This window comes from Salmo trutta, unplaced genomic scaffold (genome assembly GCF_901001165.1).
Source record: "Salmo trutta unplaced genomic scaffold, fSalTru1.1, whole genome shotgun sequence".
NCBI lineage: Eukaryota > Metazoa > Chordata > Actinopteri > Salmoniformes > Salmonidae > Salmo > Salmo trutta.
This window is the reverse complement of record NW_021822384.1, coordinates 716,476-788,564: the sequence shown is the minus strand read 5'-3', so window position 1 is coordinate 788,564 and position 72,089 is coordinate 716,476. Positions and strand designations below refer to the sequence as shown.

Genomic DNA, 72,089 nt, shown 5'->3' with positions numbered 1-72,089 from the left:
TCCCAACGTTGACTTAACAACTGCCTCCCAGCTTCCTCACCTACTGGCCACCATGCTGAACACCTTCATTAAAGGGGTAACAGTCACTTTCCCAACGTTGACTTAACAACTGCCTCCCAGCTTCCTCACCTACTGGCCACCATGCTGAACACCTTCATTAAAGGGGAAACAGTCACTTTCCCAACGTTGACTTAACAACTGCCTCCCAGGTTCCTCACCTACTGGCCACCATGCTGAACACCTTCATTAAAGGGGTAACAGTCACTTTCCCAACGTTGACTTAACAACTGCCTCCCAGGTTCCTCACCTACTGGTCACCATGCTTGTTCACGGTGCTATTTATTTAACTTAAACATAACTTAACATATTTATTATATATTTAAGTGCAATGACATAATGTTAGTATTTATAGTAGTGAATATTTATCAACTTTGTATGAAGGGAATTTCCATTGGTCCTATAACAGTGGTAATGTAGTACTATTTGATTTGATATCATAGTTCACAATCAATGGATCATATGTACTGTATTTATATCCTGTGAATAAATTCACCTGAAAATATATCCTGTTACATGTCTTGAGTCTGGTTTTTAAAAATATGTTTTTTATTCAGTTTCCAAATTGGATTCTATGTTACTGAAGTGCTGTTCTTTCTTAATTCTCTCCGTCTTAATTAATGTGAGTCATTTTCTATTTCTTGGTCATTTTAATAATGTATGTAGAAAGCATCCAGTTTATTTCCTGATGTGAATTAAATTATGCTGAGTCACATTATTTCAGATTGTGGTTCTGGAGCTGTAAAGGTCAGATCATTCATTTGATTGTGTCCTGAGATGAGTGTGTTGTAGGAACCTTTAACTCAGATCCCACATTTCCGTGTTGTCACCTGACGTGTATTGGGGTTGCGCGGCCGGTCTACACAGAAACCCCAACTTGTACTCCTTTCTGAGGTGACAGAGTGACACCATCAATACTAGAGATGAACCATTTCTCTCTCATGGAAACTGACAAGTATCTGTTGAGTTCCAGTGTAAAGTTGACACATTCACCCACAAATGCCATTGATGAGATGGATATACCACTGAGTCATGCTGCCTTGGCTTCTCTGGGTTGTATTTATATGTGGGAGAGTCCTTCAACAGAGTGCAGCTCTGAAGACGACAGTTGGAGGTTACAGGGGTGAAAATGGACTTATGATTGCAGAAGAGCATAATTAAAAAATACTACATTCATTACAATTTGTGTGAAAGTGATACAACTGAAAAACCTGGGTGTCACTAGAAACTAGCAACTAGCCTGAATAAGCAAAAGTGGTTTCTTGTTAAATCAAACCACATTCTTTCAATATCAATATTTGTTTGAAAGTGATGCCAGTGTCCCACCTTTGAAAAAGCATGTTTATTTGAACAGTGAGAGACAGAATAACAACAAAAAAATCCAGAAAAACGCATGTCAAAAATGTTATAAAATGATTTGCATTTAAATGAGGGAAATAAGTATTTGACCCCTCTGCAAAACATGACTTAGTACTTGGTGGCAAAACCCTTCTTGGCAATCACAGAGGTCAGACGTTTCTTGTAGTTGGCCACCAGGTTTGCACACATCTCAGGAGGGATTTTGTCCCACTCCTCTTTGCAGATCTTCTCCAAGTCATTAAGGTTTCGAGGCTGACGTTTGGTAACTCGAACCTTCAGCTCCCTCCACAGATTTTCTATGGGATTAAGGTCTGGAGACTGGCTAAGCCACTCCAGGACCTTAATGTGCTACTTCTTGAGCCCCCCCTTTGTTGCCTTGGCCGTGTGTTTTGGGTCATTGTCATGCTGGAATACTCATCCACGACCCATTTTCAATGCCCTGGCTGAGGGAAGGAGGTTCTCACCCAAGATTTGACGGTACATGGCCCCGTCCATCGTCCCTTTGATGCGGTGAAGTTGTCCTGTCCCCTTAGCAGAAAAACACCCCCAAAGCATAATGTTTCCACCTCCATGTTTGACGGTGGGGATGGTGTTCTTGGGGTCATAGGCAGCATTCCTCCTCCTCCAAACACGGCGAGTTGAGTTGATGTCAAAGAGCTCCATTTGGTCTCATCTGACCACAACACTTTCACCAGTTGTCCTCTGAGTCATTCAGATGTTCATTGGCAGACTTCAGACGGGCCTGTATATGTATTCTTGAGCAGGGGGACCTTGCGGGCGCTGCAGGATTTCAGTCCTTCACGGCATAATGTGTTACCAATTGTTTTCTTGGTGACTATGGTCCCAGCTGCCTTGAGATCATTGACATGATCCTCCCGTGTAGTTCTGGGCTGATTCCTCACCGTTCTCATGATCATTGCAACTCCACGAGGTGAGATCTTGCATGGAGCCCCAGGCCGAGGGAGATTGACAGTTATTTTGTGTTTCTTCCATTTGCGAATAATCGCACCAACTGTTGTCACCTTCTCACCAAGTTGCTTGGCGATGGTCTTGTAACCCATTCCAGCCTTGTGTAGGTCTACAATCTTGTCCCTGACATCCTTGGAGAGCTCTTTGGTCTTGGCCATGGTGGAGAGTTTGGAATCTGATTGATTGATTGCTTCTGTGGACAGGTGTTATTTATACAGGTAACAAGCTGAGATTAAGAGCACTCCCTTTAAGAGTGTGCTCCTATTCTCAGCTCGTTACCTGTATAAAAGACACCTGGGAGCCAGAAATCTTTCTGATTGAGAGGGGGTCAAATACTTATTTCTCTCATTAAAATGAAAATCAATTTATAACATTTTTGACATGCGTTTTTCTGGATTTTTTGTTGTTATTCTGTCTCTCACGTTTCAAATAAACCTACCATTAAAATTATAGACTGATCATTTCTTTGTCAGTGGGCAAACAAACAAAATCAGCAGGAGATCAAATACTTTTTTCCCTCACTGTAGGAGTAAACCTGGGCTGAGTTGGTGTGATATATAGGAGTAAACCTGGGCTGAGTTGGTGTGATATATAGGAGGTAACCTGGGTTGAGTTGGTGTGATATATAGGAAAGTTGTTCTTGTAAAAATTGCACATTTGCATCAACAATAATACATCCCAAATGCCTCCATATTCCCTACATAGTGCACTACCCTATGGGTCTCTGTTCAAATGGCACACTATTCCCTACATAGTGCACTACCCTATGGGCCCTGGTCAAATGACTCCCTATTCCCTACATAGTGCACTACCCTATGGGCCCTGGTCAAATGGCACCCTATTCCCTACATAATGCACTACCCTATGGGCCCTGGTCAAAAGTAGTGAACTATATATGGTGTGATTTGGGATACAACGAGAGTCTGAGTTTTCGTGCTGTAAGCATTACTAGGAATTGAAGGTGTCTAGCAGCAAAGTTATTTCCAAACCACAGTTCATTGTCTTACCAAGGTAAAAGTGTCTCTGTGGCTGCTACACTTCCTGAATTCCCCACAGGAAGTATGACGCTGTGTAGCACTCAGCTATTTCTACCAAAATGAAAGTATATCTCTTATCTTTATCTAATCTAATCTAATCTTTATGTTATGTCACCTTATCTTAATGTCATGTTATGTAATCTTATCTTCAGCTTTGTCTTATGTTATCTTATCTTTATGTTGTCTTATCTTTATGTAATCTTATCTTTATGTTATCTTATCTTCAGCTTTATCTTATGTTATCTTATCTTTATGTAATCTTATCTTCATATTTGTCTTATCTTTATGTTATCTTATCTTTATGTTGTCTTATCTTTATGTAATCTTATCTTTATGTTATCTTAATGTTATCTTATCTTTATCCTATGTTATCTTAATGTTGTCTTATCTTTATCCTATGTTATCTTTATGTTATCTTATCTTTATCCTATGTTATCTTTATGTTTTCTTATCTTTATCCTATGTTATCTTTATGTTATCTTATCTTTATCCTATGTTATCTTTATGTTGTCTTATCTTTATGTTGTCTTATCTTAATGTTATCTTATCTTTATCCTATGTTATCCTATGTTATCTTATCTTTATCTTATCTTATCTTTATCTTATCTTTATGTTATCTTATCATTGTTATTTTATCTTTATCTTATAGAATAAATGAAATACAATTTTCGTATCATAGAATAATAGAAAACAATGGAATGGCAATACTTTATTAATGTTGTCAATCAATGTTGTTATCCAAAATGGTTTGTCAAAATGTTTATTGGGATGGATTTGATAAACTCTTTACCAAGTGATAAATGATAATTTGACAGAGAGAGATAAAAGTTATTTCTGTCCAACCACAAAGTGGATTACTTGTCATCATACTGCTGATGTAACTGATACCCACGTAGGGCCTTTCTTACAGTCATTCAGTCACTGATTATAGAAGGAGAACTGTTTCCTCCAGTCAGTCAGTCAGTTCTGAGAGAAGGAGAAATGTTTCCGATTGGCTCTGAGGCTGACATAGTGGCATGCGTGTTGGTGGAGAGTATTTCCGTAAAGCAGTTTGTGGTTTGCTGCTGTCTGACTGAGTCTAACAGAATGATGCTCAGACAGTGCAGGCAGGATACCAGTGGCAGGATACCAGTGGCAGGATACCAGTGGCAGGATACCAGTGGCAGGATACCAGGATACCAGGATACCAGTGGCAGGATACCAGGCTTCAGCTGTGCATGTAGTTTGTTTATTGTCCTGTCAGTACAGTCCTGTAGGTATGATATTGTCCTGTCAGTACAGTCCTGTAGGTATGATATTGTCCTGTCAGTACAGTCCTGTAGGTATGATATTGTCCTGTCAGTACAGTCCTGTAGGTATGATATTGTCCTGTACAGTACAGTCCTGTAGGTATGATATTGTCCTGTCAGTACAGTCCTGTAGGTATGATATTGTCCTGTCAGTACAGTCCTGTAGGTATGATATTGTCCTGTCAGTACAGTCCTGTAGGTATGATATTGTCCTGTACAGTCCTGTAGGTATGATATTGTCCTGTCAGTACAGTCCTGTAGGTATGATATTGTCCTGTACAGTCCTGTAGGTATGATATTGTCCTGTACAGTCCTGTAGGTATGATATTGTCCTGTCAGTACAGTCCTGTAGGTATGATATTGTCCTGTACAGTCCTGTAGGTATGATATTGTCCTGTCAGTACAGTTCTGTAGGTATGATATTGTCCTGTCAGTACAGTCCTGTAGGTATGATATTGTCCTGTCAGTACAGTCCTGTAGGTATGATATTGTCCTGTACAGTCCTGTAGGTATGATATTGTCCTGTACAGTCCTGTAGGTATGATATTGTCCTGTCAGTACAGTCCTGTAGGTATGATATTGTCCTGTACAGTCCTGTAGGTATGATATTGTCCTGTCAGTACAGTCCTGTAGGTATGATATTGTCCTGTCTGTACAGTCCTGTAGGTATGATATTGTCCTGTCAGTACAGTCCTGTAGGTATAATATTGTCCTGTCAGTACAGTCCTGTAGGTATGATATTGTCCTGTCAGTACAGTCCTGTAGGTATGATATTGTCCTGTCAGTACAGTCCTGTAGGTATGATATTGTCCTGTACAGTCCTGTAGGTATGATATTGTCCTGTACAGTCCTGTAGGTATGATATTGTCCTGTCAGTACAGTCCTGTAGGTATGATATTGTCCTGTACAGTCCTGTAGGTATGATATTGTCCTGTCAGTACAGTCCTGTAGGTATGATATTGTCCTGTCAGTACAGTCCTGTAGGTATGATATTGTCCTGTACAGTCCTGTAGGTATGATATTGTCCTGTCAGTACAGTCCTGTAGGTATGATATTGTCCTGTCAGTACAGTCCTGTAGGTATGATATTGTCCTGTACAGTCCTGTAGGTATGATATTGTCCTGTCAGTACAGTCCTGTAGGTATGATATTGTCCTGTCAGTACAGTAGGTATGATATTGTCCTGTCAGTACAGTCCTGTAGGTATGATATTGTCCTGTACAGTCCTGTAGGTATGATATTGTCCTGTCAGTACAGTCCTGTAGGTATGATATTGTCCTGTCAGTACAGTCCTGTAGGTATGATATTGTCCTGTCAGTACAGTCCTGTAGGTATGATATTGTCCTGTCAGTACAGTCCTGTAGGTATGATATTGTCCTGTACAGTCCTGTAGGTATGATATTGTCCTGTCAGTACAGTCCTGTAGGTATGATATTGTCCTGTACAGTCCTGTAGGTATGATATTGTCCTGTCAGTTATTGAGTTATTGCCGCAGAACAGTAGCAGAAGCATGCTAGTTGATCTCAGGCAGCCCACCTAAACAAGGGTTGTGGTCTGAGAAAAATGGGTTGTTTTGTGGTCTGAGATCGGCATGGTCGTGTCAGAGGCCGACCCCTTCCAGGAAGTCAAGCTGAAAATAATACCACTAGGGGGAGTAAATACAAACAAATGAGACACTTTTTAGTTTCACATGGTTGAATACCAGTATATTAATAATGAGTCTATCAGCTTTTAGTTTCACATGGTTGAATACCAGTATATTAATAATGAGTCTATCAGCTTTTAGTTTCACATGGTTGAATACCAGTATATTAATAATGAGTCTATCAGCTTTTAGTTTCACATGGTTGAATACCAGTATATTAATAATGAGTCTATCAGCTTTTAGTTTCACATGGTTGAATACCAGTATATTAATAATGAGTCTATCAGCTTTTAGTTTCACATGGTTGAATACCAGTATATTAATAATGAGTCTATCAGCTTTTAGTTTCACATGGTTGAATACCATTAGATTAATAATGAGTCTATCAGCTTTTAGTTTCACATGGTTGAATACCAGTATATTAATAATGAGTCTATCAGCTTTTAGTTTCACATGGTTGAATACCAGTATATTAATAATGAGTCTATCAGCTTTTAGTTTCACATGGTTGAATACCAGTATATTAATAATGAGTCTATCAGCTTTTAGTTTCACATGGTTGAATACCAGTATATTAATAATGAGTCTATCAGCTTTTAGTTTCACATGGTTGAATACCAGTATATTAATAATGAGTCTATCAGCTTTTAGTTTCACATGGTTGAATACCAGTAGATTAATAATGAGTCTATCAGCTTTTAGTTTCACATGGTTGAATACCAGTATATTAATAATGAGTCTATCAGCTTTTAGTTTCACATGGTTGAATACCAGTATATTAATAATGAGTCTATCAGCTTTTAGTTTCACATGGTTGAATACCAGTATATTAATAATGAGTCTATCAGCTTTTAGTTTCACATGGTTGAATACCAGTATATTAATAATGAGTCTATCAGCTTTTAGTTTCACATGGTTGAATACCAGTATATTAATAATGAGTTTATCAGCTTTTAGTTTCACATGGTTGAATACCAGTAGATTCACAAGGATGAAATCTGAGCACTACTTTCTCACAGGAGACGTTCCAAATGGCACCTTATTCCCTACAGAGTCCACTACTTTGAGTGCACTAATTTGAGTGCACTACTTTGTGCTATAAAGGACATAGGGTGCCTAGTTCAAGACATTGCTGATTACCTATTAAATCACAAGATGCAGTGATGGATGGAATGGATTGGTTTACACGTCACAAACGGCTGTTTCTCATTGGGTTGATAAGTGATTGGATTTGTCCAGTGGTTAATGTGTAAATCGGGAGGTGCCGGAACAAAAAGTGAGAACGAGAGGGGGGGGGGGGGTGACCTGGGGAGTTCTGAGGTAGTGGAACGCATGAGAAATAAAAATCTCCTCTAAAATAAAGCATCATGCATATCGTCGTAGTTGTGTAGTGACAAAGAGCAGAAGAGTAGAGGCACTTACTGAAGTTCCACACATGGGGAACATTTTTAGTAGCCAAGGATCCGGGAAAAATGTGGCCTTTTATCAACGCATTTCATACAATTCTATGTCATTTTACATGACTGGAGACTTTGGCAGAATCTTTTTTAATCTGGAGGCTAAAGAAACGTACACCTGTTTAAGCGAGGTGATGGCGAGCGGAGTAGAACACTAGAAAAAGAAAAGGAGAGTCGTAGACTCCAGGAGCTCAGAATTGAATAACCTGCAGTAATATCCAACGTTTCCACAGACAAGCTGTCTGATGAAGAATATTTTTTAATACCACACAAATGATCAAAATGGCAGGGTACTTTGACTCTGACAAACAGAATCTGAGATCAATAAAAACGACTTTGTCTTGAATCCATCAATAGCCCAGAATAAGGTGTGTGGAGAGACATATTGTAGGCTACAGTATGAGGAGGAAATTATAGTCCTAAAAATGCTTTCCACTTTCACTGACTCACCCAATGATAAGCAGCTCACTAGCTGGTGATGGGAGATGCAGCTCAAAAGCATATATCTCTGGTTTGACTTAGTAAAACAGTATTTGGAAGTTGATAAATATGTTGGTAGTCTATAACATAGAGTCTTCTCTTTTCAGCAGGAGACATCTGCTTTCCAACCTGTGTTTTCCCAAGATTGTATTTGAAATATTGAGGTCTGTTTTGTCTGCATGCTGTTTTTTCACTGAGCTTCGATCACACCGACAGTGTCTGGTGTTTTGGTACACCACAATTACATTCATTTCCAATCAAACGCTGCGTTTGCCTTACAGCATTGCGTTGCAGAGACAGCTGCTGTGGTTCGGTGTGGTGCAGACGTTGGATTTATGGAACTATGCGTCAAGCTGAATGCGTTGACGGCCTGACAGAAATGGTATCAGAAGGTGGATGTTGAACTGTTGTTGCGAACATAAACAGATGAAGCGGCGTATTATTTTGTGAATTCTCACTGTTGGTGTCTTCGAAGCGTGACAGATTTGCTGCTCGTTCCCGACTGTAGAGTTCCTTGGTTTTGGGCTACAATCCACAGCTATTTAAAATATATATATATTTATCCTATGTGGCTAAATTATAGGTCTTCTCGTGGTGTAGTAGGCTATTCTGAATGATTTAATTTATTTCTAACAGACAGCAGTAATTATTTAACTTTGGCAAATGTATTTCAATTTATCAGAGGTGCTGCAGTTCCTTCAGAACCCTTTGCGCGATTCTATAAGGAAATGAGTGATGAAGTGCAACGCTGGAGAGATGAGAGTTGCAGGTTCATGTCTATCAGAGCAGAGAGGGAGAGAGATCATAGAAAAGGAATCTCCTTCTAGTTATGTGAGAGATACTGGCGCAATGTTCACACAGCCACTCGTTTGTCTCAAAAATAGGTTACAATTTTGCTCAAATCATAAATCCGGTCCAACCCAAATCTACTCATAGAATATTAGGCCTGGGCTGAAAATGTACTTTTTCACACGTTTTTTTGGGCAGGACAATTAACAAAGAAGCAAATTTAATAAACTTTGATCGCTTTTGTTAGTGTTTACATTGCAAAAGGTGAATAAAAATGGTTCATGCAACAAGAGGTCCCGGAACAAGACATTCCAAAACTGAGAGGCTCAAATTAAGCGCTGCGATTTGTCGCAAGTCACATGTTTGAAATGTAAGCGCTCGTCGTTCCTTCCTGATTCCCTCCTGAAAAATCACGAGATTCAGAAAACTCATAATTTTAGAAATACAAATTGTATTTTATTTTGATAATCAAAAGGCAGACAGATATTTGGTATAAAAAACATTCACTTAAACAATACATTAAATATGATGTGTAAAGACAAAACAGTGATTATAAAAAGTATAATTTTAAACACAACTATGTTCACCTGTCACAGACAATAACATCCTCATTTATATGAAAAAAAATAATAATCAAAGAATATTTTATAAAACAATAAATATGAACCTAAGTAAATATAACTAAAGAAAAACATTTAAGAAAATACACTTTTCCTATTGAAATACCAAAATACTGCTAAAATCCTACATTGAGTGGATATGATTCAAAGCTTTGACAATTGCATTGTTCTTGACAAAGGAGAGCTGTATCTATTGTAAGGACTAGATGAAGACTAGACCTGGACTAAAGTGGACTTTTAATGGAGATACTCCACTCACTATGCTTTCCATCCAGTCGTTTGTATGCAAAGATACTGCATCAAAACATTACTATGGTAGGGCTTTGATTGAACCCGGGCGGCAGGTAGCCTAGTGGTTAAAGCGTTGGGCCAGTAACTGAAAGGTTGCTAGATTGAATCCCCGAGCTGACAAGGTAAAAATCTGTCGTTCTGTCCCTGAACAAGGCAGTTGACCCACTGTTCCTAGGCCGTCATTGTAAATATGAATTTGTTCTTAACTGACTTGTCTAGTTAAATAAAGGTTAAATAAATAAATATTTAAAAAACAGTAGAGGTGGAATGCAGGTAAAGGTACACTTGTGAAAGATAACAGACCTGCAGGAATGTTCTCAGCATTACAGGTCAATCAGTCAGGTGGTCAGAGAGCCAGGAGACCGTCACAGCCACCTTTAAACCAATGATGGAACCACCATAGAAAATAGAAGGACCGTTTGTTGTACTCTACAGTGTGGTACAACTGGACTCTGAGCAGCATCCTGTGATGACTCACTGTTATGGTGGACTCATGGGACAGTGCTCCAAAAACATTAACTTACAAGTTGAGCTCCTGGATAATGGAAATGTGCTGATTATTTAGGCCAATGATGTCAGTTGGAGTCCGTTGGATGCAAACCTCGTCCCCAGGCTTTTGTGCCGTGGGAGGTAGAGTCTGGTGCATCAGATTACTTGGAGGCTGGAGTGGCTGGTACACAGGCCAGTGGTGAATGGGTGGAGTGGTGTGTGTGTGTGTGTGTGTGTGTGTGTGTGTGTGTGTGTGTGTGTGTGTGTGTGTGTGTGTGTGTGTGTGTGTGTGTGTGTGTGTGTGTGTGTGTGTGTGTGTGTGTGTGTGTGTGTGTATGTGTGTGTGTGTACAGTGTGTGTGTGTACAGTGTGTGTGTGTACACCATTGCTCCAGGTGATCGTGTAGATTAGATAGAAGACTGTCCAGGACAGGGGTGGATGGAAGCTGTGGTTGATATGATATCAGAGGCATTCATTCTTCAGGAGGGACTGGAAGGTCTCCTCTGTGTGTATCAGTGACAGTCCACTTCTCCAGTTTGACAGTGTGGATGGATGGATGGATGGATGGATGGATGGATGGATGGATGGATGGATGGATGGATGGATGGATGGATGGATGGGTGGATGGATGGATGGATGGATGGGTGGATGACTACTGTCATTTATCCATTGACCTTTCCTTTCTCTCTCTCATGTCACTGATCCACAGGAGGACGGTCTTGAACTCTCCGACGGCCTTGTAAGTCCTGTTGGTGTCCAGCTGCCAAAAGAGGGAATGAATGGTCAACAACATATCATAAACACACTCTACTATTGGATACTACAGCCATAGGGGATGGAACTGATTGGTTACTACAGCCATAGGAGATGGAACTGATTGGTTACTACATCCATAGGAGATGGAACTGATTGGATACTACAGCCATAGGGGATGGAACTGATTGGTTACTACAGCCATAGGGGATGGAACTGATTGGTTACTACAGCCATAGGGGATGGAACTGATTGGATACTACAGCCATAGGAGATGGAACTGATTGGATACTACAGCCATAGGGGATGGAACTGATTGGATACTACAGCCATAGGGGATGTAACTGATTGGTTACTACAGCCATAGGGGATGGAACTGATTGGATACTACAGCCATAGGGGATGGAACTGATTGGATACTACAGCCATAGGGGATGGAACTGATTGGATACTACAGTCATAGGGGATGGAACTGATTGGATACTACAGCCATAGGGGATGGAACTGATTGGATACTACAGCCATAGGAGATGGAACTGATTGGTTACTACAGCCATAGGAGATGGAACTGATTGGATACTACAGCCATAGGAGATGGAACTGATTGGATACTACAGCCATAGGAGATGGAACTGATTGGATACTACAGCCATAGGAGATGGAACTGATTGGATACTACAGCCATAGGGGATGGAACTGATTGGTTACTACAGCCATAGGGGATGGAACTGATTGGATACTACAGCCATAGGAGATGGAACTGATTGGATACTACAGCCATAGGAGATGGAACTGATTGGTTTCTACAGCCATAGGGGATGGAACTGATTGGATACTACAGCCATAGGAGATGGAACTGATTGGATACTACAGCCATAGGGGATGGAACTGATTGGTTACTACATCCATAGGAGATGGAACTGATTGGATACTACAGCCATAGGAGATGGAACTGATTGGATACTACAGCCATAGGAGATGGAACTGATTGGATACTACAGCCATAGGAGATGGAACTGATTGGATACTACAGCCATAGGAGATGGAACTGATTGGATACTACAGCCATAGGGGATGGAACTGATTGGTTACTACAGCCATAGGAGATGGAACTGATTGTGAATGCACACAGGTGCAGATAAGAGGTCAATCTCAGGTAAATTTCAACAGTTGAGGAATCATTAAAACAGGTCAATTAGATCTAGAGATGAGTTTTGTTTTGAGCTGTGTGCCTTTGCCATAAAGCACCATGTTGAGATGTGTAAGAGGGTTGGATAAGTCATATTCACCTTCTTAAAAGTGTTCTCCATCTTCCTGATGGTTGTCTTGGTCCATGTTGGTCTAGATGGGCACTCCACCAGCTGTACAGAGGAAGAACGGTCAGTTGTCTTTTCTGTTTGTCTGTGCATCTATAATATCTTACAATAACATGGGTGGGTGATCAGTGTGTTCTGCAGGTATACAACTACATCCATCCTGCTAGTCTGCAGTAAAAGTGCCTGGAAGAAGCTTTTGGGTTGCCACACAGGCCGAACCTTTCCAGTTAAACCTGGAACCTCTCTGAAAAGGGTCTTCGAGGAACCCCTGTGTAAATGTTACAGCCAGAACCTTGTTGTGATGGGAGGGGTTCCATTTTGAGCCTTTTAATAATATTTTGTAGAGGTAACAGCCAATCAGATTGGAGGTGGGGCTGATTGGAGGTGGGGTTGATTGGAGGTGGGGCTGGTTGGAGGTGGGGCTGATTGGAGGCTTTCAGACAGTTATTTTTGGTCACCCGTTAGTGTAAATGTAGTTCCTTTTCATCATGTTAAAATTAATTAAAATGTTATTTTTGAATATGTTTACTTATGAGTATTACATATTATAATATTCATAATATTAACATTGCTGATTACATACAGTAATAAAGTGGTAACTATTCCAACTTTGGGATTGGCAAAGGCTCTTGAGGAACTCATACACCTCTGTTCGCCTCATTGAAGCTACAACACTGTCAGTGTTTAACCTTAACATGTGATGACAATACAACAGAACAGATGAACAGAAATGTCATTTCCTCTAAGAGGTGGTCAAAAATAGAACTATCTTAAAGTTCAATACTCACACAAGATTGCACGTCTTGTTCCAGCCTTGCCAGAAGATCCTCAAAGTGTTTGGGGTACAGACCTTCCAAAGATTTCTGGTTGAACACGTTGCCATAGATATCCAATATCTTGTTGATTTCACAGATGCCAAGTTGTTTCTAAAACATAAAATGAAAATAATTCAAGTTTTTTTGCTTGCTCTTACTCTTACTTGTTTAATAAAATGTAAAATTAGTTCAGTAACAGTCTATGTTTTGATTTATAAATATGATTTATAAATATACCTTAGCACACGTTGTACAGATTTTGGGCAGAAGTCTTTCATATATTTTTCTGGGGAACGTCTGTAACAAAATACATTTCAATGAATTATTATGCACATAACAATATTTATTTCAGGCATTTGAAACAGTATGAAAACAGTTTTCTACTTACTGGTAAAGAGTTTGTGAGAGTTTCTGTTTTGTTGAGTAATTCCTTGATCAGTCTGGGAGAGACCGTCCGTTGGAGACAGTTTGGTCTGTCGCGTCGTTTCCGGCCAAGAGCGCGTCCATCCAGGTGTCCAAACATCAGCGCCAGCAGACCAACCGTCACCAACATCATAGCGCGCATCTTATCGGTCTTATTGTTTAGAGTCGTAATTAACGGAGGAGAGAAGAGCAGTGTAGCAGAACTGTAGTTTGACAGTCTGCACCTGTTCTTTCATGTTATATACCCATCACTTCACCTTTCAAAAATTCCCACAGTCGAAACGTGATGCTTAAAAGTGTAACAGCATTTCGTTAGCGCCAAATTTCCATGGAGTGGCCAGAACAAGACGCATTGGTGCTGAGCTTGCTGTTATCTCTCTTTCAGATCGACGATGTCCTGCGGTTAGATTTGTTTGTTGTGGTTTTGCGTTCTAGAGAGAGTTTACCACTTCGAGATTACTGGATGGATAAATCGAGGTTGAAGGTTCATGATTGGTGTTATTCCCCCTTCAAGCAGCTGTAGTTCTATTGAAGTTAAGGAAGAGATGCGTCTATGAGTATCTGATGCTCTATATCCACTATCTTCTTGATAACTGCTGTTCTGTAGGCTTCTAAACTGTGCTCCTCTCTACTAAATGTGAACCTGACCCACTGATGTGCTTTAATAGCTTACTTTCTAAACTGTTATTGCAATATCATAGTAAATATGCCCTTTCTGGGAAATAATTTAGAGAAGAAGATTCCATTTTGTTTTTATGATTTGTAATGATTCTACTACTGAGGATTGATGTATTAATCATTTTAAAAACATTGTTTATTTTGTGTCATTAATTTAAAAGACTCAATTAAGCATTTTACTGCTATCATTCATACTATACAACACCGTCATCACTCTGGCTTAATACAAACAATAACAAAAGTGCAGAAATGCAGAAAGAATCTCTTGCTGCCAGGTCTGTCTAACCTTTCTGGTGCATCATGCTGATAAAAGCGGTTTTGTGGAGGAGGATACTGTAATGGATCATCAATGGCCTTTAACCAACCCAAAGCTTTTGCCATGCAAATTCTCACTATCTGTACCTCACTATTGGTCCCCGATCCAATGGGGTTCGTTCAGTTTTGTAAGGTTGTCTGGTACTTACTGGAAGAGGTTGGTTCTGTTGATCCCTGGGTAGGATGAGTTGACAACTCTGCTCTCTCCCCCTGATCTGTGTTACCCACTGAAACCAGGTCACACTCCTACGTGGTTCACCACTGCTAGGTCGGGTCTGACCCAGATAGATGGAGTTGTAGACGTCTGCACGTCGCCTTTCGGCTCCAATCTAAGTACTGTATGAGTCAATGTGGTCAGAGAAAAAGTGGTTCTGAAGACTGACTGAAGCATTCAGCTGATTTCCAGTCAGTCAGAACAATCAACGGCGTGTTGTACGGTTTTAAATGGTTACAAACCTCCATCAGTTGGACATTGAACCATATGGAGAAGGTGGAGACAGATTCAAATCATTGTATGTGCTACTGTGACCAACTGCCTTTTAACCCGGGTCGTCTGTGGAGCAAAATACAATGTTAGCCCACTGAGCTAAAGCCTAGGCATTAGCTCTGGGAGCTTACCTCGGAGAGCTAACACAAGTCTTCAGGTTTCAGGTACGATTACTTATCATGCATCATTCACTGAACTTCCTCCAAAGTCCTACAAAGGCCTTTATTCTCTCCAAATCAGCAACGCAGGAAGAAACCTTTTCATATCTGTTTAAAAAAAAGATACACAAAAAATGGAAAATTCATCATTCAGAGAATATCGGCGGAAGTTCGTATGAGGTTGCTATTTCAAGTGTCCTCAATTGTCTTCGCCCGTCATCATAATGTGCTTCATTCTCCTTCCATCATAACTGGGTTAGACCTCTGTCATAAGAACTGGGTTAGGACCATGCAATAAGAACTGGGTTAGACCTCTGTCATAAGAACTGGGTTAGGACCACGCAATAAGAACTGGGTTAGACCTCTGTCATAAGAACTGGGTTAGACCTCTGCAATAAGAACTGGGTTAGACCTCTGCCATAAGAACTGGGTTAGACCTCTGCCATAAGAACTGGGTTAGACCTCTGGCCATAAGAACTGGGTTAGACCTCTGTCATAAGAACTGGGTTAGACCTCTGTCATAAGAACTGGGTTAGACCTCTGCCATAAGAACTGGGTTAGACCTCTGTCATAAGAACTGGGTTAGACCTCTGTCATAAGATCTGGGTTAGACCTCTGTCATAAGAACTGGGATAGACCTCTGTCATAAGAACTGGGTTAGACCTCTGCAATAAGAACTGGGTTAGACCTCTGTCATAAGAACTGGGTTAGACCTCTGTCATAAGAACTGGGTTAGACCTCTGCCATAAGAACTGGGTTAGACCTCTGTCATAAGAACTGGGTTAGACCTCTGCCATAAGAACTGGGTTAGGACTCTGTCATAAGAACTGGGTTAGACCTCTGTCATAAGAACTGGGATAGACCTCTGCCATAAGAACTGGGTTAGGACTCTGTCATAAGAACTGGGTTAGACCTCTGCAATAAGAACTGGGTTAGACCTCTGTCATAAGAACTGGGTTAGGCTTCTGGCCATACGAACTAGGTTAGGACTCTGCCATAAGAACTGGGTTAGACCTCTGTCATAAGAACTGGGTTAGGCCTCTGTCATAAGAACTGGGTTAGACCTCTGTCATAAGAACTGGGTTAGGTCTCTGTCATAAGAACTGGGTTAGGCCTCACATAGTATGGCACCACTTACAGCAGTTCAGGTAATGTCTCTCTGGATACATCTAGTCTAAACACTGTATAGTCTAATGTTACATTTGATATATCTAGTCACAGGTGTGGTGGGGGGTCACAGTTAGGAGCTGAGAGGTGTGGTGGTGGGGGGGGGGTCACAGTTAGGAGCTGAGAGGTGTGGTGGTGGGGGTGGGGGGGTCACAGTTAGGAGCTGAGAGGTGTGGTGGTGGTGGGGGGGGTCACAGTTAGGAGCTGAGAGGTGTGGTGGTGGTGGTGGGGGGGTCACAGTTAGGAGCTGAGAGGTGTGGTGGGGGGTCACAGTTAGGAGCTGAGAGGTGTGGTGGTGGTGGTGGGGGGGTCACAGTTAGGAGCTGAGAGGTGTGGTGATGGTGGGGGGGGGGTCACAGTTAGGAGCTGAGAGGTGTGTTGGTGGGGGGGGGTCACAGTTAGGAGCTGAGAGGTGTGGTGGTGGTGGGGGGGGTCACAGTTAGGAGCTGAGAGGTGTGGTGGTGGGGGGGGTCACAGTTAGGAGCTGAGAGGTGTGGTGGTGGGGGGGGGTCACAGTTAGGAGCTGAGAGGTGTGGTGGGGGGGGTCACAGTTAGGAGCTGAGAGGTGTGGTGGTGGGGGGTCACAGTTAGGAGCTGAGAGGTGTGGTGGTGGGGGGTCACAGTTAGGAGCTGAGAGGTGTGGTGGTGGTGGGGGGTCACAGTTAGGAGCTGAGAGGTGTGGTGGTGGTGGGGGGGGGTCACAGTTAGGAGCTGAGAGGTGTGGTGGGGGGGTAACTGTCACCATGGGGTAATTATGGGTAATTCTCAGGAAGATACATCCTTTGTTTGCTCTCTGAAAGCCCTCCGTTTCCTCTGCTGATGTGGAACAGGAAATAGCTGTAAAAACTCCAGGTCTTTATCTCTCTGTCTGTGTTTCATCACCTTAAACACTCCAGAGGTGGAATACAAGAACCTGGCCCAGTCACGCCCCCCCCCCTCGGCCACACCCCCGGCCACGCCCCCGGCCACACCACCAGTCATGCCACCGGCCACACCCCCGGCCAAACCTCCGCTAGCTGCTTCCCCTGGCCTGCATGCGGAGCAGAGAAGAGCAGAGAGGAACCAGGAAGTAAGTGTTTACCTGTCTCAGGTGTCATGTGTCATCATGTTGTCATTTACCTGAACTGGGTAAGCAGGTGAACTTCCTGATTGGACAATCCCACTGTTGGAGCATGCTCTCTGCATGACACAATACACACACACACACACACACACACACACACACATTTAGACACAAACACAAGTACACACACACACACACACACACACACGTCAACGATAGTGATGTTATTGTATGTTCCAGACATTATCAGTAATGACACTTCAAGGTTTAGATCATGTGTTTTATTGAGCATAATGACAGCACTTCTGTTTCTGTCATCAACTCTCACTGAATTCACAGATATTATATATTGTTTGCTATAATAATGAAGGCCTAAAATGCCTGTGTAATTTTACTGAAAATGATTCCCATTTCAACATCACAGTCTGCAGATGTTTTCCGGACACTGATTAAGTCTAGTACTGGACTCAATGGAGAATCTCCGGGAAACTGGCCCAATCAATTTAGGAACCATTTATTGATGAATTCACCCTTAAACCTTGCTCTGTGGTCGCTGTACAAAGTGAACAATGTATTTATATGGGAAGTAGAGTTATATATGTGTGTTCAATGTGTGAATTTAATGTTGATTGTATGTTCAGCTTCTAGAGATCATTCTGGAAAAATAAAGTTAATCTACTTCTGTCTTACTCTACACTGTATTCTAGTCCAGGCTCGTCCTATATAACTACTGCTGTCTAAGTCTATACTGTATTCTAGTCCAGGCTCATCCTATATAACTACTGCTGTCTAAGTCTATACTGTATTCTAGTCCAGGCTCATCCTATATAACTACTGCTGTCTAAGTCTATACTGTATTCTAGTCCAGGCTCATCCTATATAACTACTGCTGTCTAAGTCTATACTGTATTCTAGTCCAGGCTCGTCCTATATAACTACTGCTGTCTAAGTCTATACTGTATTCTAGTCCAGGCTCATCCTATATAACTACTGCTGTCTAAGTCTATACTGTATTCTAGTCCAGGCTCATCCTATATAACTACTGCTGTCTAAGTCTACACTGTATTCTAGTCCAGGCTCATCCTATATAACTACTGCTGTCTAAGTCTATACTGTATTCTAGTCCAGGCTCATCCTATATAACTACAGCTGTCTAAGTCTATACTGTATTCTAGTCCAGGCTCATCCTATATAACTACTGCTGTCTAAGTCTATACTGTATTCTAGTCCAGGCTCATCCTATATAACTACATCTGTCTAAGTCTACACTGTATTCTAGTCCAGGCTCATCCTATATAACTACTGCTGTCTAAGTCTACACTGTATTCTAGTCCAGGCTCATCCTATATAACTACTGCTGTCTAAGTCTATACTGTATTCTAGTCCAGGCTCATCCTATATAACTACTGCTGTATACATTTAAAATTATTCTACTGCTGTCTAAGTCTATACTGTATTCTAGTCCAGGCTCATCCTATATAACTACTGCTGTCTAAGTCTATACTGTATTCCAGTCCAGGCTCATCCTATATAACTACTGCTGTCTAAGTCTATACTGTATTCTAGTCCAGGCTCATCCTATCTAACTACTGCTGTCTAAGTCTATACTGTATTCTAGTCCAGGCTCATCCTATATAACTACTGCTGTCTAAGTCTATACTGTATTCTAGTCCAGGCTCATCCTATATAACTACTGCTGTATACATTTAAAGTTATTCTACTGTCTAAGTCTATACCGTATTCTAGTCCAGGCTCATCCTATATAACTACTGCTGTATACATTTAAAGTTATTCTACTGTCTAAGTCTATACCGTACACTGTGTAAAGACAAGATAATAAATATGAAAAGAAGAATGTGCTTTTGAAAAGTTTTTATTTTAGGAATCTTAGGTTACAAACACTGTGGCAAATTCAATACATTTCCCCATGTTACAGACAGCTGCATTCACTTCCTATATAAATACAATCACTTTATAGCAAAATACATATTTGCTCAATAGATGTATAAATAACTTAAACATTTCATAATAATTTAACAATGACAATAACTTAAAAATGGAATAGATTCTCTGTTTAAATATATTCTCCAAAAAGCTTAATAAATATAGTATTATTATTGTGTCCAGCACAAGATGTAGAAAGTAAGGGCCACAATGCGGCTACAAATGAAATGCTCAAGACCCTGCACATTTGATGTGAACAGAATCATGATGCATTTGAAATACATTTCACCAGTTTGCATGTTTTTTAGTAATAACAATAAATAGATCAATAATAAATAAGCAATGCAAAATGAATATAAAAAAACACAATATCCTTACAGGATATAAGGTACAGAAACATAGCATGACTAAAATCTAGATGTGCATCTCTATGTGATGATATAGGATGTGTTGGATCTAGATGTACATCTCTATGTGATGATATAGATGTGTTGGATCTAGATGTACATCTCTATGTGATGATATAGGATGTGTTGGATGTAGATGTACATCTCTATGTGATGATATAGGATGTATTTGAATCCTGTATTTGGATCTAGGCGTGCACACAGAAGTCTTTCAGGAAGGTGAAGAGGATGTCAATCTCTCCAATGGCTTTCTTTATCCCTTTCCCCTCCTCCATCTGAAACAAGAAACCAAAAACAATGGGGGTTTAGACAAAGATCACATTCAATCAAATGTTCAATGGATTCATTTTCACTTTGATTAATGCATTAACTCTTGTTCATAACTTTTGTTTATCATGTTTCTTTGTGACAAGTATGAAAATGATCAAGTCTGTACAGGTATAATGGAGAATTACCCCGGCCAACTTCTTGCGGAAAGCAATGCTGTGGTGGTGGTCATTGTAGTGTTTAATAGCCTAGAGGAAAGAGAGAGGAAATCAGTCCCTTTCTCTGAGTGATAAAAACACCATCTCTACACAATATCACACTTCACATCTCTGACAGAGACAGAGACAAACAGAGTGAAACATGGGAGTGTGTTGAAAAGGTAAAGAATGGATGGAGAGAGAAAGGGATGAAATAAAGGAGTGTAGGTAAAGCAAATGACGGAGAGGAGAACTTACACAGCCGTGTTCCTTCAGGTCTCTGCTGACTCGGGCCAGGTCTTCCTTCAGGGCAGGGAGTTTAGGATGATGCTTGTCCTGCTTCTCCTTAGTGGTCAGGATGTTACTCAGGTAGAAGTCCAGGATGTTAGCATGCAGGCAGCAGATGTCTCTGTGGTTCTGCCATTGGAGACGTCAGTTCAAAGTTCAGTTTAAAGGCATCAATTCATTAGTATGATATGATTCCTATTGCCTACAGCTGCATCAGGTGGTAGAAATAGAAAATACAACACTAAACTAAATACCATTTCACACCAAGCTGTAAAATAATGTAGGCTAGACATGGATTAACATGACATTACTCATAGGTTTAATAGACAGACCTTTTTAGTATCGATGTCTGGCATCAGTTTAGTGTCAGTATCAGTGTCAGAACTTTGCGCCTGTTGAAACAGACAGGAATGGTATTATTAGGCTTTTTAAAGTCATTATCATAATGAAATAAACCCGCATAAAATACAAAATAATAGGCTACTAGTTGTACAAATGGAATATATTTAGTTTAGTCCTACAATTATAAGCCATTATGGAATATGATAAAGTAACTTACATGTTGAGCCACCAGCTGTACCATGGTGTCGGTATCCGCGCTGTGCAGGGGGGCGCTGAGCGGGCGATGGATGGAGTGCGCCACGGATTCGCGCAGCAGACAGACGCTCATCACCACTACCACAGCGGCTACGAGTTGGACCGAACTGAACTTCATATTGGCTCCGGGAGATTTGTCTTTCTTCGTTTGAATAATAATGCGAAAATATCACAGTTCACCTGGAAAGAATAAATGACAGTCAGATATCTTGTTTTGATTTAGGTCAGCCTTATCTAATCCTATTTATAGACTACACGCTACAGGTGATCATAAATCTATTTTGCAAGAGAGACCTGTTGTAATACTACAACCAAGACCGTAGATTAAGCTGCTTACCTTACGGGTTGGTTTGGTAGGTTGTCATGTTTTCTACCTGGTAGGGACAGTATTTATATTGTCTTGGAGACGTCATTGTGGTCTCTTTCTCCGCATTCAGGTCAATCCGCGGGTATCCCCCCTCCCTTCCGGCCTCCCTACCTGGGTTATCCAGGTCAACGTTATTACACCGAATTGCAAAACTATACACAAAAATAACATCATAGGCAGAAAAAAAGAGAAGATGATTTATGAATAAAAAAGATGACATAAGATAAATAAATGTGTGTTCCTAAATTCGGAATGTTGTGCCTACGTCACCCAGTTATTAATATTTGAAATGATTGCGTCAGTTTTCTCCTCCTCAAGTGGTTTAGGATGCTGGAACACCCCATAGAGCAACTGTATAAGACTAACTGTAAACTCCCCTTGATGAAATGAAATATATGACAACACAGCAAACAGATCAGCCATTGAGGCCAAGGCTCTACACACATCATGATGTTTACAGTAGATCATGCACTGCATCCCAAATGGCACCTTATTCCCTTTATAGTGCACTACTTTTGAACAGGGCCCATAAGGCTCTGGTCAGAAGTAGTGCACTATGTAGTGAATAGGGTACCATTTGGGACTTAAACCCAATAAAGGAGAGCTGGTGCACTTGAGACAGATTGAGGCAGATTCAGCACACAGGAGTTGCCAAGTGACCCTCTGAGAGCTTGGTTAGATCCCAAATGGCACCCGATTCCCTATGTAGTGCACTACTTTTGAACAGGGCCCATAAGGCTCTGGTCAGAAGTAGTGCACTATATAGGGAATAGGGGGCCATTTGGGAGACTACATTTGTTCAGCCATAGTGGAAACCACTAGGCTCTTTCACAACTCGGGGCATTTTCCCTTGTTATAGCAGGACGGGTTTCTTTGAAGCAGACCAGTGTCGGACTCGCTATATTGTTCCATGTGTTATCTTATGAAAAGTGTTTTCATGCGTCATTTTACGCAGTACCATTTCATACAACATTGAAACAGGCGGAGGGATAAACCAGTGTGTTTTCACTGAGCCACACATCATGGGCTGTTACCTGGTTATATTACCTGATGACTATTACCTGGGTATGACAGACTACCATGGTTCCTTCCTGCTGAATGACCTGACTGTTATCTGGGTATCAAATAAAACCTAATAAAATTGTATTGGTCACGTACACATTTTTAGCAGATGTTTTGCGGATGTAGCGAAATGCTGGTGTTCCTAGTTCCAACAGTGCAGTAATATCTAACAATTCACAACAATACACACAAATCTAAAAGGAAAAGAATGGAATATTAGGACGAGCAACGTCGGAGTGGCATTGACTAAAATACAGTAGAATAGAATACAGTGGGGAAGGATACCTAGTCAGTCGTACAACTGAAATCTGTCTTCCACATTTAACCCAACTCCTCTGAATCAGAGAGGTGTGGGGGGCTGCCTTAATCAACATCCACATCTTCAGTGCCCAGGGAATAGTGGGTTCACTGCCTTGCTCAGAACAACAGATTTTTACCTTGTCAGCTCAGGGATTCAATCCAGAAACCTTTCGGTTACTGGCCCAACGCTTTAACCACTAGGCTACCTGCCGCCACAGTATGCACATATGAGATGAGTAAAGCAGTATGTAAACATTATTAAAGTGACTAGTGATTCCATGTCTATGTATAGAGGGCAGCAGCCTCTAAGGTGCAGGGATGGGTAACCGGGTGGTAGCCGGCTAGTGATGGCCATTTAACAGTCTGATGGCCTTGAAATAGAAGCTGTTTTTCAGTCTCTCGGTCCCAGCTTTGATGCAGCTGTACTGACCTCGCCTTCTGGATGATAGCGGGGTGAACGTGGCTCAGGTGGTTGTTGTCCTTGATGATCTTTCTGGCCTTCCTGTGACATCGGGTGCTATAGGTGTCCTGGACGGTAGGCAGTGTGCCCCCGGTGATGCGTTGGGCAGACCGCACCACCATCTGGAGAGCCTTACATTTGAGGGCGGTGCAGTTTCCGTACCAGCCCGACAGGATGCTCTCAGTTGTGCATCTGTAAAAGTTTGTCAGGGTTTTGGGTGACAAGCCACATTTCTTCAGCCTCCTGAGGTTGAAGAGGTGCAGTTGCGCCTTCGTCACCACACTGTCTGTGTGGGAGGACCATTTCAGATTGTCAGTGGTTTGTATGCAGAGGAACTTGAAGCTTTTCACCTTCTCCACTGTGGTCCCGTCGATGTGAATAGGGACGTGCTCTGCTGTTTCCTGAAGTCCTTGATCAGCTTCTTTGTTTTGTTGACGTTGAAGTTATTTTCCTGCTCCTCCTCCCTGTAGGCTGTCTCATCATTGTTGGTAATGAGGCCTACTACTGTAGTGTCATCTGCAAAATTTAGTTGGAGGTGTACGTGGCCACGCAGTCATGGGTGAACAGGGAGTACAGGAGGGAGCTGAGCACGCACCCCAGTGTTTTCGGATCTGCGAAGTGGAGGCGTTGTTTCCTACCTTCACCACCTGGGTGAGGCCCAGGTGGTGAAGACCAACCATAGTTCCTTCCTGGTAAATGACCTGACTATTACCTGGGTATGACAGACCAACCATGGTTCCTTCCTGGTAAATTACCTGACTATTACCTGGGTATGTCAGACCAACCATGGTTCCTTCCTGGTAAATGACCTGACTATTACCTGGGTATGTCAGACCAACCATGGTTCCTTCCTGGTAAATGACCTATTACCTGGGTATGACAGACCAACCATGGTTCCTTCCTGGTAAATGACCTATTACCTGGGTATGACAGACCAACCATGGTTCCTTCCTGGTAAATGACCTATTACCTGGGTATGTCAGACCAACCATGGTTCCTTCCTGGTAAATGACCTATTACCTGGGTATGACAGACCAACCATGGTTCCTTCCTGGTAAATGTCCTATTACCTGGGTATGACAGACCAACCATGGTTCCTTCCTGGTAAATGACCTATTACCTGGGTATGACAGACCAACCATGGTTCCTTCCTGGTAAATGTCCTATTACCTGGGTATGTCAGACCAACCATGGTTCCTTCCTGGTAAATGTCCTATTACCTGGGTATGACAGACCAACCATGGTTCCTTCCTGGTAAATGACCTATTACCTGGGTATGACAGACCAACCATGGTTCCTTCCTGGTAAATGACCTATTACCTGGGTATGTCAGACCAACCATGGTTCCTTCCTGGTAAATGACCTATTACCTGGGTATGACAGACCAACCATGGTTCCTTCCTGCTGAATGACCTGACTGTTACCTGGTTAAATTACCTGATGACTATTACCTGGGTATGACAGACCAACCATGGTTCCTTCCTGGTAAATGACCTATTACCTGGGTATGACAGACCAACCATGGTTCCTTCCTGGTAAATAACCTATTACCTGGGTATGACAGACCAACCATGGTTCCTTCCTGGTAAATGACCTGACTATTACCTGGGTATGACAGACCAACCATGGTTCCTTCCTGGTAAATGTCCTATTACCTGGGTATGACAGACCAACCATGGTTCCTTCCTGGTAAATGACCTATTACCTGGGTATGTCAGACCAACCATGGTTCCTTCCTGGTAAATGACCTATTACCTGGGTATGACAGACCAACCATGGTTCCTTCCTGGTAAATGACCTATTACCTGGGTATGTCAGACCAACCATGGTTCCTTCCTGGTAAATGACCTATTACCTGGGTATGACAGACCAACCATGGTTCCTTCCTGGTAAATGACCTATTACCTGGGTATGACAGACCAACCATGGTTCCTTCCTGGTAAATGACCTATTACCTGGGTATGTCAGACCAACCATGGTTCCTTCCTGGTAAATGACCTATTACCTGGGTATGACAGACCAACCATGGTTCCTTCCTGGTAAATGACCTATTACCTGGGTATGACAGACCAACCATGGTTCCTTCCTGGTAAATGACCTATTACCTGGGTATGACAGACCAACCATGGTTCCTTCCTGGTAAATGACCTATTACCTGGGTATGACAGACCAACCATGGTTCCTTCCTGGTAAATGTCCTATTACCTGGGTATGACAGACCAACCATGGTTCCTTCCTGCTGAATGACCTGACTGTTACCTGGTTATATTACCTGATGACTATTACCTGGGTATGACAGACTACCATGGTTCCTTCCTGCTGAATGACCTGACTGTTATCTGGGTATCAAATAAAACCTAATAAAATTGTATTGGTCACGTACACATTTTTAGCAGATGTTTTGCGGGTGTAGCGAAATGCTGGTGTTCCTAGTTCCAACAGTGCAGTAATATCTAACAATTCACAACAATACACACAAATCTAAAAGTAAAAGAATGGAATATTAGGACGAGCAACGTCGGAGTGGCATTGACTAGAATACACTAGAATAGAATACAGTGGGGGAAGGATACCTAGTCAGTTGTACAACTGAAATGTGTCTTCCACATTTAACCCAACCCCTCTGAATCAGAGAGGTGTGGGGGGCTGCCTTAATCAACATCCACATCTTCAGTGCCCGGGGAATAGTGGGTTCACTGCCTTGCTCAGAACAACAGATTTTTACCTTGTCAGCTCAGGGATTCAATCCAGAAACCTTTCGGTTACTGGCCCAACGCTTTAACCACTAGGCTACCTGCCGCCCCAGTATGCACATATGAGATGAGTAAAGCAGTATGTAAACATTATTAAAGTGACTAGTGATTCCATGTCTATGTATAGAGGGCAGCAGCCTCTAAGGTGCAGGGATGGGTAACCGGGTGGTAGCCGGCTAGTGATGGCCATTTAACAGTCTGATGGCCTTGAAATAGAAGCTGTTTTTCAGTCTCTCGGTCCCAGCTTTGATGCAGCTGTACTGACCTCGCCTTCTGGATGATAGCGGGGTGAACGTGGCTCAGGTGGTTGTTGTCCTTGATGATCTTTCTGGCCTTCCTGTGACATCGGGTGCTATAGGTGTCCTGGACGGTAGGCAGTGTGCCCCCGGTGATGCGTTGGGCAGACCGCACCACCATCTGGAGAGCCTTACATTTGAGGGCGGTGCAGTTTCCGTACCAGCCCGACAGGATGCTCTCAGTTGTGCATCTGTAAAAGTTTGTCAGGGTTTTGGGTGACAAGCCACATTTCTTCAGCCTCCTGAGGTTGAAGAGGTGCAGTTGCGCCTTCGTCACCACACTGTCTGTGTGGGAGGACCATTTCAGATTGTCAGTGGTTTGTATGCAGAGGAACTTGAAGCTTTTCACCTTCTCCACTGTGGTCCCGTCGATGTGAATAGGGACGTGCTCTGCTGTTTCCTGAAGTCCTTGATCAGCTTCTTTGTTTTGTTGACGTTGAAGTTATTTTCCTGCTCCTCCTCCCTGTAGGCTGTCTCATCATTGTTGGTAATGAGGCCTACTACTGTAGTGTCATCTGCAAAATTTAGTTGGAGGTGTACGTGGCCACGCAGTCATGGGTGAACAGGGAGTACAGGAGGGAGCTGAGCACGCACCCCAGTGTTTTCGGATCTGCGAAGTGGAGGCGTTGTTTCCTACCTTCACCACCTGGGTGAGGCCCAGGTGGTGAAGACCAACCATAGTTCCTTCCTGGTAAATGACCTGACTATTACCTGGGTATGACAGACCAACCATGGTTCCTTCCTGGTAAATGACCTATTACCTGGGTATGACAGACCAACCATGGTTCCTTCCTGGTAAATGACCTATTACCTGGGTATGACAGACCAACCATGGTTCCTTCCTGGTAAATGACCTATTACCTGGGTATGACAGACCAACCATGGTTCCTTCCTGGTAAATGACCTATTACCTGGGTATGTCAGACCAACCATGGTTCCTTCCTGGTAAATGACCTATTACCTGGGTATGTCAGACCAACCATGGTTCCTTCCTGGTAAATGACCTATTACCTGGGTATGACAGACCAACCATGGTTCCTTCCTGGTAAATGACCTATTACCTGGGTATGTCAGACCAACCATGGTTCCTTCCTGGTAAATGACCTATTACCTGGGTATGACAGACCAACCATGGTTCCTTCCTGGTAAATGACCTATTACCTGGGTATGACAGACCAACCATGGTTCCTTCCTGGTAAATGACCTATTACCTGGGTATGACAGACCAACCATGGTTCCTTCCTGGTAAATGACCTATTACCTGGGTATGACAGACCAACCATGGTTCCTTCCTGGTAAATGACCTATTACCTGGGTATGACAGACCAACCATGGTTCCTTCCTGGTAAATGACCTATTACCTGGGTATGACAGACCAACCATGGTTCCTTCCTGGTAAATAACCTATTACCTGGGTATGACAGACCAACCATGGTTCCTTCCTGGTAAATGACCTGACTATTACCTGGGTATGACAGACCAACCATGGTTCCTTCCTGGTAAATGTCCTATTACCTGGGTATGACAGACCAACCATGGTTCCTTCCTGGTAAATGACCTATTACCTGGGTATGTCAGACCAACCATGGTTCCTTCCTGGTAAATGACCTATTACCTGGGTATGACAGACCAACCATGGTTCCTTCCTGGTAAATGACCTATTACCTGGGTATGTCAGACCAACCATGGTTCCTTCCTGGTAAATGACCTATTACCTGGGTATGACAGACCAACCATGGTTCCTTCCTGGTAAATGACCTATTACCTGGGTATGACAGACCAACCATGGTTCCTTCCTGGTAAATGACCTATTACCTGGGTATGTCAGACCAACCATGGTTCCTTCCTGGTAAATGACCTATTACCTGGGTATGACAGACCAACCATGGTTCCTTCCTGGTAAATGACCTATTACCTGGGTATGACAGACCAACCATGGTTCCTTCCTGGTAAATGACCTATTACCTGGGTATGACAGACCAACCATGGTTCCTTCCTGGTAAATGACCTATTACCTGGGTATGACAGACCAACCATGGTTCCTTCCTGGTAAATGTCCTATTACCTGGGTATGACAGACCAACCATGGTTCCTTCCTGCTGAATGACCTGACTGTTACCTGGTTATATTACCTGATGACTATTACCTGGGTATGACAGACTACCATGGTTCCTTCCTGCTGAATGACCTGACTGTTATCTGGGTATCAAATAAAACCTAATAAAATTGTATTGGTCACGTACACATTTTTAGCAGATGTTTTGCGGGTGTAGCGAAATGCTGGTGTTCCTAGTTCCAACAGTGCAGTAATATCTAACAATTCACAACAATACACACAAATCTAAAAGTAAAAGAATGGAATATTAGGACGAGCAACGTCGGAGTGGCATTGACTAGAATACACTAGAATAGAATACAGTGGGGGAAGGATACCTAGTCAGTTGTACAACTGAAATGTGTCTTCCACATTTAACCCAACCCCTCTGAATCAGAGAGGTGTGGGGGGCTGCCTTAATCAACATCCACATCTTCAGTGCCCGGGGAATAGTGGGTTCACTGCCTTGCTCAGAACAACAGATTTTTACCTTGTCAGCTCAGGGATTCAATCCAGAAACCTTTCGGTTACTGGCCCAACGCTTTAACCACTAGGCTACCTGCCGCCCCAGTATGCACATATGAGATGAGTAAAGCAGTATGTAAACATTATTAAAGTGACTAGTGATTCCATGTCTATGTATAGAGGGCAGCAGCCTCTAAGGTGCAGGGATGGGTAACCGGGTGGTAGCCGGCTAGTGATGGCCATTTAACAGTCTGATGGCCTTGAAATAGAAGCTGTTTTTCAGTCTCTCGGTCCCAGCTTTGATGCAGCTGTACTGACCTCGCCTTCTGGATGATAGCGGGGTGAACGTGGCTCAGGTGGTTGTTGTCCTTGATGATCTTTCTGGCCTTCCTGTGACATCGGGTGCTATAGGTGTCCTGGACGGTAGGCAGTGTGCCCCCGGTGATGCGTTGGGCAGACCGCACCACCATCTGGAGAGCCTTACATTTGAGGGCGGTGCAGTTTCCGTACCAGCCCGACAGGATGCTCTCAGTTGTGCATCTGTAAAAGTTTGTCAGGGTTTTGGGTGACAAGCCACATTTCTTCAGCCTCCTGAGGTTGAAGAGGTGCAGTTGCGCCTTCGTCACCACACTGTCTGTGTGGGAGGACCATTTCAGATTGTCAGTGGTTTGTATGCAGAGGAACTTGAAGCTTTTCACCTTCTCCACTGTGGTCCCGTCGATGTGAATAGGGACGTGCTCTGCTGTTTCCTGAAGTCCTTGATCAGCTTCTTTGTTTTGTTGACGTTGAAGTTATTTTCCTGCTCCTCCTCCCTGTAGGCTGTCTCATCATTGTTGGTAATGAGGCCTACTACTGTAGTGTCATCTGCAAAATTTAGTTGGAGGTGTACGTGGCCACGCAGTCATGGGTGAACAGGGAGTACAGGAGGGAGCTGAGCACGCACCCCAGTGTTTTCGGATCTGCGAAGTGGAGGCGTTGTTTCCTACCTTCACCACCTGGGTGAGGCCCAGGTGGTGAAGACCAACCATAGTTCCTTCCTGGTAAATGACCTGACTATTACCTGGGTATGACAGACCAACCATGGTTCCTTCCTGGTAAATGACCTATTACCTGGGTATGACAGACCAACCATGGTTCCTTCCTGGTAAATGACCTATTACCTGGGTATGACAGACCAACCATGGTTCCTTCCTGGTAAATGACCTATTACCTGGGTATGACAGACCAACCATGGTTCCTTCCTGGTAAATGACCTATTACCTGGGTATGTCAGACCAACCATGGTTCCTTCCTGGTAAATGACCTATTACCTGGGTATGTCAGACCAACCATGGTTCCTTCCTGGTAAATGACCTATTACCTGGGTATGACAGACCAACCATGGTTCCTTCCTGGTAAATGACCTATTACCTGGGTATGTCAGACCAACCATGGTTCCTTCCTGGTAAATGACCTATTACCTGGGTATGACAGACCAACCATGGTTCCTTCCTGGTAAATGACCTATTACCTGGGTATGACAGACCAACCATGGTTCCTTCCTGGTAAATGACCTATTACCTGGGTATGACAGACCAACCATGGTTCCTTCCTGGTAAATGACCTATTACCTGGGTATGACAGACCAACCATGGTTCCTTCCTGGTAAATGACCTATTACCTGGGTATGACAGACCAACCATGGTTCCTTCCTGGTAAATGACCTATTACCTGGGTATGACAGACCAACCATGGTTCCTTCCTGGTAAATGACCTATTACCTGGGTATGTCAGACCAACCATGGTTCCTTCCTGGTAAATGACCTATTACCTGGGTATGACAGACCAACCATGGTTCCTTCCTGGTAAATGACCTATTACCTGGGTATGACAGACCAACCATGGTTCCTTCCTGGTAAATGTCCTATTACCTGGGTATGACAGACCAACCATGGTTCCTTCCTGGTAAATGACCTATTACCTGGGTATGACAGACCAACCATGGTTCCTTCCTGGTAAATGACCTATTACCTGGGTATGACAGACCAACCATGGTTCCTTCCTGGTAAATGACCTATTACCTGGGTATGACAGACCAACCATGGTTCCTTCCTGGTAAATGACCTATTACCTGGGTATGACAGACCAACCATGGTTCCTTCCTGGTAAATGACCTATTACCTGGGTATGACAGACCAACCATGGTTCCTTCCTGGTAAATGACCTATTACCTGGGTATGTCAGACCAACCATGGTTCCTTCCTGGTAAATGACCTATTACCTGGGTATGACAGACCAACCATGGTTCCTTCCTGGTAAATGTCCTATTACCTGGGTATGACAGACCAACCATGGTTCCTTCCTGGTAAATGACCTATTACCTGGGTATGACAGACCAACCATGGTTCCTTCCTGGTAAATGACCTATTACCTGGGTATGACAGACCAACCATGGTTCCTTCCTGGTAAATGACCTATTACCTGGGTATGTCAGACCAACCATGGTTCCTTCCTGGTAAATGACCTATTACCTGGGTATGACAGACCAACCATGGTTCCTTCCTGGTAAATGACCTATTACCTGGGTATGACAGACCAACCATGGTTCTTGGTCAAAAGTAATGCCATCAGAAGGTATTCATACCTCTTGACTTATTGCCCATTTTGTTGCGTTGCAGCCTGAATTCAAAGTTAATTACATTTATTTTGTTTCTCACACATCTACTCCATAATGACAAAATCAAAACATGTTTTAAGACATTTTTGCAGATTTATTGAAAATGAAATAAAAAAATATCAAATTTACAGAAGTATTCACACCTCTGAGTAAATACATGTTGAAATCAGCGATTACAGCTGTGAGTCTTTCTGGGTAAGTGCTTTGCACACCTGGATTGTACAACATTTAAAATTCTTCAAGCTCTGTCAAGTTGGTTGTTGATCATTGCAAGATAGCTATTTTCAAGTCTTGCTGGAGATTTCCAAGCCGATTTAAGTCAAAACTGTAACTAGGCAACTCAGGAACATTCAATGTCTTCTTGGTAAGCAACTCCAGTGTATATTTGGCCTTGTGTTGTAGGTTACTGTCCTGCTGAAAGGTGCATGCATCTCCCAGTGTCTGGTGGAAAGCAGACTGATCCAGGTTTTCCTCTAAGATGACATTTTTATCCCAAAAAACTCCCTAGTCCGTGCCGATGACAAGCATACCCATAACATGATGCAGCCACCACCATGCTTAAAAATATGAAGAGTGGTACTCATTGATGTGTTGGATTTGCCCTAAACATAACACTTTGTGTTCAAGACAAAGTTCATTTCTTTGCCACATTTTTTGCAGTTTTACTTTAGCGGCATATTGCAAACAAGAAGCATGTTTTGGAATAGTTCTTATTCTGTACAGGCTTTCTTCTTTTCCCTCTGTCACTAGGTCGGTATTGTGGAGTAACTACAATGTTGTTGATCCATCCTCAGTTTTCTCCTATCACAGCCATTAAACTCTGTAACTGTTTTAAAGTCACCATTGGCCTCATGGTGAAATCCCTGAGCGGTTTCCTTCCTTTAAGGGAACTGTGTTAGGAAGGACACCTGTATCTTTGTAGTGACTGGGTGTATTGATTCCCCTTCCAAAGTGAAATTAATATCTTCACAATTCTCAAAGGGTTATTCAATGTCTGCTTTCATTTATTTCTACCCATCTACCAATAGGTGCCCTTCTTTGTGAGTTATTGGAAAACCTCCCAGGTCTTCGTGATTGAATCTGCGTTTGAAATTCCCTGCTCGACTGAGGGACCTTACAGATAATTGTATGTGTGGGGGTACAGAGATGAGGTAGTCATTTAAAAATCATGTTAAACACTATTATTGTACACAGAGTGAGTCCATGCAACTTATTATGTGTCTTGTTAAAGCACATTTTTACTCCTGAACTAATTTAGCCTTGCCATAACAAAGGTTTTGAATACTTATTTACTCAAGACGTTTCAATTTTTAATCTGTATAAATTCTAATTCTACAATGACATTATGGGGTATTGTGTGTTGGGACAGTGACACAAAATCTCAATTTAATCAATGTTAAACTCACGCTGCAAGACAACAAAATGTGGAAAAAGTCAAGGGGTGTGAATATCTTCTGAAGGCTCTGTTAAAGGACTAGGGTGCTATTTGGGAAGCAGTCAATCACATGTTGATTAAATTAAACACGTCCATCACCTATGGAACAAAATTATTGCAGTGACTTACCACAAACGTATTCTATGTACATGAAGTCAATGAGATAGCTAATGGATACTGATTGTTCCAACATTTATTTCATATTTCCTCTCAACAGTGTTGTATCCAAACACACAGTGTATCTCTTATACAAACCTATACAACATGTTTCAATTGCATCAATGTTGATTCGTAGTAGTAGTGCATAATTCACTTTCATAGTGTATCAACAAATATATGAACAATGCAGAATCGATACTACAGTACAAAGATAAGTTACAATAAAAAAGTAGTTCTCCATATAAAAAACTAAATCATTTAAAATAAATACAAAACTAGTTCTTTACACTTTATTCAATACATTATTACAAAACATCTGAACTAAATTCATACAAATAGGGAGGGTATCCCAGACCCAGCCTAGACACTCTGGATATATAAACCCAGACCCAGCCTAGACACTCTAGATATATGAACCCAGACCCAGCCTAGACACTGGATATATAAACCCAGATTCAGCCTAGACACTCTGGATATATAAACCCAGACCCAGCCTAGACACTCTGGATATATAAACCCAGACCCAGCCTAGACACTCTGGATATATAAACCCAGATTTAGCCTAGACACTCTGGATATATAAACCCAGATTCAGCCTAGACACTCTGGATATATAAACCCAGATTCAGCCTAGACACTCTGGATATATAAACTCAGACCCAGCCTAGACACTCTGGATATATAAACCCAGCCTAGACACTCTGGATATATAAACCCTGATTCAGCCTAGACACTCTGGATATATAAACCCAGATTCAGCCTAGACACTCTGGATATATAAACCCAGATTCAGCCTAGACACTCTGGATATATAAACCCAGATTCAGCCTAGACACTCTGGATATATAAACCCAGATTCAGCCTAGACACTCTGGATATATAAACCCAGACCCAGCCTAGACACTCTGGATATATAAACCCAGACCCAGCCTAGACACTCTGGATATATAAACCCAGATTCAGCCTAGACACTCTGGATATATAAACCCAGACCCAGCCTAGACACTCTGGATATATAAACCCAGACCCAGCCTAGACACTCTGGATATATAAACCCAGATTCAGCCTAGACACTCTGGATATATAAACCCAGATTCAGCCTAGACACTCTGGATATATAAACTCAGACCCAGCCTAGACACTCTGGATATATAAACCCAGCCTAGACACTCTGGATATATAAACCCAGACCCAGCCTAGACACTCTGGATATATAAACCCAGACCCAGCCTAGACACTCTGGATATATAAACCCAGATTCAGCCTAGACACTCTGGATATATAAACCCAGATTCAGCCTAGACACTCTGGATATATAAACCCAGATTCACCCTAGTAGTCGACACTGTCTTCCTATCTCCAGTGGTTGGGCTATAGGCTGTGAAGCTACTGTCACTGTTGACATCACACCCTGTCCCCAATATATTCCTCTCAAGGGTCTGGCCCAAGGTAGCGCACTACATACAGAATAGGGTACTATTAGGGGGAGGACAGTGTGGTTCAGTGTAGTGTGCTGTCATCACACCTATCCCCGAGAGCAGTACACTATATATTTTTTATTTGACCATTTTACTGGTTTAGGACATAGTGTGTGTCAGTGGTGTTCTCTTCCCCCAGAAGTCATCCTTCCTCCTCTTAACAGTAGTGCACTACATAGGGAATAGGGTGCCATTTGGGATGTATTGTGAGGGGGGTCAGTGCTTCCTGTTATCTCTTCCCCCAGAAGTGGTCCTTCCTCCTCTGGGCTCGGTCCAGGACCTGGGAGGCCATGGAGCAGGACGCTGCTGACCTGGATGAGATCTGGGACATCCTGTCATCTGGAGGGTCACCAAGGGTGAAGGGTCAGAGGTTAGTCAGGTCAGGGACAGAGTGATCAGCTGACTCCCAAAGATTTACAACCTCAGCTATCCTTTATGTTTTATGTCATGGAGATATTGAAGCAAATGTCTCATTTTATTTTGTGTAAGAGGGGGTGTCACTTCACTTGTATCAAGACTTTAACACTGAAATGACCCCTAAGCCTGCCTTTAACACTGAAATGACCCCTAAGCCTGCCTTTAACACTGAACGGACCCCTAAACCTGCCTTTAACACTGAAATGACCCCTAAGCCTGCCTTTAACACTGAAATGACCCCTAAGCCTGCCTTTAACACTGAAATGACCCCTAAGCCTGCCTTTAACACTGAAATGACCCCTAAACCTGCCTTTAACACTGAAATGACTCCTAAACCTGCCTTTAACACTGAAATCACCCCTAAACCTGCCTTTAACACTGAAATGACCCCTAAGCCTGCCTTTAACACTGAAATGACCCCTAAGCCTGCCTTTAACACTGAAGACCAACATCAGTCTAGTTAGTCTACTTGTGATAAACTGAGCTTTAACTTATCCAGAAGTCTAGGACACCAGAGGGGTATACTACAAAACAGGATAAAGGAGTTAGCCAGATAAAAAATAAAATATATATTTCTAAGCCTGAAATGGGCATGTCTAATTGATTCAACAACCAAAAACACATATCTAAGTTTAGGTTTCTTAATGAACCAGAAAATGTACATATTATCAGACTAATGTGAAGAAGCTTGTTGCTGTTACATTACCTTCATCATCAGACTAATGTGAAGAAGCTTGTTGCTACTACATTACCTTCATCATCAGACTAATGTGAAGAAGCTTGTTGCTGTTACATTACCTTCATCATCAGACTAATGTGAAGAAGCTTGTTGCTGCTACATTACCTTCATCATCAGACTAATGTGAAGAAGCTTGTTGCTGCTACATTACCTTCATCATCAGACTAATGTGAAGAAGCTTGTTGCTGTTACATTACCTTCATCATCAGACTAATGTGAAGAAGCTTGTTGCTGCTACATTACCTTCATCATCAGACTAATGTGAAGAAGCTTGTTGCTGCTACATTACCTTCATCATCAGACTAATGTGAAGAAGCTTGTTGCTGCTACATTACCTTCATCATCAGACTAATGTGAAGAAGCTTGTTGCTGCTACATTACCTTCATCATCAGACTAATGTGAAGAAGCTTGTTGCTGCTACATTACCTTCATCATCAGACTAATGTGAAGAAGCTTGTTGCTGCTACATTACCTTCATCATCAGACTAATGTGAAGAAGCTTGTTGCTGTTACATTACCTTCATCATCAGACTAATGTGAAGAAGCTTGTTGCTGCTACATTACCTTCCTCATCAGACTAATCTGAAGAAGCTAGTGGCTGTTACATTACCTTCATCATCAGTTCCACAGCCACCACCAGGACACAGCAGCAGCTCAGACGTCCTCAGGCCTAAATTACCTGGAGTAGAGAAGACAATAGTTGTTGTTGTTTAGGGGTTACGTGTAAATGCCTAGATAACAGTACATTTTAGCGTTCCATGTTATTACACATGATGCACAATACTGCTGCAGTTATAGTCTGTTGTCTTCCAATCAACTCCATAGTAGTTTCTATCTCAGGTGTTTCTACCCCAGGTGTTTCTACCCCAGGTGTTTCTACCTCAGGTGTTTCTACCCCTGGTGTTTCTACCTCAGGTGTTTCTACCCCTGGTGTTTCCACCTCAGGTGTTTCTACCTCAGGTGTTTCTACCTCAGGTGTTTCTACCCCTGGTGTTTCTACCTCAGGTGTTTCTACCTCAGGTGTTTCTACCCCAGGTGTTTCTACCCCTGGTGTTTCTACCCCTGGTGTTTCTACCTCAGGTGTTTCTACCTCAGGTGTTTCTACCTCAGGTGTTTCTACCCCTGGTGTTTCTACCTCAGGTGTTTCTACCCCTGGTGTTTCTACCCCTGGTGTTTCTACCTCAGGTGTTTCTACCTCAGGTGTTTCTACCCCTGGTGTTTCTACCTCAGGTGTTTCTACCCCTGGTGTTTCTACCCCTGGTGTTTCTACCTCAGGTGTTTCTACCTCAGGTGTTTCTACCCCTGGTGTTTCTACCCCTGGTGTTTCTACCTCAGGTGTTTCTACCTCAGGTGTTTCTACCCCTGGTGTTTCTACCCCTGGTGTTTCTACCCCTGGTGTTTCTACCTCAGGTGTTTCTACACCAGGTGTTTCTACCCCTGGTGTTTCTACCTCAGGTGTTTCTACCCCTGGTGTTTCTACCTCAGGTGTTTCTACCCCTGGTGTTTCCACCCCAGGTGTTTCTACCTCAGGTGTTTCTACACCAGGTGTTTCTACCTCAGGTGTTTCTACCTCAGGTGTTTCTACCCCTGGTGTTTCTACCTCAGGTGTTTCTACCTCAGGTGTTTCTACCTCAGGTGTTCCTACCCCTGGTGTTTCTACCCCTTTGTGTTTCTACCTCAGGTGTTTCTATCTCAGGTGTTCCTACCCCTGGTGTTTCTACCCCAGGTGTTTCTACCTCAGGTGTTTCTACCTCAGGTGTTTCTACCCCTGGTGTTTCTACCCCAGGTGTTTCTACCTCAGGTGTTTCTACCTCAGGTGTTTCTACCCCTGGTGTTTCTACCTCAGGTGTTTCTACCTCAGGTGTTTCTACCCCTGGTGTTTCTACCTCAGGTGTTTCTACCTCAGGTGTTTCTACCCCTGGTGTTTCTACCCCTGGTGTTTCTACCTCAGGTGTTTCTACCCCAGGTGTTTCTACCCCAGGTGTTTCTACCTCAGGTGTTTCTACACCAGGTGTTTCTACCCCAGGTGTTTCTACCCCAGGTGTTTCTACCTCAGGTGTTTCTACCTCAGGTGTTTCTACCCCAGGTGTTTCTACCCCAGGTGTTTCTACCCCAGGTGTAGGCCTATTATTCTGAAAATAAACTAAATGGGGGTGTGGGGGGAGGGGTTCTGGAGTGGAGTCAGGAATGGAGGGAGACGTGAGGAAGAGAAAGAGGTGAAGGACTCGGGGAGAGAGAATGGGAATTCCCCCAGTTGTGATACTCTGGCATCGACTTCTGTATCTTTTGTCCTGAGGAGAAAGAAGCAGCTAGGAACTACAACCCTAGACAATATCTGGACTGGCGGGAAGGAATGAGGAGCGGACTACAACTCTGTTTCCTGCTCACGTCCAGGTTATGCTATTCAACAGGTAGCCTGGTGGCAGATCTGTTGGTGAGACAGCAACAGATCTGGGTATATGCTACTTACATAACCTACCCTGGAAGTGACAACTTGACAGGACAGTACAAACAGATCTGCGACCAGGTTTTGTCATGCAACAGTAGAATATGCTGAGAAAAGCCACAAACTGTAAAGATGTCTCAGCAGTAGAGAGAGAGAGACCCCACCCCACAGGGACTCAGTCAAACAGACTGACCTATATACTGTGGAGATGACGGAAACCTGACACACACACCTCCCATTAACAGTAAATGACGCTCGTTGTCACATTTATATGATCATTTAAGTCTCGTAAACTGTCTTTGATGAGGCAACGCAGTGTTTTGATTGGCCCATAACTATAGGATGATGATGTGATGGGACAACGTCACACAGACTGAACTAGAGTTGCAGATACAGCATCCCAAATGCCAGTAATGTAAAAGTGGTTTGATCAGTCAAAAACCAAGGAAATTTATATTTTCAGTTCAACTGCTGACGCTGTTTGTAGACAGATAGTATCACACTACTACAGTAGGTACCAGGACAGTTACCATTATGACAGATAGTATCACACTACTACAGTAGGTACCAGTAGGTACCAGGACAGTTACCATTATGACAGATAGTATCACACTACTACAGTAGGTACCAGTAGGTACCAGGACAGTTACCATTATGACAGATAGTATCACACTACTACAGTAGGTACCAGTAGGTACCAGGACAGTTACCATTATGACAGATAGTATCACACTACTACAGTAGGTACCAGTAGGTACCAGGACAGTTACCATTATGACAGATAGTATCACACTACTACAGTAGGTACCAGTAGGTACCAGGACAGTTACCATTATGACAGATAGTATCACACTACTACAGTAGGTACCAGTTGGTACCAGGACAGTTACCATTATGACAGATAGTATCACACTACTACAGTAGGTACCAGGACAGTTACCATTATGACAGATAGTATCACACTACTACAGTAGGTACCAGTTGGTACCAGGACAGTTACCATTATGACAGATAGTATCACACTACTACAGTAGGTACCAGGACAGTTACCATTATGACAGATAGTATCACACTACTACAGTAGCTACCAGTAGGTACCAGGACAGTTACCATTGTGTTGGAACTCTGGGTCTCTGAGCGTCCCCTGGATGCGGTTAACAGGTGGAGGGACGGCGGCGTTGGGTCGCCCGCCGGTGGTGCGTTTACGGGAGGGTTTGGCCTCCGGTGGAGGATCAGGGGGGTTCTCTGGAGAGGTCTCCCCAGACCAGGAGTCCTCTCTCAGGGGGAGGGGGTCCACAGTGGTCACCCCTGCTGCTGGAGAGGACCGGGGCTGGTTCCGCTCCTCATTCTGATCGAGACACAACATCAGATTCACTAACTAACAAGACTAGAGGCATCTATAACACAGATAGCATTAACAAGACTAGAGGCACCTATAACACAGATAGCATTAACAAGACTAGAGGCATCTATAACACAGATAGCATTAACAAGACTAGAGGCATCTATAACACAGATAGCATTAACAAGACTAGAGGCATCTATAACACAGATAGCATTAACAAGACTAGAGGCACCTATAACACAGATAGCATTAACAAGACTAGAGGCATCTATAACACAGATAGCATCAACAAGACTAGAGGCACCTATAACACAGATAGCATTAACAAGACTAGAGGCATCTATAACACAGATAGCATTAACAAGACTAGAGGCACCTATAACACAGATAACATTAACAATACTGGAGGCATCTATAACACAGATAGCATTAACAAGACTAGAGGCACCTATAACACAGATAGCATTAACAAGACTAGAGGCACCTATAACACAGATAGCATTAACAAGACTAGAGGCACCTATAACACAGATAGCATTAACAAGACTAGAGGCATCTATAACACAGATAGCATTAACAAGACTAGAGGCACCTATAACACAGATAACATTAACAATACTGGAGGCATCTATAACACAGATAGCATTAACAAGACTAGAGGCATCTATAACACAGATAGCATTAACAAGACTAGAGGCATCTATAACACAGATAGCATTAACAAGACATAGGTACAACCAGCCCGGGACAATGTTCTTATCTTAGTCGAACCACTAGCAAATACAATCAATCAATCAATTGGATTTGTAAAGCTTTTTTACATCAGTACAGCAGTTATATCACAAGGTGTTTTTACAGTAACCCTGCCTATAAATACTACAAGATGTATCTTCTCACCAAGGAAAAGCTCTACCCACTATCCTAATATCCAGTGGTGTAGTTGTTACCTGTCTGGCTGCTCGTTGTGGCGAGGTCAGAGAGAGGTGTTTAAATGGGGAACGGGTTTTACCCAACGGAGGTTCACTTCTCTTCACCCAACCATTAGCCTCCATCTTAGGAGGAGACACTAGGATCGCCCCTCCTGACAAGACATTAGACAAGGTTATCACATTTACCCTCTGGGGGATCAATAAAGTTTTTTTTCAATTCAACACAGAACAGAAGTAATGAACCATGCTTTGATCTTGGCTGTGATATGTGGTTGTTTTGCTACTAAACTGAATGGTACTGTCTATAAGATGCTCTGGATATGAGTGTCTGCTAAATGATTCAATTGTCGTGTAAAATGTTGAAAATAGTGAGTTTAGTGTATTATATTGATGTGACCCATAACTGAACTGTGAAAATAAAGAGTTTCTGAAAAAGTGTAGGCTGGATGCAAGCTAATGTGGGAAGATGATGCGTCTGACATCGGTATGTTTCCACTATCACCTAGTTTATGGTCATGGTGAAACTGCCTCAACACAGTAGTTAGTTGGTATGTTTCCACTATCACCTAGTTTATGGTCATGGTGAAACTGCCTCAACACAGTAGTTAGTTGGTATGTTTCCACTATCACCTAGTTTATGGTCATGGTGAAACTGCCTCAACACAGTAGTTAGTTGGTTTGTTTCCACTATCACCTAGTTTATGGTCATGGTGAAACTGCCCCTGGAGACAAACCCAGACTGGACCGGATCACAAACTGCCCCTGGAGACAAACCCAGACTGGACCGGATCACAAACTGCCCCTGGAGACAAACCCAGACTGGACCGGATCACACACTGTCCCTGGAGACAAACCTAGACTGGACCGGACCAGACACTGCCCCTGGAGACAAACCCAGACTGGACCAGACCACACACTGCCTCTGGAGACAAACCCAGACTGGACCGGACCACACACTGCCCCTGGAGACAAACCCAGACTGGACCGGACCACACACTGCCCCTGGAGACAAACCCAGACTGGACCGGACCACACACTGCCCCTGGAGATAAACCCAGACTGGACCGGACCACACACTTCCCCTGGAGACAAACCCAGACTGGACCGGACCACACACTGCCCCTGGAGACAAACCGAGACTGGACCGGACCACACACTGCCCCTGGAGACAAACCCAGACTGGACCGGACCACACACTGCCCCTGGAGACAAATCCAGACTGTGCCGGACCACACACTGCCCCTGGAGACAAACCCAGACTGGACCGGACCAGACCACACACTGCCCCTGGATAATTTATTTGATTGTTTTTGTACCAGTAACCCCTCTCTCTCTCAACAAAAAAAAACTGAATAAAAAGTTATTCACAAAAACAAAAAATATATAAAAATAATATGTCAACAATATATTTGCTAGGTTACCAGTGGCTGGAGTAGTCAGGTCGTTGCTAGGTTACCAGTGGCTGGAGTAGTCAGGTCGTTGCTAGGTTACCAGTGGCTGGAGTAGTCAGGTCATTGCTAGGTTACCAGTAGATGGAGTAGTCAGGTCGTTGCTAGGTTACCAGTGGCTGGAGTAGTCCGGTCGTTGCTAGGTTACCAGTGGCTGGAGTAGTCAGGTCGTTGCTAGGTTACCAGTGGCTGGAGTAGTCAGGTCGTTGCTAGGTTACCAGTAGCTGGAGTAGTCAGGTCGTGGTGAGTTCTCTGAACAGTAGCGATCCTTTGCAGTGTGGGTGTGGGCATCCTGCCACCCTCTCTGGAACTGTGGGAGCCTGCTACAGACGACGAACGATGGTCCAGCACCCTCAGCCTAGAACACAGACAGACAGACAGACAGACAGACAGACAGACAGACAGACAGACAGACAGACAGACAGACAGACAGACAGACAGACAGACAGACAGACAGACAGACAGACAGACAGACAGACAGACAGACAGACAGACAGTGTGTTGAATCAACATGCATTGAGGAAATGCAACTGTGTGGTCTCTAAAAATGGTAGCTCCTGAAATAAGTAACAAAATGATGATCGTCTCCAATATGGATAACAACAGAGTGGAGGTAACAGAACTGACCGTCTCCAATATGGATAACAACAGAGTGGAGGTAACAGAACTGACCGTCTCCAATATGGATAACAACAGAGTGGAGGTAACAGAACTGACCGTCTCCAATATGGATAACAACAGAGTGGAGGTAACAGAACTGACCGTCTCCAATATGGATAACAACAGAGTGGAGGTAACAGAACTGATCGTCTCCAATATGGATAACAACAGAGTGGAGGTAACATAGAACTCAAAGCCACTCAGTAAAAGCATAAATCAACAGGAAATGGAGAGGGAATGAAACAACCACATACTCATCCTTTCTCTCCTTTCTCTCTTTCTCCTCTTCTTCCTCTCTCTTCTCCTCTTCCTTCTCCCCCGTTCCACCCCCAGCCCCTGTCTCCTCCTCCCAGGCTAGTCTCCTCTGAACAGGTAGGGTAAGGGCTCCAGGGTTAGGGTGACCAGGGGGGCCTGCTGTGTTCCCAGCCCCCCGGGTGGAGCTCCTTCTACTGGACACAGGGGTGAGGGGAGGGGGTCCGGCTACGGAGCTGGAGCTACTGTCAACCCTACAGACACACAGGGAGAGGAGGAAGGAGGGAGAGGAGGAGGGACACACAGAGAACATAACCTTAATAGGTCAGATTTATTAAGACCCCAGTAAAGGACTCTCAGCATCAGTTCCCCCTACTCCATATAGCTTGGTCAACCAACCACCTAGCTCTGTGACTTCTACCCAGAAATATGTGGCTCTGCTTCTAAGTCAAATCATTTGGCTACACTTGATTTCAATTTCATTCTATGCTTACAGAGGTCCGGTTTTGAGGCCCAGAGTTGCATCCCATCTATGAGAAACCCTGAGACAGGCTTACTACACATCCAGCACCACACTAAAGACATGCTAATGTCATGCTATAGCCAGCTCTGTGGTCTGTCTCCCTCACCTAGCGAGCTCCAGAGCCTGGGGGGTAGGGCTCCTGCTGCTGTCTTCCTCCCGGTCCCCTGAACCTGTCCCAGAGCTGAGGTTAGAGGAGGAAGGGGTGGAGGCCTCCCACAGCTTGTTCTGGTCCGACAGGATCTGGTTGAGGTGGAGGCGGGAGAAATGGGTCCCCCACGCCCTCTGTCTGTAGGCCTCTGCCTTCTTACGAAGCTCTCGCACCTGGGAGGATGGTTGATTGATTGGTTGGTCGACTGATAGCATTCATTTGATCATTAAAAGTAGCAAGCTGCTCCAGCCAGACAGTTGGGACAGGGCTCAGTCACAACACAGCTTCTTTATTTTATATAGCTGGAACCTAGCCTGGTGCCGGTCTGTTTCTGCTCTCTGGTCAACTAACTTATGGAATCATCATACCAAACATGTTTGGCTTGACAATGATAGAAATGGAGACGGCAAGAGCACAAACTGATCTTGGACCAGGTTATGGTTTAAATCCAGTTGCTGAAGAACTTCATATGAATACTGTACAGAAGCATTTCAAGCACATTAACAGCACATGGTAAGGGGGGCCTTGCAGGATCTGTGGCATCACATTAACAGCACATGGTAAGGGGGGCCTTGCAGGATCTGTGGCAGCACATTAACAGCACATGGTAAGGGGGGCCTTGCAGGATCTGTGGCATCACATTAACAGCACATGGTAAGGGGGGCCTTGCAGGATCTGTGGCAGCACATTAACAGCACATGGTAAGGGGAGCCTTGCAGGATCTGTGGCAGCACATTAACAGCACATGGTAAGGGGGGCCTTGCAGGATCTGTGGCATCACATTAACAGCACATGGTAAGGGGGGCCTTGCAGGATCTGTGGCAGCACATTAACAGCACATGGTAAGGGGGGCCTTGCAGGATCTGTGGCATCACATTAACAGCACATGGTAAGGGGGGCCTTGCAGTATCTGTGGCAGCACATTAACAGCACATGGTAAGGGGGGCCTTGCAGGATCTGTGGCAGCACATTAACAGCACATGGTAAGGGGGGCCTTGCAGTATCTGTGGCAGCACATTAACAGCACATGGTAAGGGGGGCCTTGCAGTATCTGTGGCATCAGAAGCAAAGGCAGCAAACTCATGTTTAGTTGTCGTTCTTTTAGCTGCAAAGTCAACTTTCCTCTGATACTGATCACATAATCAGAGCTCTGTCAGTAAACGCTTTGCCTGATACTGATCACAAAAATCAGAGCTCTATGAGTAAACACTTTCCTCTGATACTGATCAAAGAATCATAGCTCTGTGAGTAAACACTTTGCCTGATACTGATCACAAAATCAGAGCTCTGTGAGTAAACACTTTCCTCTGATACTGATCAAAGAATCAGAGCTCTGTGAGTAAACACTTTGCCTGATACTGATCACAAAATCAGAGCTCTGTGAGTAAACACTTTCCTCTGATACTGATCACAAAATCAGAGCTCTGTGAGTAAACACTTTCCTCTGATACTGATCACAAAATCAGAGCTCTGTGAGTAAACACTTTGCCTGATACTGATCACAAAATCAGAGCTCTGTGAGTAAACACTTTCCTCTTGATACTGATCAAAGAATCAGAGCTCTGTGAGTAAACACTTTCCTCTGATACTGATCACAGGTGTGTGGTAGAGAGAGTTCTAAACACAGAAAGCGTTATCAATAGCTTTAAGACATATACAATGATGCAACAGATGACTGACAAGCAGGCAGAGGCCATATCGTCTCTTTCATGCACACAAGCAAAGCCAGCGCACGACACAACACACACTGAGCTGGCATCTGGACCCAGGCTGGCATCTGGACACAGTCTTCCTCCCAAATGGCAGTTCCTTATATAGTACACTACTTTTGACCAGGACCCATATGCCTCTAGTAGTGCACTATTTAGGGAATAGACTGATAGACTGGTAAACTGATAGACTGGTAGACTGACAGACTGATGGACTGGTAGACTGATAGACTGGTAGACTGGTAGACTGATAGACTGATAGACTGATAGACTGGTAAACTGATGGACCGGTAGACTGATGGACTGGTAGACTGATAGACTGATGGACTGGTCGACCGGTAGACTGATAGACTGGTAGACTGGTAGACTGATGGACTGGTCGACCGGTAGACTGATGGACTGGTAGACTGGTAGACTGATAGACTGATAGACTGGTAGACTGATAGACTGGTAGACTGATAGACTGGTAGACTGATGGACTGGTAGACTGATAGACTGGTAGACTGATAGACTGGTAAACTGATGGACCGGTAGACTGATAGACTGATAGACTGGTAGACTGATAGACTGGTAGACTGATAGACTGGTAGACTGATGGACTGGTAGACTGATGGACTGGTCGACCGGTAGACTGATGGACTGGTCGACCGGTAGACTGATGGACTGGTAGACTGATAGACTGATAGACTGGTAGACTGATAGACTGATAGACTGGTAGACTGATGGACTGGTCGACCGGTAGACTGGTAAACTGATAGACTGGTAGACTGATAGACTGGTAGACTGATAGACTGATAGACTGATAGACTGGTAAACTGATGGACCAGTAGACTGATAGACTGGTAAACTGATAGACTGGTAAACTGATGGACTGGTAGACTGATAGACTGGTAGACTGATAGACTGGTAGACTGATAGACTGGTAGACTGATATATTGATAGACTGGTAAACTGATCGACTGGTAGACTGATAGACTGATATATTGATAGACTGGTAAACTGATGGACTGGTCGACTGGTAGACTGATATATTGATAGCTAGAAGGACTTTGGAGAAGGGTTGATCTTAACTACTTTTCAACAGAATCAATTAGAGGTAGGTTACACTGAAATTCAACAGAAAATCCTCATTCAGCTGAAAAACAAAACATATCTTTCTGTCCTCATTGATTTCCTCAATTAAACTAGAGCCCAATAGAAAGGACTTTGAGCCCAATCCTGGAGTGGTACATCAGACCAATCAGACTTGGTATCACCGTAGCCCATCTAATGGTCCTAATAATTCCTTCATTATATTGGTGTGTATTAAACTACTTTACTTAGAAGACAATGGCAATCATTTTCTAGAAAGTTCTTCCACCTCTAGACTATATTTAGTACATTTCCATGAAGTTTATGGGCCAGGTTTCCACGTACCGTACAAGGCAAGGTACGGTTAACCACTCAGCATATTCAGGTTGAATGGAAAGAAGAACGCTGTCTAACCAACCTCCTGCTGACTCACTGTACTGATGCTGACACTGCCTGAAACACACACACACACACACACACACACACACACACACACACACACACACACACACACCACACACACACACACACACACACACACACACACACACACCACACACACACACACACACACACACACACACACACACACACACACACACCACACACACACACACACACACACACACACACACACACACACACACACGCACCGTGTTCTCATACAAGCACGCACACACATACACGCACGCACACTCACAATTAATCTTTACAGCAACCTATCAGAGCAACAATTTCAGGCCTAGATCTCAGGTAAGGAGCCTTTCTGAAAATTAACAATCTCAGGCCTAGATCTCAGGTATGGAGCCTTTCTGAAAATTAACAATCTCAGGCCTAGATCTCAGGTATGGAGCCTTTCTGAAAATTGACAATCTCAGGCCTAGATCTCAAGTATGGAGCCTTTCTGAAAATCAACAATCTCAGGCCTAGATCTCAAGTATGGAGCCTTTCTGAAAATTAAAAATCTCAGGTATGGGGCCTTTCTGAAAATCAACAATCTCAGGTCTAGATCTCAGGTATGGAGCCTTTCTGAAAATCAACAATCTCAGGTCTAGATATCAGGTATGGGGCCTTTCTGAAAATCAACAATCTCAGGTCTAGATATCAGGTATGGGGCCTTTCTGAAAATCAACAATCTCAGGTCTAGATATCAGGTATGGGGCCTTTCTGAAACTCAACAATGGAAACTATTTTTGCCCATTGTATTGTTTCTAAGGTGGATACACAGGTGTTCTGTTCACTCATGTATCATCACTCAGTTTGATGTAAACGTGAGAGGAGGGAAGGGGTCATTGCCAACAGCCAAAAGAGAAGGAAGGTACAGCAGAACAGCGGGGAGACTAGACCATGTTACCTCGTGATACCAAACGTGACTATGCTGACTGTCACGCCCCTGCAATGGAGGATGGGAAGAGAGAATGTGTTAAAGAGACTTCAGCCATATCCATGACATTTACTTAGTTCCTGTAGGTCATTACTTTATACAATAACTACACTGACCTCCTTTCCTACTGTGGTAGACACTGTAATAACTACACTGACCTCCTCTCCTACTGTGGTAGACACTGTAATAACTACACTGACCTCCTCTCCTACCGTGGTAGACAGTGTAATAACTACACTGACCTCCTCTCCTACCGTGGTAGACACTGTAATAACTACACTGACCTCCTCTCCTACCGTGGTAGACAGTGTAATAACTACACTGACCTCCTCTCCTACTGTGGTAGACACTGTAATAACTACACTGACCTCCTCTCCTACCGTGGTAGACAGTGTAATAACTACACTGACCTCCTCTCCTACCGTGGTAGACAGTGTAATAACTACACTGACCTCCTCTCCTACTGTGGTAGACAGTGTAATAACTACACTGACCTCCTCTCCTACCGTGGTAGACACTGTAATAACTACACTGACCGCCTCTCCTACCGTGGTAGACACTGTAGTAACTACACTGACCTCCTCTCCTACCGTGGTAGACAGTGTAATAACTACACTGACCTCCTCTCCTACCGTGGTAGACACTGTAATAACTACACTGACCTCCTCTCCTACTGTGGTAGACACTGTAATAACTACACTGACCTCCTCTCCTACCGTGGTAGACAGTGTAATAACTACACTGACCTCCTCTCCTACCGTGGTAGACAGTGTAATAACTACACTGACCTCCTCTCCTACCGTGGTAGACACTGTAATAACTACACTGACCTCCTCTCCTACCGTGGTAGACAGTGTAATAACTACACTGACCTCCTCTCCTACTGTGGTAGACACTGTAATAACTACACTGACCTCCTCTCCTACCGTGGTAGACACTGTAATAACTACACTGACCTCCTCTCCTACCGTGGTAGACAGTGTAATAACTACACTGACCTCCTCTCCTACTGTGGTAGACACTGTAATAACTACACTGACCTCCTCTCCTACCGTGGTAGACAGTGTAATAACTACACTGACCTCCTCTCCTACCGTGGTAGACAGTGTAATAACTACACTGACCTCCTCTCCTACCGTGGTAGACACTGTAATAACTACACTGACCTCCTCTCCTACCGTGGTAGACAGTGTAATAACTACACTGACCTCCTCTCCTACCGTGGTAGACACTGTAATAACTACACTGACCTCCTCTCCTACCGTGGTAGACACTGTAATAACTACACTGACCTCCTCTCCTACTGTGGTAAACACTGTAATAACTACACTGGCCTCCTCTCCTACCGTGGTAGACAGTGTAATAACTACACTGACATCCTCTCCTACCGTGGTAGACAGTGTAATAACTACACTGACATCCTCTCCTACCGTGGTAGACAGTGTAATAACTACACTGACCTCCTCTCCTACCGTGGTAAACACTGTAATAACTACACTGACCTCCTCTCCTACCGTGGTAGACACTGTAATAACTACACTGACCTCCTCTCCTACCGTGGTAAACACTGTAATAACTACACTGACCTCCTCTCCTACCGTGGTAGCCTTGACCCAGGCTCCGTCCTTATATATGTAGTTCAGCGGAGAGCGGAAGTTGGCGTTATACTCTGACTTCACCTTTCTGGAGAGAGGGACATAAACACAGAGACAGGCCAAGTCAGATAATGTATATTCAGTGATCATTTAGCATTGCACTTGGCATTATCATTTCTAAACTAAAATGTATTAGTTGAATAGGCCACATGTCCAAACCCTGCTGCTGTCCATTGGAGAAGTTCCATGTGATTCTCAGAGAGAGAGAGTGCAGTGTTACCAGTAATTATTACCAAAATACTGCATGACACATAGCAGGAACTGAAGATGGAAAGAGACAATATACAATACATAAGAGAGTTCCTATTACTGACAGTTTGCCTCTCTCTTCCCCCCCCCCTACTTCCCCTTCCCCACCACTGATCTCTGACTCCAGGTGAAGTTTCCCAAAGGGACAGTTCTAGGATCAGCTCCCCCTCCCCCAATCCTAACCTTAACCATTAGTGGGAAGAATGCTAAATAAACCCAGGATCAGCATGTAGAGGTAACTTCACCCTACAATCTACCTTGTAATCACAACTGACTGCTGATCTCACCTGTGGGGAAGATGTGCCTTCTGGGGGCTCTGTGACTTCACTTCCTGGTCCGCCTGCTGCTCCTGAGGCTGTGGAACTGGAATGTTCTCCTCTACGATGCTGGACTTTCTCTCTCTCTCTTCCCTCTTCTTCTTCCGCTTGCTCTGATGTCATCATCGCAACAAACAGAACAGAGCCATTCATAAAGGCTGCGTCGTCCCAAATGGCACCCTATTCCCTACATAGTGCACTACTTTTGACCAGAGCCCTATATAGGGAATAGGGTGCCATTTGGGATGCAACCAGTCAGTCAGTCAGAGGAATCTGGGTATAGAACCAGTGGAACCAGTACAGAAATATCACCAACCCTCCTGTACACTCCAGTGGGTGTATCCAGCGTGGCATGTGGAGTACATTATCTAAATAACTCGTTTATTTATTTTCATATTGGAAGTTTTAAGTGTTCATTGTATTCCTCTTTCATATTGGAAGTTCTAGGTGTTCATTGTATTCCCCTTTCATATTGGAAGTTTTAAGTGTTCATTGTATTCCTCTTTCATATTGGAAGTTCTAGGTGTTCATTGTATTCCCCTTTCATATTGGAAGTTCTAGGTGTTCATTGTATTCCCCTTTCATATTGGAAGTTCTAGGTGTTCATTGTATTCCCCTTTCATATTGGAAGTTCTAGGTGTTCATTGTATTCCTCTTTCATATTGGAAGTTGTAGGTGTTCATTGTATTCCTCCAAGGGGTTTTTGAAATGTCAATAAACAGAGAAAGGCCTTGCAGTCTATGTCCTAATGTATCCTCATCTTCCCAGAAATCAGTTACAAATACTTGTCATAAGTAAGTGGGGCTATCTGCTTCCTTATTGAAATACAAAAGGTACCGGTGAAGATATTGCCAACGCTGGGAGTATTATATTGTGGCCTAATCTTGGCACCCAGATCTGGTTTGAGTGCTGGTCTCTGGCCAGCTACTACACGTTTGATCTGATCAGATCTGGTTTGGCTCAGATCAGATCTGGTTTGAGTGCTGGTCTCTGGCCAGCTACTACACGTTTGATCTGATCAGATCTGGTTTGAGTGCTGGTCTCTGGCCAGCTACTACACGTTTGATCTGATCAGATCTGGTTTGGCTCAGATCAGATCTGGTTTGGCTCAGATCAGATCTGGTTTGAGTGCTGGTCTCTGGCCAGCTACTACACGTTTGATCTGATCAGATCTGGTTTGAGTGCTGGTCTCTGGCCAGCTACTACACGTTTGATCTGATCAGATCTGGTTTGAGTGCTGGTCTCTGGCCAGCTACTACACGTTTGATCTGATCAGATCTGGTTTGGCTCAGATCAGATCTGGTTTGGCTCAGATCAGATCTGGTTTGAGTGCTGGTCTCAGGCCAGCTACTACACGTTTGATCTGATCAGATCTGGTTTGAGTGCTGGTCTCTGGCCAGCTACTACACGTTTGATCTGATCAGATCTGGTTTGAGTGCTGGTCTCTGGCCAGCTACTACACGTTTGATCTGATCAGTTCTGGTTTGAGTGCTGGTCTCTGGCCAGCTACTACACGTTTGATCTGATCAGATCTGGTTTGAGTGCTGGTCTCTGGCCAGCTACTACACGTTTGATCTGATCAGATCTGGTTTGATCTGATCAGATCTGGTTTGAGTGCTGGTCTCTGGCCAGCTACTACACGTTTGATCTGATCAGATCTGGTTTGAGTGCTGGTCTCTGGCCAGCTACTACACGTTTGATCTGATCAGATCTGGTTTGAGTGCTGGTCTCAGGCCAGCTACTACACGTTTGATCTGATCAGATCTGGTTTGAGTGCTGGTCTCTGGCCAGCTACTACACGTTTGATCTGATCAGATCTGGTTTGAGTGCTGGTCTCAGGCCAGCTACTACACGTTTGTAAAGTCTGTTACATAAGAGGTTGAATAAATCAATTACCAGAACAAAGACTGAGTTGTAGTGTGGAGTGAGTAGAAGTCGGAAGTACCTTTGATGCTTTCTCAGGTGAAACATTCTCTCTCTGGAACAGAGGTACCTGGTCCCCGTCTACATCGCTGCGTAGCCGTGGTCCTCTGGGAGGAGGAGAAGCTTTAAAGTTCCTGCTGTACTCACTCTCCAACACCACCACCGGGTTAGACTTGAAGGGAGGGATGGACCGGTGGCTGGTGTACAGCATCTGGAGAAGACCATGCAGGAAATATACTGTAACTCATCGTTGATTCATACTCAAATACTCTGCTACCATCTACTGGCTGTTTGGCAAAACAGTATCTCTGCTCCACAGCTTGTGTAGATAGGCTATCTCTCAAACTAGTCATTTGTTTTGACCCTGGGCAACCCTGGGCAACACAGTGACTGAGGTCTGGTTTCAATTATGGACTCTTTTGGCATAGAGGAACTACGTCACTTCCTACATCCCTACTTTATCCCCTTGAATAAAATACTCAATTGTAGCTAGCAAGACAGAGATCACAGAGGTTATAGTTCGCAAGTAGATACCTACTCAGTTATACAACTGAATGCATTCAACTGAAATGTTTCGTCCACATTTAACCCAACCCCTCTGAATCAGAGAGGTGCAGGGGGCTGCCTTAATCAACATCCACATCTTTGGCTCCCAGGGAACAGTGGGTTAACTGCCTTGTTAAACCACTGTTTTTACCTTGTCAGCTCAGGGATTCGATCCAGCAACCTTTCGGTTACTGGCCCAACGCTCTAACCACTAGGCTACCTGCCGCCCCAGTAGCTAGTTTACATCAACTACCTCAACTAAAACCACTGCATAGTTTGGTTTTAAATCACAGCGTTCTGGCATGTCTGCCTCGTGATTTGTTAGGCGAGTCCCCAGAATTGTTCCCCCCTTATCGACGTAGGTAGTGACGTAAGTTCCTCTAGGCCAAAAGACTCCATCATTAAAACCAGATCCTAGTCACTGTGTTGCCTACGGTCGGGTTTTCAAGACTAACTAGTAATGGGGCAGAAGGGGTGACCAACCCTGGGTTCAGGGTGTAACAGGAAGCAGTGAATCTTACTTAATACCTGTGCATATAGCCCTCTATGACCAGGACATGCCTATACATGTGAAATGTATGGCTATCAGGGCTTTAACATGGATGTTACGGATGTTTGGGGTTGTATACGTTCAGACAAGATGAGGATATGAGTGGAACAACGAACACCTGTTCTGCAGCCAGCAGTGGGGAGGCGTGGCCAGCTACAGGAGTCTTCCACGGAAACTGTTTCCTGTACTCTGAGTTCTGTAGTCCAGTCCTCTGTCCAGACGACTTCAGCCCTGCCTTCCTCCTCAACACATGGTCAACCTGGAATCACATTTCTCACTTTACTACACAGGTAACTAGTAATAACTCACTGTCCGTCATTGTAAATAAGACTTTGTTCTTAACTGACTTGCCTAGTTAAATAAGGGTTAAATACATTTTAAAAACTGTCTGCTGCACAGGCCACAGGCTGCTTAGAAGGCCTGGGTCAAATACGTGTGTCAAACGGTCCTTTCAAATACATGAGCTGCACTTGATTTAGTTTGCCTGGTACAATGGAGCCAATGGAATAGTCTCAAAAGTGCAAACCCCAAGCTAAATCGAGCACATGTATTTGCATACATGAAATAAATAACAACCATTCTCACCCCATTGAAAGCTTGGTCCTGTCTCTCTACAGTAGCCAGGGGGCTCCGGGTACGGGTCTGGCCCTGAAGAGTGATCGGGCCTCGTTGGGGGTCCCCTGGAGGAGGGGGACCCCTAGGGGCCAGAGGGGTGTGGACTCTCTCTGGGGTAGGAGCCAGGGGAGAGGTACCAGGTCTGGGGGTCTCATCCCGTCTCTGTGGGGGCTCTGTGGTGGTGGGGTTCCATTGGAAGGAGCTGGATACCTGGAGCGTGTGGGAGGAGGGCACCTTCCTCTTGGACAGAAACTGAGGCTCTCGACTGATACCTGATGTAATATGGATAGAAGGAGAGATGATAGTGTCTATACTGATACCTGGTGTAATATGGATGATAGAAGGAGAGATGATAGTGTCTCTACTGATACCTGGTGTAATATGGATGATAGAAGGAGAGATGATAGTGTCTCTACTGATACCTGGTGTAATATGGATGATAGAAGGAGAGATGATAGTGTCTCTACTGATACCTGGTGTAATATGGATGATAGAAGGAGAGATGATAGTGTCTCTACTGATACCTGGTGTAATATGGATAGAAGGAGAGATGATAGTGTCTCTACTGATACCTGGTGTAATATGGATGATAGAAGGAGAGATGATAGTGTCTCTACTGATACCTGGTGTAATATGGATGATAGAAGGAGAGATGATAGTGTCTCTACTGATACCTGGTGTAATATGGATGATAGAAGGAGAGATGATAGTGTCTCTACTGATACCTGGTGTAATATGGATGATTGACCATGTGGCTCAGATGGTAGACCATGGTGCTTACAAAGCCAGGGTTGTGGGTTCTATTCCCACCGAGGACCAGTATGTAAATGTATGCACTCACTATGACTAAAATGTAAATAGTAGAAGAATAGTAGAGCTGGGCTCAGTGCTTTAAAGATGAAGATGCATGACAGGAATATGAATGATGGTTGATATGTTAACTTGGCATATTATACTGTTACCGGGTCATATAGACCCCTTTCTGTTTTTGCAAGAATTGCTGCAGGAAGGGCGATACACGCAAGTTGGTGACAGAACACACACAAAAAAACACCTCTCTTTACATGTTGCTTATGAGTGCATTTCACACTACTTTTGGATTATAACTGGATTTTAAGGCTTGTATGAATGTCCTGCTTAATATAAAGTGTGTGTCATCATCGCAAATTCGACTGCATTATATATATTTTTTTTTAAACACTTGAACTTCAACCAGTAAAATGTCTCTTAGGGGAGCTTTTGCTACAGCCTACAGTATGTCAATGATCGTTAACATTCTAGCCAACAACTGCTGCATTTGCAAAGTTCACATCCAAATATAATCTTAGCGACTGTTCAGGCAAGAATCAAAACATAACTGTAAGCGTATGAGAAGCCAAAAAAGTTATTTTGTTTAGAAGTAATAAAAACTTAAATTCAGGCTATGTTGAATTGGCGCAGATGGCGACAGCTTTTTTTCATGCAGCCAAGAGTCACGGTCATCTGTGCGTGACGTCAGTGTGTCGTGTACTGGAAAAGGGTCTATATCAATCAATCAATCAATAAATCAATAAATCTTACCCATCTGGTCAGATGGAAGTCCAGCTAAGGGCATCCGTCGCTGAGGAGAGGTGCTTCTGGAGCGCGCTACCCGGAGTTTAAATTTCTTCTTGTACTCACTGATGCCCTGTGCATGTGAGTGTGACAATCCAAACATTAGGAAATAGCATAGGAATACATGACTTACTATAGTGTTTAAGTGGGATATATTTAGCAAATAGCATGCCTTTTAAAAGAACTGTAAGCATCATTCATGCACAAACATTTGCATGATTCGGGTTGGTCAGATGTTGCCTAGGAAACAGATTGGCTCCATTTGTTTGAAGTAAATCTGTGAACTGAGATTGCAGCTAAAGCATATCTAGCAAGTTAGCAGCTGTATAGGCCTCAGTTTCTAAACCATACTGTCTTTATCCAGGCTGATTCATCATACTAACGCCATAAACCATACTGTACTGTCTTTATCCAGGCTGATTCATCATACTAACGCAATAAACCATACTGTACTGTCTTAATCTAGGCTGATTCATCATACTAACGCAATAAACCATACTCTACTGTCTTTATCTAGGCTGATTCATCATATTAACGCCATAAACCATACTGTACTGTCTTTATCTAGGCTGATTCATCATACTAACGCCATAAACCATACTCTACTGTCTTTATCTAGGCTGATTCATCATACTAACGCCATAAACCATACTGTACTGTCTTTATCCAGGCTGATTCATCATACTAACGCCATAAACCATACTGTACTGTCTTTATCCAGGCTGATTCATCATACTAACGCCATAAACCATACTCTACTGTCTTTATCTAGGCTGATTCATCATACTAACGCCATAAACCATACTGTACTGTCTTTATCTAGGCTGATTCATCATACTAACGCCATAAACCATACTGTACTGTCTTTATCCAGGCTGATTCATCATACTAACGCAATAAACCATACTGTACTGTCTTTATCTAGGCTGATTCATCATACTAACGCAATAAACCATACTGTACTGTCTTTATCCAGGCTGATTCATCATACTAACGCCATAAACCATACTGTACTGTCTTTATCCAGGCTGATTCATCATACTAACGCCATAAACCATACTGTACTGTCTTTATCTAGGCTGATTCATCATACTAACGCAATAAACCATACTGTACTGTCTTTATCTAGGCTGATTCATCATACTAACGCCATAAACCATACTGTACTGTCTTTATCTAGGCTGATTCATCATACTAACGCAATAAACCATACTGTACTGTCTTTATCTAGGCTGATTCATCATACTAACGCAATAAACCATACTGTACTGTCTTTATCTAGGCTGATTCATCATACTAACGCCATAAACCATACTGTACTGTCTTTATCTAGGCTGATTCATCATACTAACGCCATAAACCATACTGTACTGTCTTTATCTAGGCTGATTCATCATACTAACGCCATAAACCATACTGTACTGTCTTTATCCGGGCTGATTCATCATACTAACGCCATAAACCATACTGTACTGTCTTTATCTAGGCTGATTCATCATACTAACGCCATAAACCATACTGTACTGTCTTTATCTAGGCTGATTCATCATACTAACGCCATAAACCATACTGTACTGTCTTTATCTAGGCTGATTCATCATACTAACGCCATAAACCATACTGTACTGTCTTTATCTAGGCTGATTCATCATACTAACGCAATAAACCATACTGTACTGTCTTTAACTAGGCTGATTCATCATACTAACGCCATAAACCATATTAAACAAATCCTTTATTGCCCTTTACAATGTCATGCAGTTGATTAATTTATTTGAAGCCTAGAACATGCGCGTTACTAAGCCTCTCTATTTATCAATAAAAAGAGGAAATAGCCGCTGTTAGCCACTGGCAGCTAGTTGACGTTAGCTTATCCGCTTTAGACCATTGTAACGTGTTAGTAAACACTTAGCTAACCAAGCTAATAACCGACACCTAGGAGGTGGGATTTGATTGTTTCCCCGTCTAGCTAGCTATACCTGCAATCGTCGAAGATGGTTTATCCGATGTAATCGCAATGCACGATGTTAGTAAACTAACATTTATTTGTGCGAATGAAACAATGTTTTTAATTTCTGTATCAATCGAAACCTCTTCTCCTCACTGAAGCGGTGACGTAGATACTCGACGTCGTGTAGAAAACACTGCGCTAACCAAAGCCAAGAGCTGCATTTCTGTTGCACTCGTTCAATGAAAAGTACATTTGTTTACCTTGAAATGTACTGGCATTTTTATTTATTTTTTGTTGATAAAGTTCTGCAGGCGTTTGGGAGAAGTGTGTCTGTGTTTTCCAGCTAGCTGTTATTGTTGAAAGTTGAAGTTACTTCTGCGAGGTTTCCCTGGCAACGCGCTGCGGCGTCCATCGAGCTGCGCATGCGTGATCATACCTGTTGTAATTTAGAGGGGTCGCCATGTGTCATAGCTATGCTTCAACTGGTGACACATTTCCCTCCCGTCTTCATTTCCACCACAATAGAATAGAATACAATAGAATAGGGACTTTTGCTAGATGTCCATGTTGTGTCATGGACATGCACTTGGACAACTTCACACCATCTATGGACTGATATGGCGCCGGTGAGGATGGCTGCTGTTTTATGGGCTCTTAACCAACCATGTTATTTTTTGACGTTTTCATCTTAAATCAGTCATGAATCACCTTGTGACAGAGGGAATGGAAGCTTGTTGTGTGATTCAGGGAGTGACAATTGAATGCAAGCTTCACAAAAACATTGGGTAACAGGGTTGACATGTTACACTCGACTTGTTCAGTTTTCCTCCACAAAACAGCAGAAAATGACCAAAAGTAGTAGAACCAGCCCTCCTGCTTTTACACTATATGCTTTGACTATTAGATGTTCAATGTTTCTTTTGAAAAAAAATATTTGATAAGGAATAGTTTCACCATATTAAAACGACAGTTCAGTTCACGTATATAAAAAAAATGTAACCTTTATTTAACTAGGCAAGTCAGTTAAGAACAAAGCGAGAGAGAGAGAGGTAGCCTACAATGTGTTCAGCTTAATAAAAGAGAGAGAGGTAGCCTACACTGAGGTAGCCTACACTGTCTTCAGCCTAATAATAGATAGAGAGAGAGAGGAGCCTACACTGTCTTCAGCCTAATAATAGATAGAGAGAGAGAGAGGAGCCTACACTGTCTTCAGCCTAATAATAGACAGAGAGAGAGAGGAGCCTACACTGTCTTCAGCCTAATAATAGACAGAGAGAGAGAGGAGCCTACACTGTCTTCAGCCTAATAATAGATAGAGAGAGAGGAGCCTACACTGTCTTCAGCCTAATAATAGATAGAGAGAGAGAGAGGAGCCTACACTGTCTTCAGCCTAATAATAGAGAGAGAGAGAGGAGCCTACACTGTCTTCAGCCTAATAATAGACAGACAGAGAGAGGAGCCTACACTGTCTTCAGCCTAATAATAGACAGAGAGAGAGAGGAGCCTACACTGTCTTCAGCCTAATAATAGACAGAGAGAGAGAGGAGCCTACACTGTCTTCAGCCTAATAATAGACATAGAGAGAGAGGAGCCTACACTGTCTTCAGCCTAATAATAGATAGAGAGAGAGAGGAGCCTACACTGTCTTCAGCCTAATAACAGAGAGAGATATAGAGGAGCCTACACTGTCTTCAGCCTAATAATAGATAGAGAGAGAGAGAGAGGAGCCTACACTGTCTTCAGCCTAATAATAGACAGAGAGAGAGAGAGGAGCCTACACTGTCTTCAGCCTAATAATAGACATAGAGAGAGAGGAGCCTACACTGTCTTCAGCCTAATAATAGACATAGAGAGAGAGGAGCCTACACTGTCTTCAGCCTAATAATAGACAGAGAGAGAGAGGAGCCTACACTGTCTTCAGCCTAATAATAGACAGAGAGAGAGAGGAGCCTACACTGTCTTCAGCCTAATAATAGACAGAGAGAGAGAGGAGCCTACACTGTCTTCAGCCTAATAATAGATAGAGAGAGAGGAGCCTACACTGTCTTCAGCCTAATAATAGACAGAGAGAGAGAGGAGCCTACACTGTCTTCAGCCTAATAATAGACAGAGAGAGAGAGGAGCCTACACTGTCTTCAGCCTAATAATAGACAGAGAGATAGAGGAGCCTACACTGTCTTCAGCCTAATAATAGACAGAGAGATATAGAGGAGCCTACACTGTCTTCAGCCTAATAATAGACAGAGAGATAGAGGAGCCTACACTGTCTTCAGCCTAATAATAGACAGAGAGAGAGAGGAGCCTACACTGTCTTCAGCCTAATAATAGATAGAGAGAGAGAGGAGCCTACACTGTCTTCAGCCTAATAATAGACATAGAGAGAGAGGAGCCTACACTGTCTTCAGCCTAATAATAGACAGAGAGAGAGAGGAGCCTACACTGTCTTCAGCCTAATAATAGACAGAGAGAGAGAGGAGCCTACACTGTCTTCAGCCTAATAATAGATAGAGAGATAGAGGAGCCTACACTGTCTTCAGCCTAATAATAGATAGAGAGAGAGAGGAGCCTACACTGTCTTCAGCCTAATAATAGACAGAGAGATAGAGGAGCCTACACTGTCTTCAGCCTAATAATAGACAGAGAGAGAGAGAGGAGCCTACACTGTCTTCAGCCTAATAATATCTATTGAAGTTGGTATTTTTTCGTTTCTTTTTTATTGATTCCAGTTTGAAAGTGTTCCGCAACATGAAAGAATAGCCAGCAGGGGTTTAGAATCCCAGAAGGGGGCGCTACAACCCTTAGATAACAAAGATCAGCTCAGTGTCGGTCATTTGCAACATGGCTCTGTGCAGTAATGTATTAGGGCTATTAGAGTAACAACAATTATTATAATTACTAAATATCATGTTATATGAATGAGTGAGCCTGAGTGTCCATGTTTACTAGGCCTTAATGATAATGTATACTAATGATGATGGAATATTTAAAATCGTACTAGTGCCACACAGACCTCTTCAGTTCACCTGTCAATCATGTCACTCGTGTCGCTGCACCACTGAGCCTGGCTGCCTGGCTCTCTTACAGTCTGCTTCCTGCTGTGTCTCATTGATAGAGGCGGGTTTGGATGTGGGAGATGATAGTGGAGAGGAACAATAGAGGACAGGTAATATGAAGGGTTCATTGGGTCTGACTTGTCTAGTTAAATAAAGGTTAAATTAAAAAATAAAATCTGTTCTTTCGTTTTATGACAGAAGCAGCAGGTTTGGGGGCCAATTCAGGAAGTGATTTTAAAATTCACTTCCTGATGAAACATCTTAATTGAAAACTGTTGTGGGTAGCAACTGGCACTGATTCTCACAGGGATTGTACTGATCGGATCTTTGCAAGGGCTGGCTTACCGTTTGGCAGAGCTAGGCACGGTCCAATCGGGGGGACGCACACAGACTGGGCGCCCAGTGTCTCTGCTGGGATGAGCTCAGCTTAGCACCACAGCAGGCCTTGTTCACCCTCACACGCTTTAAACAGCTCCACACACACACACTTGTTCGTCCTCCCTCACTCTCAGAAAGAAAAGAGGCCCTCTTGTCACAGACGTGTAGCTCTCTTTGTGTTATGAACTATGTGCCGGCAACGATGAGACTGCTCCTCAATTACATGACAACACCAAATACCACATGACTTAACCACACACACACACACACACACACACACACACACACACACACACACACACACACACACACACACACACACACACACACACACACACACACACACACACACACACACACCCTTCAGGGCTCCACAGCTGTTCTTTGTTTCCTCATCCTCAAAGGGTCAAAGGTCACTACAGACCCACAGTTCAACAGTTTTGAGTCCCAAATGATAACCTTTTCCTTATATAGGGCACTCCTATTGACCAGAGCCTCTGATGTGACACGGCCCAGTTCACCACTCCAGGACTACTATACTATTGGCTGAGACTCCAGGGCTATAATACTATTGGCTGAGACTCCAGGAGTACTATACTATTGGTTGAGACTCCAGGGCTATAATACTATTGGCTGAGACTCCAGGGCTATAATACTATTGGCTGAGACTCCAGGACTACTATACTATTGGCTGAGACTCCAGGGCTACAATACTATTGGCTGAGACTCCAGGGCTATAATACTATTGGCTGAGACTCCAGGACTACTATACTATTGGCTGAGACTCCAGGGCTACAATACGATTGGCTGAGTAGACGGAGAGAAGGAGGAAGAGAAAGAGGGGGAAGAAGGAGAGAATATTTACATTGCTAATTAAGAGAGAGCGAGAACACACTATTGATGCATGCAGGCTGTCTCCCTGGCAACGCAGGCTTTGATATACCTCAGAGCAGGGATGGAGAAGGAGGGATGGAGAGACGGAGACAGAGAGAGGGAGAAAGAGAGAGAGAGAGAGAGAGAGAGAGACAGACAGACAGACAGACAGACAGACAGACAGACAGACAGACAGACAGACAGACAGACAGACAGACAGACAGACAGACAGACAGACAGACAGACAGACAGAGACAGAGAGAGAGAGATGCTTCCTCCTCTGACCCCTAATCCCCCTTAGACAAACACACTCTCTCTCTCACACACACACACACCCTCTTTGAGTGTTGATAACAGGAGTAGTAACAGTCGTTCCTGTCAGAGCTCATCAGGGACATCACGTTCATATGGACGGAGGCTTTAGTGAGAGCTGACCGAAAGGTGAAGTATAGCATGCATAGAACTGGGCTGCATCCCAAATGGCACCCTATTCCCTTTATAGTGGCCCACAGGGCTCAAAAGTAGTGCACTACATAGGGAACACGCTTCCATTTGGGGACGCACCCCTGATCAATACATTTCAGCTGGTTTTGATTTCAGCTGGTTTTTCACTAGTCTGATTAGACAGACAAAATGGGGTTTCTACTGAAATGAGGGAGAATGTAGTGGTGTAACTGAGTTGATATAAATGACATATAAAGACATGAGGGCAACAGGTCAAAGAACTTCCATTCCTATGGTAATGACCACAATAAGGTAGAAGGAAGTAGAGTTACATTAGAAGTGGCCATCCAAGAAGGCTCAAGGTCATTGGCCACAGACAAAGTGACCTCAAATCACGTTATATCTACAGTAGCTTTGATTGGACTGAAATCGCAAATTCAACAATGAGTGGTTTGGAAGGGATCAGTGACTAACTGCAAGCATTGCAAAGCAGTCACTAGCCTGCTATTCAATGGAGTGGATGTGTGGTCCAAGTCTGGGTTGAAGGGTCTCTTTTCCAAGCTTAAATAGATAAAGATTCGACATTGGTCATGCTGTCAATCCAGCATGACTTCAGTGAGTTCAAAACAACTGGAAACTCGAACCTGGGAAATGTGAGACTTCAGTGAGTTCAAAACAACTGGAAACTCGAACCTGGGAAATGTGAGACTTCAGTGAGTTCAAAACAACTGGAAACTCGGACCTGGGAAATATGAGACTTCAGTGAGTTCAAAACAACTGGAAACTCGAACCTGGGTAATGTGAGACTTCAGTGAGTTCAAAACAACTGGAAACTCGGACCTGGGAAATATGAGATTTCAGTGAGTTCAAAACAACTGGAAACTCGGACCTGGGAAATGTGAGACTTCAGTGAGTTCAAAACAACTGGAAACTCGGACCTGGGAAATGTGAGGCCTCTTTCTAGAGCTCCGACCTGAAGATGACTAACGTCATGATTCAACCTTGTTTTTTTTCCGAGATCCCAGTTGTCTTGAAAGCACCATAAATCCAGAGAATGCCAGACATTGACAAAGTTTGATGACATAATTTGCCCATGAAGGACCGCCACGCCACCTACCTGTTCAAGTGAGCACAGCACATCAAGGTGAGTCCAAAAATGTCTTGTATGCTGCTGCATAAATGAGGTAATATGCCAGGGAGATATGTATATTGTAGCTAAGAAAGTCATGTTGTGTAGTAAACTGTTAGTAGCACATGTGCCTCCCTGAATAATTTTGTCCCTTTCCCCCTAATGATTTAGCCTACTTTTCTGACTTGGTGGTGCACATGTAGCCTATAGCCTGTTTTAGAGAAATGTCATCATCGAATATTGTAAAAGCTTTCATTGTCTGCTTATATGACCCCTGTCACATCCTGACCCTAGTAAAATGTTCTATAGTAGAGTAGGGCAGGGCGTGACAGGGGGGGGTTTTGGTTGTTCTATGTTTTCTATTTCTATGTTGGGATTGTTTGGGGTTGATCTCTAATTGGAGGCAGCTGATCCTCATTGCCTCTGATTAGAGATCATATTTAAGTAGGGGTTTTTCTCTTCCTCTTTTGTGGGTGATTATATTTTGTGAGTGTGTTTGTTCCTCCTGCGTCACGGTTTGTTGTTTTGGCAATAAGTTTATCTTTGTTATTGCATTAAGTTTCACTAACTAATAAATATGTGGAACGAAACCGACGCTGCATTTTGGTCCGCTCATTCAAACAGCCGTGACAGAATCACCCACCACCAAAGGACCAAGCAGCGTGGGATGGAGCAGCAGGAGAAATGGACTTGGGAAGAAATCCTGGATGGGAAAGGACCCTGGAGGCAGGCTGGGGAGTATCGCCGACCGAAGGAGGAACTTGAGGCAGCGAAGGCAGAGCGGCGATACTATGAGGCGCTATATCCACCCAGAGGCAAGTGCGAGAGGCAGCCCCCCCAAAAAATTGGGGGGCACACGGGGAGTTGGGCAGAGTCAGGGTGGAGTCCTGAGCCAACTTCCTGTGCTTACTGTGGGGAGCAAGTGACGGGGCAGGCACCGTGTTGTGCGGTGTTGCGCACTGTGTCGTCAGGGCGCATTCACAGGCCGGTGCGATCTGTGCCCGCGCCCTGCAGTTGTCGAGCTGAGGTGAGCATCCAGCCAGGATGGGTTGTGCAAGCCATACGCTCCAGGCCTCCAGTGCGCATCCACGGCCCAGTACGTCCTGTGCCTGCTCCTCGCACTCTCCTTTCAGTGCGCATCCATAACCCGGTACAGCCAGTGCCTGCTTTGAGCACTCGGCCCTTAGTGCGTCTCCCCAGTCCGGTGAGACCGATTCCTGCTCCTCGCACTCTCCCTCCAGTGTGCTTCCATAGCCCAGTACGTCCTGTGCCTGCTCCCTGCACTCGCCCTGAGGTGCGTGTTACTAGTCTGGCGCCTCCTATGCCTTCAGCGGCGGCCTTTAGCCCAGAGTCTTCAGCAACGGTCTACAGCCCAGAGCCTCCAGCGGGGGTCGGCAGCGCAGAACGGGAGCTACGCCCGGAGCCAGAGCCACCTCCGTAGTGGGAGGATTGGCCGAGGGGGGGGGGGTGTAGCACAGGAACCGTGGTTGAGAGTGGCCACCCTCCCTTCCCTCCCTTTAGGTTTGGGGTTGTTTTTGTGGTTTTTTTTGTTTTGAGGTGCAGGTCGGGGTCTGCACCTTCGGGGGTGTACTGTCACGTCCTGACCAGTAAAAGGGGTCATTTTGTCACGTCCTGACCAGTATAAGGGGTTATTTGTTACTGCAGTTTGGTCAGGACGTGGCAGGGGGTGTTTGTTTTATGTGGTTCGGGGTTTGTTGGGCTATGTTCTTGTTAGTTTATTTCTATGTTCTAGTCTTTCTATTTCTATGTTTAGTTAATGGGGTTGACCTTCAATTGGAAGCAGCTTCTCCTCGTTGCTTCTAATTGAAGGTCTTGTGGGTGTTGTGTTTGTGTTTTGGGGTTGGTTTGTTTCATGGGGATTTGTTCTAGTTTACATTTTCTATGTTCATTTTCTATGTGTGGCCAAGTATGGTTTCCAATCAGAGGCAGGTGTCTTTCGTTGTCTCTGATTGGAAGCCATACTTAGGCAGCCTGTTTTTTCCTTTGGATTTGTGGGTGGTTGTTTTCCGTATAGTCTGTGCACCTTACGGAACTGTTTTGTCGTATTGTTTATTTTGGTGAAGTGTTCACGTTAATAAAAGAAGATGAGCACTTTACACGCTGCGCCTTGGTCCAATCCTTTCGACAGTTGTGACAACCACTTTATTTATCCTATGGTTCTGACTTGGTGTACAGGGAGAATAGTGTAAGAACGGCCCATGTTCAGAATTCTGTCACTGTAGATTTCAAAAGTGCTGAACACATACAGTTGAAGTCGGAAGTTTACATATACTTAGGTTTGAGTCATTAAAACTCGTTTTTCAACCACTCCACAAATTTCTTGTTAACAAACTATAGTTTTGGCAAGTTGGTTAGGACATCTACTTTGTGCATGACACAAGTCATTTTTCCAACAATTGACAGATTATTTCACTATCACAATTCCAGTGGGTCAGAAGTTTACATACACTAAGTTGACTGTGCCTTTAAACAGCTTGGAAAATTCCAGAAAATGATGTCATGGCTTTAGAAGCTTCTGATAGGCTAATTGACATCATTGGAGTCAATTGGAGGCGTACCTGTGGATGTATTTCAAGGCCAACCTTCAAACTCAGTGCCTTTTTGCTTGACATCATGGAAAAATCAAAAGAAATCAGCCAAGGCCTCAGAATTTTTTTTGGACCTCCACAAGTCTGGTTCATTTCCAAACGCCTGAAGGTACCACGTTCATCTGTACAAACAATAGTATGCAAGTATAAACACCATGGGACCACGCAGCCGTCATACCGCTCAGGAAGGAGACGTGTTCTGTCTCCTGGAGATGAACGTACTTTGGTGCGAATAGTGAAAATCAATCCCAGAACAACAGCAAAGGACCTTGTCGTTTGCAACTGCACATGGGGACAAAGATTGTACTTTTGGAGAAATGTCCTCTGGTCTGATGAAACAAAAATAGAACTGTTTGGCCATAATGACCATCGTTATGTTGAGGAAAAAGGGGGAGACTTGCAAGCCTGTCACGGCCGTCGTAGTGAATGGACCAAGGCGCAGCGGGTTGAGTGCTCAACTTAACTTTTATTGTGAACACGACTAATAAACAAAAACAATAAACAAACGAACAGTCTTGTAGGCTCACACAGCAATACAAAGAACAATCTCCCACAATCCCCAAAACAAACAAACTCCTAATTATAGGACCTTCAATCAGAGGCAACGATAACCAGCTGCCTCCAATTGAAGGCCCCAATCCCAAATACTAAACATAGAAATAAACACCCTAGAAACAGACATAGAACTGTACAACATAGAACTAAACCAAAAACCACGGAAACATAAATAAAACGCCCCTCTACATAAACACACACTCAAAACAATATAAAACAAACACCCCCCTGCCACGTCCTGACCAAACTATAATAACAAATAACCCCTTTACTGGTCAGGACGTGACAAAGCTGAAGAACACCATCCCAACCGTGAAGCACGGAGGTGGCATGTTGTGGGGGTGCTTTGCTGCAGGAGAGACTGGTGCACTTCACAAAATAGATGGCATCATGACAAGGAAAATTATGAGGAAACCTTAATGTCAGTGATATGTCAATAACACTGGTGAGGAAACTTTCATGTGGACATCAGTGATATGTTAATACCACTGGTGAGGAAACTTTCATGTGGACGTCAGTGATATGTTAATACCACTGGTGAGGAAACTTTCATGTGGACGTCAGTGATATGTTAATACCACTGGTGAGGAAACTTTCATGTGGACGTCAGTGATATGTTAATACCACTGGTGAGGAAACTTTCATGTGGACGTCAGTGATATGTTAATACCACTGGTGAGGAAACTTTCATGTGGACGTCAGTGATATGTTAATACCACTGGTGAGGAAACTTTCATGTGGGAAGAACAATGGATTCATGATTCTATTTGCTTGTGTAGGACACACGTGCACACATAGACACACACACACACACTGGAGAAAAACGTGAGAGAAAGGCGAGGGAGGACATTGAATTGTACACGTGAAAAAGAGTACTTGGAGTAACTTCATTAACGCTGTCTGACCTCGATCCCTAGGCAGAGGGGGAGGAGGAGGAGGGGGAGGAGGAGGAGGGTGAGCAATGCTTCTCTGAGTCATAGCTGCTCCAGTACTCCTGTCTTACTGATGAGAGCCTGCTCTTTCAGGGCCTGTATACAATGCTACATAATGGACTCACTTTCTGAGGGGCTGTTTACAAAGCCACGCGACAACCATTGACCTTTTCTCTCGCTCCCTCTCTGTCATCCATCTGTCACGTCTGAGTGGGTGAAGAAACAGTGTGGTTACCCTCATCATATGTCCAGGTGTTATGGAGGTGGATGGACTATAGAGAACCAGTATCAAACTCTTCAAGCAATATGTTATGATACAGGCATCTCCTTCCTGAGGCCCTTTTAATGCCTGCTCTAGAGAGACCCAGAGACCACTGGGGCCCTGTTAGTGCCTGCTCTAGAGAGACACCCAGAGACCACTGGGTCCCTGTTAGTGCCTGGTCTAGGGAGAGACCCAGAGACCACTGGGGCCCTGTTAGTGCCTGCTCTAGAGAGAGACCCAGAGACCACTGGGGCCCTGTTAGTGCCTGCTCTAGAGAGAGACCCAGAGACCACTGAGGCCCTGTTAGTGCCTGTTCTAGAGAGAGACTCAGAGACCGCTGGGGCCCTGTTAGTGCCTGGTCTAGGGAGAGACCCAGAGACCACTGGGGCCTTGTTAGTGCCTGGTCTAGAGAGAGACCCAGAGACCACTGGGGCCCTGTTAGTGCCTGGTCTAGGGAGAGACCCAGAGACCACTGGGGCCCTGTTAGTGCCTGGTCTAGAGAGAGACCCAGAGACCACGGGGGCCCTGTTAGTGCCTGCTCTAGAGAGAGACCCAGAGACCACTGGGGCCCTGTTAGTGCATGCTCTAGAGAGAGACCCAGAGACCACTGGGGCCCTGTTAGTGCCTGCTCTAGAGAGAGACCCAGAGACCACTGGGGCCCTGTTAGTGCCTGGTCTAGAGAGAGACCCAGAGACCACTGGGGCCCTGTTAGTGCCTGCTCTAGAGAGACACCCAGAGACCACGGGGGCCCTATTAGTGCCTGGTCTAGAGAGAGACCCAGAGACCACTGGGGCCCTGTTAGTGCCTGCTCTAGAGAGACACCCAGAGACCACGGGGGCCCTATTAGTGCCTGGTCTAGGGAGAGACCCAGAGACCACTGGGGCCCTGTTAGTGCCTGCTCTAGAGAGAGACCCAGAGACCACTGGGGCCCTGTTAGTGTCTGGTCTAGAGAGAGACCCAGAGACCACTGGGGCCCTGTTAGTGCCTGGTCTAGGGAGAGACCCAGAGACCACCAAAAGCTTGAAGTTCATTGGCGTGCACATCACTGAGTACCTGAAATGGTCCCTTCACACCGACAGCGTGGTGAAGAAGGTGCAATAGCGCCTCCTCAGTCTCAGGAGGCTGAGGAAATTAGTCTTGGCCCCTAACACCCTCACAAACTTAAGAGCATCCTGTCAGGCTGCGTCACCGCCTGGTACGGCAACTTCTCCGCCCTCAACCACATGGTTCTCCAGAGGGTGGTGCAGCAGCCCACAACATCACCGGGGGCACACTGCCTGCCCTCCAGGAAATCTACAGCACAGTTACAGGAAGGCCAAGAAGATCATCAAGCGATCACATGTCGCAGGCATGGATAAGGGGAGAGAGATCTTTGGATTAGGCATCAAGGGGGGTTGAGGTCAGGTCAGGTCACCTTAAGGGAGAAGGAAGGGTTTATTACCCCATCACTTCCTCTTCCTGTTGAACCATAACAGATGTAAAGGGTTGGAGAGAAGGAAGAGTGCTTCTAAACTGGAGTATATATACCTGTGTTGGTGGAAACATGTTTTGTCTGAATGCAGCTGTATCGACCCTTTGGGAAGAATTCAACTCGGTTAAGCTTCTCTAGTGTGTACGTGAGTTATTTCCTCTGGAAATTTGAAGCTAAAAGTATATACTGTATTCTAGTCAAGGCTCATCCTATATATAACTACTGCTGTACACACCTTTTCTATTCATATACTGTCTATACACACTTTCCTATGTAACTACTGTCTATACACACCACCCTATATAACTACTGTCCATACTGTCTATACACACCATCCTGTATAACTACTGTCCATACTGTCTATACACACCATCCTATATAACTACTGTCTATAAACACCATCCTATATAACTACTGTCTATACACACCACCCTATATAACTACTGTCCATACTGTCTATACACACCATCCTGTATAACTACTGTCCATACTGTCTATACACACCATCCTATATAACTACTGTCTATACACACCATCCTGTATAACTACTGTCTATACACAACATCCTATATAACTACTGTCCATACACACCATCCTATATAACTACTGTCTATACACACCATCCTATATAACTACTGTCTATACTGTCTATACACACCATCCTATATAACTACTGTCTATACTGTATATATACACCATCCTGTATAACTACTGTCCATACTGTCTATACACACCATCCTATATAACTACTGTCTATACACACCATCCTGTATAACTACTGTCTATACACAACATCCTATATAACTACTGTCCATACACACCATCCGATATAACTACTGTCTATACACACCATCCTATATAACTACTGTCTATACTGTCTATACACACCATCCTGTATAACTACTGTCCATACTGTCTATACACACCATCCTATATAACTACTGTCTATACACACCATCCTGTATAACTACTGTCTATACACAACATCCTATATAACTACTGTCTATACACACCATCCTGTATAACTACTGTCCATACTGTCTATACACACCATCCTATATAACTACTGTCTATACACACCATCCTATATAACTACTGTCTATACACACCATCCTATATAACTACTGTCTATAAACACCATCCTATATAACTACTGTCTATACACACCATCCTATATAACTACTGTCTATACTGTCTATACACACCATCCTGTATAACTACTGTCCATACTGTCTATACACACCATCCTATATAACTACTGTCTATACACACCATCCTGTATAACTACTGTCTATACACAACATCCTATATAACTACTGTCCATACACACCATCCTATATAACTACTGTCTATACTGTCTATATACACCACCCTATATAACTACTGTCTATACACACCATCCTATATAACTACTGTCTATACTGTCTATACACACCATCCTATATAACTACTGTCTATACTGTCTATACACACCATCCTATATAACTACTGTCTATACACACAATCCTGTATAACTACTATCTATACACACCATCCTATATAACTACTGTCTATACACACCATCCTATATATATATGTATTCATATATCGGACTCTGGTCCAGAAGCTAATTTCCTGTAATTCTTTCCATTTTGTCATGTGGTTTGTTACTGTGTATTTATACACTGTATTCTCGACATAGCTCATTCTAATATTTCTACTACTGTACATTGAATTTTAGTGACACAGTTTATACACACCGCTTATTTATTGATACTCTGGATTCTTGACATGGCTCACTGTAATATATATACTGCTGTACATATCATTCCTAGTATATCTACTGCTGTACATATCATTCCTAGTATATCTACTGCTGTACATATCATTCCTAGTATATCTACTGCTGTACATTCCTAGTATATCTACTGCTGTACATATCATTCCTAGTATATCTACTGCTGTACATATCATTCCTAGTATATCTACTGCTGTACATATCATTCCTAGTATATCTACTGCTGTACATATCATTCCTAGTATATCTACTGCTGTACATATCATTCTGAGTATATCTACTGCTGTACATATCATTCTGAGTATATTTTGTGTAAACTCCTCCGGTATAGATACGTACAGACTTAATTTGGATTACTGTTACAGTGCTATTTTGATTGTTCATTGGATTTGTTACGACATTTCTTGATTCAGATTTTTTGATTATTTATGTACTTGCTTGACATTTTACAGTATCGTTAAGAGCTAGTAACATGAGCATTTCACTGCAGCCGCTATAACCTCTGCTAAACTGTGTACGTGACCAATAAGCTTTGATTTGATTGGAAATACAGAGACATGCCAAATCAGCTGTTGATTTTTATTGAGCCTTCCTGATAACTGCTTAGGGGACTCTGGGAGATTCTCTAACTCTAGTGTGTGTGTGTGTGTGTGTGTGTGTGTGTGTGTGTGTGTGTGTGTGTGTGTGTGTGTGTGTGTGTGTGTGTGTGTGTGTGTGTGTGTGTGTGTGTGTGTGTGTGTGTGTGTGTGTGAGGCCTCACCAGTAGCTCCTTGGTATCAGTGTAACCCTACTGCCAGTAAATTTTCGTAGCTTCACCAGGATTTTCATGGTATCAGCTCCATTTCCCAACAAACACATCCTCTTTCAGAACACGCTCCTCTCCTGCTCTCTGACAGGAAGTGACTAGGCCTCACCCTTTTACCCCTCAGCTCACTCTCGGATCCCCCTTCCCTCCATCCGGCCAGCGGTTGGTTGGTTGCCGTGGCCAACCGACGCTGTGTCCCTGTATGTCCGTCGGGGAAGATGAGGTCTGTCGACGAGCACTGCTAATCAGCAACATTCCAGAACTCTCCGGAAGATGGGAAACAAACATTCTCTCTGTGGTTCATTCCTGTAGTTTAATTATACTGTTCTGTTGACGGAGGCCCCTTAACAGATCTAACAGTGTTCCTCCTGTTGCTACACTCTTTTAACAGACAACTAATTACCATATTACGGCTTTATGAAGGCATTCATGAAGAGCACTACATATA

At 43.6% G+C, this 72,089-nt stretch overlaps 1 protein-coding gene and 1 long non-coding RNA gene across 7 annotated transcripts; one reads left to right on the top strand and one right to left on the bottom strand.

Annotated features, from left to right (window-relative positions):
* Window positions 1-33,420: 33,420 nt before the first annotated feature.
* LOC115182044 (nuclear protein MDM1) lies at window positions 33,421-58,021 on the bottom strand. 6 transcript variants are annotated; one of them, XM_029743683.1, is made up of 15 exons: window positions 57,614-57,998; window positions 55,370-55,475; window positions 53,780-54,081; window positions 53,313-53,453; window positions 52,121-52,309; window positions 50,146-50,288; window positions 49,541-49,637; window positions 47,925-47,963; window positions 43,749-43,963; window positions 43,122-43,373; window positions 42,426-42,565; window positions 40,778-40,911; window positions 39,596-39,833; window positions 36,650-36,718; window positions 33,421-35,221 (listed from the first exon to the last, which is right to left on the bottom strand). In XM_029743683.1, exons 1-15 carry the CDS (start codon window positions 57,629-57,631, stop codon window positions 35,112-35,114), a joined length of 2,193 nt encoding a protein of 730 aa, XP_029599543.1. In that variant the 5' UTR covers window positions 57,632-57,998; the 3' UTR covers window positions 33,421-35,111. The 6 variants fall into 6 exon arrangements, with proteins under 6 accessions (XP_029599543.1, XP_029599544.1, XP_029599545.1 ...); XM_029743684.1 differs by having other exon boundaries at window positions 49,553-49,637; XM_029743685.1 differs by lacking the exon at window positions 47,925-47,963 and having other exon boundaries at window positions 57,614-57,997.
* On the top strand, window positions 42,131-42,483 carry LOC115182045 (uncharacterized). Its single transcript, XR_003873607.1, has 3 exons — window positions 42,131-42,175; window positions 42,211-42,385; window positions 42,421-42,483. It is a non-coding gene; the product is annotated as an uncharacterized LOC115182045 (long non-coding RNA).
* Window positions 58,022-72,089: the final 14,068 nt, after the last annotated feature.

Coding starts and splice junctions, on each gene's coding strand:
- LOC115182044 (XM_029743681.1), bottom strand. Junction 54,082..55,369: donor ACTTCCATCTGACCAGATGG/GTAAGATTTATT, acceptor ATATTACATCAG/GTATCAGTCGAGAGCCTCAG. Junction 53,454..53,779: donor AGGACCAAGCTTTCAATGGG/GTGAGAATGGTT, acceptor ATGTGATTCCAG/GTTGACCATGTGTTGAGGAG.